The 63,048-nt window shown below is 64.9% G+C and overlaps 8 protein-coding genes across 23 annotated transcripts; 6 read left to right on the top strand and 2 right to left on the bottom strand.

The window, feature by feature from the left end:
- Positions 1–3,103: 3,103 nt before the first annotated feature.
- Positions 3,104–14,863, top strand: SEMA4G (semaphorin 4G). 8 transcript variants are annotated; one of them, XR_011810100.1, is made up of 17 exons: positions 7,459–7,563; positions 8,988–9,192; positions 9,367–9,515; positions 9,632–9,694; positions 9,776–9,874; positions 10,511–10,604; positions 10,717–10,830; positions 11,003–11,169; positions 11,301–11,470; positions 11,555–11,699; positions 11,798–12,020; positions 12,099–12,214; positions 12,301–12,452; positions 12,537–12,598; positions 12,696–14,012; positions 14,113–14,197; positions 14,278–14,863. XR_011810100.1 is itself a non-coding variant. In XM_072039731.1 (15 exons), exons 2-15 carry the CDS (start codon positions 9,072–9,074, stop codon positions 13,571–13,573), a joined length of 2,553 nt encoding a protein of 850 aa, XP_071895832.1. In that variant the 5' UTR covers positions 3,104–3,237; positions 8,988–9,071; the 3' UTR covers positions 13,574–14,863. The 8 variants fall into 8 exon arrangements, 3 of the variants coding, with proteins under 3 accessions (XP_071895832.1, XP_071895833.1, XP_038037481.2); XR_011810099.1 differs by having other exon boundaries at positions 14,095–14,197; XR_011810098.1 differs by having other exon boundaries at positions 14,113–14,863.
- Positions 4,456–6,780, top strand: LOC140002833 (uncharacterized). The gene is made up of 3 exons (XM_072040225.1): positions 4,456–4,471; positions 5,618–6,098; positions 6,219–6,780. Exons 1-3 carry the CDS (start codon positions 4,456–4,458, stop codon positions 6,778–6,780), a joined length of 1,059 nt encoding a protein of 352 aa, XP_071896326.1.
- Positions 14,864–14,869: 6 nt separating the features above from the next.
- On the bottom strand, positions 14,870–16,202 carry MRPL43 (mitochondrial ribosomal protein L43). 3 transcript variants are annotated; one of them, XM_072039737.1, is made up of 3 exons: positions 16,066–16,202; positions 15,857–15,963; positions 14,870–15,166 (listed from the first exon to the last, which is right to left on the bottom strand). In XM_072039737.1, exons 1-3 carry the CDS (start codon positions 16,194–16,196, stop codon positions 14,904–14,906), a joined length of 501 nt encoding a protein of 166 aa, XP_071895838.1. In that variant the 5' UTR covers positions 16,197–16,202; the 3' UTR covers positions 14,870–14,903. The 3 variants fall into 3 exon arrangements, with proteins under 3 accessions (XP_071895838.1, XP_038037489.2, XP_038037491.2); XM_038181561.2 differs by having other exon boundaries at positions 14,870–15,142; XM_038181563.2 differs by having other exon boundaries at positions 14,870–15,121.
- TWNK (twinkle mtDNA helicase) lies at positions 16,195–19,439 on the top strand. Its single transcript, XM_038181555.2, has 5 exons — positions 16,195–17,557; positions 17,759–17,999; positions 18,190–18,297; positions 18,440–18,581; positions 18,701–19,439. Exons 1-5 carry the CDS (start codon positions 16,195–16,197, stop codon positions 18,953–18,955), a joined length of 2,109 nt encoding a protein of 702 aa, XP_038037483.2. The 3' UTR covers positions 18,956–19,439.
- LZTS2 (leucine zipper tumor suppressor 2) lies at positions 19,334–25,234 on the top strand. The gene is made up of 7 exons (XM_038181554.2): positions 19,334–19,384; positions 19,888–19,998; positions 20,424–20,474; positions 21,448–21,924; positions 22,306–22,875; positions 23,178–23,447; positions 23,552–25,234. The coding sequence occupies exons 1-7, from the start codon at positions 19,334–19,336 to the stop codon at positions 24,221–24,223; spliced, it is 2,202 nt and encodes a 733-aa protein (XP_038037482.2). The 3' UTR covers positions 24,224–25,234.
- Positions 25,125–31,990, bottom strand: PDZD7 (PDZ domain containing 7). Of its 2 annotated transcripts, XM_038181551.2 has the most exons (17): positions 31,561–31,990; positions 30,689–31,062; positions 30,456–30,596; positions 30,083–30,257; positions 29,635–29,811; positions 29,350–29,497; positions 29,085–29,145; positions 28,214–28,639; positions 27,917–28,120; positions 27,728–27,769; positions 27,336–27,493; positions 27,140–27,231; positions 26,960–27,051; positions 26,806–26,877; positions 26,094–26,558; positions 25,717–25,817; positions 25,125–25,610 (listed from the first exon to the last, which is right to left on the bottom strand). In XM_038181551.2, exons 2-17 carry the CDS (start codon positions 30,873–30,875, stop codon positions 25,461–25,463), a joined length of 2,691 nt encoding a protein of 896 aa, XP_038037479.2. In that variant the 5' UTR covers positions 30,876–31,062; positions 31,561–31,990; the 3' UTR covers positions 25,125–25,460. The 2 variants fall into 2 exon arrangements, with proteins under 2 accessions (XP_038037479.2, XP_038037480.2); XM_038181552.2 differs by lacking the exons at positions 27,728–27,769; positions 31,561–31,990 and having other exon boundaries at positions 30,689–31,431.
- A 433-nt stretch (positions 31,991–32,423) lies between these two features.
- On the top strand, positions 32,424–35,858 carry SFXN3 (sideroflexin 3). The gene is made up of 11 exons (XM_038181556.2): positions 32,424–32,577; positions 32,792–32,958; positions 33,041–33,211; positions 33,321–33,419; positions 33,526–33,601; positions 33,776–33,861; positions 34,003–34,130; positions 34,211–34,260; positions 34,377–34,426; positions 34,741–34,788; positions 34,929–35,858. The coding sequence occupies exons 2-11, from the start codon at positions 32,795–32,797 to the stop codon at positions 35,023–35,025; spliced, it is 969 nt and encodes a 322-aa protein (XP_038037484.1). The 5' UTR covers positions 32,424–32,577; positions 32,792–32,794; the 3' UTR covers positions 35,026–35,858.
- Positions 35,859–38,878: 3,020 nt separating this feature from the next.
- Positions 38,879–44,358, top strand: KAZALD1 (Kazal type serine peptidase inhibitor domain 1). Of its 6 annotated transcripts, none has more exons than XM_072039735.1 (6): positions 38,879–38,897; positions 39,315–39,474; positions 41,123–41,723; positions 42,502–42,662; positions 43,298–43,445; positions 43,574–44,358. In XM_072039735.1, exons 3-6 carry the CDS (start codon positions 41,222–41,224, stop codon positions 43,657–43,659), a joined length of 897 nt encoding a protein of 298 aa, XP_071895836.1. In that variant the 5' UTR covers positions 38,879–38,897; positions 39,315–39,474; positions 41,123–41,221; the 3' UTR covers positions 43,660–44,358. The 6 variants fall into 6 exon arrangements, with proteins under 6 accessions (XP_071895836.1, XP_071895834.1, XP_038037487.1 ...); XM_072039733.1 differs by lacking the exon at positions 38,879–38,897 and adding an exon at positions 39,056–39,184; XM_038181559.2 differs by lacking the exon at positions 38,879–38,897 and adding an exon at positions 39,091–39,184 and having other exon boundaries at positions 39,320–39,474.
- Positions 44,359–63,048: the final 18,690 nt, after the last annotated feature.

Raw genomic sequence — 63,048 nt, 5'->3', positions numbered from 1 at the left:
GTGCACTCAGCATCTCCCCAACGCAGGGTGGGAGCTCGGGGCCGTGCCGGGAAGGCTGCCTGCTCAGCATTTATTTGCCAGCCCTCCCGACTTTAAAGGAAAACTAAAAGCAAAGGCGAGACCGAAATAGCTCATTTTTGTCTCAGCAGAGAAATTCTTGCTTTGAGCATCGTTGTCACTCAGCCTAAATTGGTTTTAAATGCTTGTCGGGATGGGGCAGCATTTCTCAGCCGCTCGTTCCCTGGCACCCCACTGAGGCAGAGTCTGGCCTTGAAGGCCAAGGACTCAGACATCATCGTGCTTCTTCCTGACTGTGTTAGGGCTGCTGTTATTTAGGGCTGGAGGGATGTTAACAGGTATTTTGTTGCCCCTACCTTTAATTTCACAGCAGCCCTGTCCTGCACAGCACCGATAACCCTGCCTGGCCAAGCCATCCCCACGGGGACACCGTTTGCCACGCAGCCACGCAGGTCTCCCAAATCCCTCCTCCAGAGGCAGGCATGGCGCTGCTCGGGGCTGTATTTTTAAACCCCAGCTGATAAATTTTGGAGGTTCCTCGCCTTCCCCTGCCCCCTCGCCCCTCTCAAAGTGTCAGAGACGAAGGGAAGCCATGAGAGTGATGGACGAGCTCGGCTTCGGCTGCCGGTGCTGCTGGCAGGTTATTTACTGTGCCACCCTTCCCTCGCAGTGCAGATGGGGTTAGCCGGGCTCGGGGGAGAGAAAAGTCCCGGCCCTACAAGAAACCCAGCCCTGAGCTGGCGCTGAGGCAGCAGGGGCCGTGCCGCTGCCTCCTGGCACGTCGCAACTTTCTCAGACAAATCCCTCAGCAATTGTAATTTTCCTCGCTGGCTCCCAGCCCGCAGAAGGAAGAGGGGTTGGGAAAGTTTGCTCAGCGGCTTCAAGGGAAAAGGATCCCCGTGCCCTCTGCCCCCTGGGGCATTTACCCCAGGGCCCATGCGGGGCATTTGGCAGGGATTACCCATGGTTTCCTGTAGAAAAGCCGGGCTGGGAAGTCCCGAATGCTGCTGGAAGGATGGGGGCAAAGAGGGAGAGGAAACCCCAAAATCAAGGGGCCGGGAGGCAGCAGGCACGGGGTGTGCTGGCGTGGTTGGAGCGCGGGGCTTTGCGGGTTTCATAAATCCCCGAGCGAGGAGGTTTTGTAACTCGCGGCGGCAGCCAGCCAAATCCCCAGGCTGGGGGTTGTGTCTTCTGCTCCCGCTCGGGGCGAGGGCGAGGCGGGTTTGGGGCCAAAGGAGGCGAATTTGGGGCTCCGTGCGTGTGATGGGGAGAGCCCAGCTGCAAGGCATCGAGGCGCTGGGGCTGTCTTAGAGGTACCGGTCACCTAGGGGGGGGATGCGTGGGCGGAATTTGGGGTTCACTGCTGCTGGCTGGGCATCAGAGGGGTGAAGCGGGCTGTGGGCAGGCACGGTGGGAACCAGCCCGGTTTTGGGAACGAGAGCAAAGCCCTATTAACGAGCAGCCGGGCTGGGCAGGGCACCACGGCGGCTCCTCTGCTGCCCCACGGGGCCGGGCTGGCTTCGGCTCCCGGCTGCTGGGACCCCGCTGAGGCCCCCGGGAAGCCGTGAGAAGAAGGCAAGGGCGCCAGCGGGGCCCTAAATTCCTTCGGAGGATCTCACGGGGGCAGCAGAGCGAGCGGAGGGCTCTGGAAATAGATCTCCTTCCAGCTGCCGATGAGTCGCGTTAATTAATTAAAGCCTCGCAAGCTCGGGCCTGTAACTACGCAGCGCCGAGCGCGCCGGGCTCAGCTCGCGCCTTGCTCATGCACTAATTACCCCGCTGCGAGGCCGGGAGCTAGCGCAACCCCAATTTGGGCTTGTAGCCACGTGGGTGGGCAAGGAGCCGGGCTGCAGGACGGGATGGGATGGGATGAGATGGGACGGGACGGGCCAGACCTGCCTGCCCTCTCCCAGGACAGCAGGCACGCAGGCAGCGTCCCCTCTGTGCCTTTTTTTGGGGTGCCTTTTTTGGGGGAAAGCCTCCGGTGTGCACCCTGCTGAGAGCCCTAGAAAGCAGGGCCCTGCTCGCTTCCCACGGGAGGTCGGGGAGAGCACAGCCCACGGATTTCTGTGGGGTGGGAGGCGAGGCGTGGAGCCGCTTGGGTTTTGCTCAGGGACAGGAGGAAATGGCAATTAGCTGCTGGAGCGTGCAGGCGTGGCAGGAGGGAGGCCAACAGCACAGGAGGAGGTGATTAGGGTCTCCCCTCTGCTTGTAGGGCCCCAGGAGTGCAGGTTGAGAGTTTGTGATGGGAACAAGAGCCATGGGGGCAGGCATGGTGCCCGCAGGAGCCCCCGGAGGTTTTATTTTGGCTCTGCCCCCCCCAAATTTCCCACATCCAGGTGGTGAGGAGCAGTTTCCATGCGGGCTGACCCTCATCCCGGAGCCATCCTCCAAAAATCGCTCTCCAGCACCTCCCACCTGGCACCCAGCCCGGCTGTGGGGCGCAGGGCTAAGGGGGGGGGGACACACACGGACTCTTTACCCCCTTTCCTATGGGGTTGGCGTGGAGAGGAGGGGCCGAGCGGTGCCCGCTGGCAGCGTGCCGGCACCAGGTGCTGTACGGCTTGGCAAACACGGCACAGCCACGGGAGGAGCTGCAGAAGCCACCCAGGACACCAAGGCTCCGTGTGGGGCCTCCTTGGGGTTACCCAGCCCCAAAAAGAGCTCCTGTTGGGTGAAAACAGGCTGTAGGGGGGGGCACGGTGTGACACGGTGGGGCACGGTGGCACGGCACAAGGTGGCACCGTGCCACGCACCCACAACACCAGGACACCCCAAGGGGCTCAGCACCCCTCCGGCGAACCCCCCAGCCCCCAAAACCCCACCCCAAGCCCACCGGGGGGCCACCCCAATCCCCAAACCCCCCTCTCCGCTGCCCCCAAGGCCACGTCCCCCCCTGGGCGCACGCTTTGGGAGACTTTGCCCCTCTCCGCGCCACGCCGGGCGCGCTGCCCAGACACGGCAACCTCGAGGGGGGGGTGACACGAAGCAGGGACGGTCCTGGGGCCTCTCGTTTAGGGTTTTTGGAGGGGGGCAGAGCCCCCGGTGCCGCTCCCACCCCACACACACCCGGCCCGGTACCGGCGGGGCTGCGCGCAACCGGCAGAGGGCGGCGCGGGGCGGCTCGGCACGGCCCACGGCGGGGCTGCGCGCAGCGACCTGCGCCGGGCGGCTCGCCCCGAGCCGAAAGGAGCCGAGAGGAGCCGTGCCGAGCCGCAGGCGAGTGAAAAGGGGGCAAGGTCGGGTTGGCCCGCATGTGGGGAGTGTGGGGGAAGAAGGATTTTTGGGGGGCTGGGGGCGCGGCCGGCAGCGGGAGGGCTGGGGGTTGCGCCCGTGGGTAGGGTGCTGAGGGAGGAGGAGGGGGCTGGGAGCTGTTTGGGGGAGGGAGGGGAGGGTTTGGGGGGTTGTGGGGCGCCCCACAGAGGGGGTGGGGGTTTGGGGGAGCCGCAGCAGAGCCATGGGGAGAGGGGAGAAAGGGGGGGGGGTTGGTGCAGGTGGGGGTTTGGGGAGACGAGGGCTGAAAGCAGGGAGGGATGCGTGGGGGTGGTGTAGGTGCTGGTGCCCGGTTTTGGGGACAATTTGGGGGACCTGGGTAGGGACAAGAAGGGGTGAGGTGATGCAGGTTGGGGCTGCAGCAGGCAGGGCACAGCTGGGGGGGGTTGGTGCAGCCCCCCACAGCAGCAAGCTTGGGGTCACGGCTGTGCTGGGGGGGCCGGGAGCTATCGGGGGCCCCAGCAGAGCCGTGCAACCCTCCCGTGGGCTGCGGGGGGCTGTGGGGTCGGGGCTGTGCAGACCTGGGGGCAGGAGGGACCCGCCGTGCAGCCGGGATTGGGGTCTGGGCTCTGTCTGGCAGCGCACACATGGCCTTGACATAGTGGGGCTCGATTTGGGAAGGGGGGGGGGACACACCGTGAGAGGGCTCTGGTGGTGCCAAGAAAAATCCTCCGGGAAGACAAAGAGGCTGCCCAAAATGGATGAGGAGCGCAGCTTCCCCCCAGAGGCTGGGAAATTATTAATAATAGCGCTGCCGGGGTTTGTGCTACTTGTGCTGCCGCCGTGGGCTCCTGCTGCTTCTCCCCTCTCCGGCTGGGTAGGGTCTGGCCGTGCTCCCCCTGCTCAGCCCCTACCCGGACCCCGTCCCCCTTTTGGTCCCCCGGGACGTGGCCTTGGCCGGGCCGGAGGTGCCCAGAGGGCTGCGGGGCGGAGAGCTGCCCCCCGCTGCCCTGATCTCTATCTTGGCTTTGGGTTTGTGTTGCAACCCGAGGGGGAAAAAAAAAAAAAGCAACAAGGAAAATGAAACCCGACAAACCCGACGCAACCCTTTCGGTTCCTGCAAGCCAGGGCTTTGTGGCGTCAGGCTTTTTCTTCCCCCCCCCCCCTCCCCTTTTTTTCCCAACCAACATCCACGTGAACCTTTCCCTGCTTTCCCCGCCAGGAATGCCGGAGCCGGGAGGTTTGTTGGGCAAAGCTGGCAGCGAATTCAGGCCGAGAGCAGCCAGGTGTGCTCGGCGGGGCTGCCCACGGCAGCGTGCACGGCCGGCACCCGGGGGGCTGGGGATTTCCAACCCCCCCTGGGCTTGGCACGGCGTCGTGACGGGGCTTGCTGGGGAGCTGGGGGGGGTGAGAGGCTGCGGGGCTCTGCTGGGGGGTCCCCAGGGGTCCTGGTGCCTTGGGATGTTTCCTGGATGGGTTGAACCAGCTGGGGGGCAGCAGGAGGAGGGTTTTGGGGTCTTAAAGGCTGATGCTTGGAGAATGAGGCTGTCCCAAATCCTGCTGGGACTGGGAGTTTCTCCCCTCTTCCTGCTGCCGAGCCCATGCAAATCCACGCCGGGGCTGGCTGCACGCAAACCACTCCGGGAAAGGCCGAGGGAAAAAGCTCAGGGCTCCGAGTGTGGGCTTTGGACCCGGAGTTAAAAAGGTCCTCGGCTCCGCTCTGACCCCGAAGCTGAAGCTTCCTCGGAGGGCAACCCAAGCAAACAAGATGAGGTCGGGTTAAGCTGGGACCGACAAAAACGCTGCTGTCATCTGGTTTTGCTGGACGTTCGGGAAGAGGAGAAGAGAAAAACAGTTTATCTTTGGGATAAATAAAACGGGAGAGGGCCGGGCTTGCGGTCAGAAGCCTTGAACTGGGGCGAGGCCGGCTTGGTCGGGCTCCAGCTGCCCCCGCAGCCTCTGATGTGCCCCAAAACCCCGCGGGCCGGGAGCCCCCTCGCCGTGCCGGGCACCTCCGTGGGAACGGCGCCGTCGGCAGCACGCGGCTCTGAAACCCGAGAAGAAAGTGGAAGGCAAAGCAGCTCTGAGCAAACACCCGCGTGAATTCACTGCCCCGCATTGTGCGAGCCCAGCCAGACGAAACAAAGCGTCCACGGGGATGAAAACAGCCCCAAATTCACCCAAAAGCCCCCAAAACCCGAGCGAGGCTACGCCGGCAGCAGCGGGCTCTGCAGCGTCCCTTTAAATTTAAGGCTGGGGCTTTGGGTTGTTTTCTTTCTTTTTTTTTTTTTTTTTTAATTGTTCCTGGGAGTCGAATTCTGAAACGATCCCGCTCGTTCTGCCGTGGCAGCAACGTGCATCGGCCGCAGAGCCTTGTAAGGCTGAGCTGCAGCTCGCAGCCAGCCAGCCCCTTGCGACGAGCTGCGGCGTGTGAGCCAGGCGCCGCACGCCCCCTCGCTGGGAACCTCTGCCGTGGCACGGGGGGCCGTCCATCCATCCGTCTGTCCGTCCAGCCGTGCCGTCCCGGCCTGCCACAGTGAGGAAAAAAAAAGAAACGCAGAAAAAAACCCCAAACTGTTGATTTTTGGTGGCGATGTTCCCAGTGCTGCGTCTGCCTCTTCCTCCCAGCGCTTCCCCGTGGTGGTGCGGGGCGATGCTGAGGGCGCCGGAGGTGGGATCGGGGCTGGCTTCGTTCACCCCACGGCTGCTTTTCCCCCTCGTTCCCTGCAGAGCATCTGTGCAGCATCCCCCGAGCCCCGTGCCGAGGCTCCACACCCCACATCCCCGTCCCGTACAGGGCAGGGCTGGCAGCAGGGGGAAGTCAGTGCCTGGCTGCGGCGTCCCGGCGGTGTCTCGGCTCCCTTCAGGTTTTGTTTCACTTCTCTGTCCCCTCGGCTCCTGCGGTGTCTCTGTGCAGACACTATGGGGATGTGGGGTGACGTGCTGGCTGGGGGGCTCGCTGAGTTTGCTCTCCTTCCCCTCTGCAGCACCTGCATCCCTAATTTGGGGGAAGGAGCACCAGCTCGCGAGCCACCAGCACCCAAACGCATCACAGAGCCCGTTTTCCCGGAGGACTTTTGGCAAGTTGGCATTTTGCTTGCTGCTGTTGACAAAACCCCGGCCGCTTGGGAAATTTCTCCCCTCCGGCCCCAGGACGCAGCCGCTGGGGCTGGCGTTTGGGGACGGTGCCGGGAGGAGCCGGTGCTGGACCCCGCGGCTGCTTTCCAGCCTGCAAGTTGGGAAAAAGCCGAATTAAAGTTGCCTGGCAACCCTCATCCCGGCTGCCCTCGCCGGGCACCGCGGGATCTCGCAGGATTTCGCAGCCTCTCTCAAACCGGGGACGCGCTCGCGGCTCCTCGCTTCTGCTGGGCTCCCCTCGCCCGTCCCCGTGCCCGCAGCTGCAGGGCTCCGAGGCGTTTGCTGCCCTGCAGAGCGTGGATTTGGGATGTTGGGGGAGGCCTCGGGTGCGCTCCCTGCCTCGTCCCGCTCCTCGGGCAGCCCCCAAAGCTCCCCACGTGCCCGTGTTGCTGCTCGATGTGGGCATTTTAAGGAGCCGAGGACCGGGCCGGCTCGTCTGGGTGTGCTGCGCAGAGCGGAGGCTGCCCCAGCCACGCTCCAGTTGTGACCCAGTAAACCCAGTCCGACCTGACCAGGGCTGGCTGCCGGTGACACCCTGCTCTTCCTCCAGCACCGCCCGGCAGCTGGGGGCGTTTTTGGGGTCCCCCTGCCCGCATTGTCCCCGTGCCTGGCACGGGGAGTGCAGCTGATGCCTGACCTCCAGCACCGGAGCATCCTAAAGGTGCCGGGTGGTTTTCCCCTCAAATCCCAGGTTTCAGCAGAGCTGCCGCCGCCTCCTCTCTCCCTTTTGTCTCCCTCCCGTGGAGAAATCTCTCCGTGGCGTTCCTCCTTCTGCCTCTTCCCCTTTTCTGACGGGAAAGCCGTGTGCGTCCTGTGGCCCTGAGCTCTCTGCCCCTGGCACGGAGCCTGAGCTTGGGCTTTGCTTTTTGGGGAGCAGCGGGGCCGGGTGAGCCTGGCGTGGTGATCCGAGGAGAACCAGGGATGCTCTCAGCTCTTTCCTCCTCCTTCCCCCATCCCCAGGTGTTAAAAAAAAACCTCACACACTAAAATAAATAAAAAAAGAACACCTCGAAACAGCCCTACCCAGGGAGTAAAACATTAACCAGCCCTTGGAGCGCAGCGATTCATTTCCTTCGGGACAAAGTTAACAGCGGAGCGGGGCCGAAGGAGCCTTTGCACATGGGCGCAGCCGCTGGGCTGGAACAGCCTCGTGCGCCCCGGCCCTGCCTCGAGCCCTGGCGGCGCTGGCGCGGGGTAAAGTCCACGGGCACTGCGTGAGCGGGGGCAGGACGCCGGGGAGGGGGCACCCGGCAAAGGTCAGGGCTCGTTTGGGGGCAGGAGACGTGGTCTGGTCTGTATGGCCGTGCTGCTTTTATTCACGGTGTAGGGCTGAAGCCCCCCAGCCAGCTCTGGGGTGACACCGAGGGGTCGGAGCCACCCCTAGAAGGATTTGGGACCGGGACCGTGCTGGCTGGAAAAAGGGCAGCCTCTCGCATCTCCTCCCAGGCCCTTTTGGTTCCTGCCTTGTTTTGCTTTGCCCTCCCCTCTGTCTGAAGCCCGGCCGGCGAGGTATTTGCTTTAGGGAAACCGTCTGCAGCCGAGCGTGTTTGAACAGCTTTGCTGGAGGGCCAGGTATTTTTGGTGTGTGTAGAAGGAAACCCTAAGCAAACAGATTAGTGCCGGCTGCTTTGCGGGGAGGTCTCCCCATCGGAGACACCCCACGGGCTCTGTCCTCCTCGGCACCCCTGAGGCCACCAGGCAGCTGCGGGATGCCGGGGGTCCCTTTTAGGAAACGGGGTGCCCCTTTCTCCGGGCTCGCTTCCCAGCCAGGAGGACGGAGGTGCTGCACCCTGATGGCTGTTTTATGGGATCCCCAGCCCCGTGCTCCCTCCCCACGTCTCCCCATCCTCCTGCCCGGCCCCACTCCAGCCCGCTTGCAGTTTTGTTTCCCCGGGGACGTGCCGCCCGCCTCGCTATCTCCCCGCTCTGGTTTCACACCTCCCGCCCGGGGCCGGCTGAGGTGGGGTTTGGGGGAGCGGCAGCCTTTTTGGCCGGGTTTTTTTTTTTTTTGCTTTTTGCTTCCTGGCTGGGAGCGGAGGCAGATGCTGAGCTTCAAGGCAGCTTTTGATGAAAGGGAAGCTGAAATGTAGTGGAAAAACACTGGGGGGGAAAACAACCTCCTCGTTTGGAAAGACCTGGTGGAGGAGCCAAATGGCTCCGGATCACTTCTCCCCTACCCTGCGCTGCACGTGCCTGGAGCATCCTTCCCCAACCCTTTGTCCTTAGAAATTTCGGGCCAACTTTCTGTGTTTTTGGGGTTTTCTTTCCTTCCTGCCAGCTCCTCTCTCCTGCGGGGACCCCGGGGCTCATGGATCTGGGGAAGGGGCAGAGCCCTTTGGCTTTTGGGGTGCACCAGCTGCCTGGGGACAGCTTGGGGATGGTCCCCACGTGGTGGCTGCCGACCGGGTGCTGCTGGGGACCTGTGGGGCACTTCTGCTTCTGCACCTGCTGCGGAGAGACGTGCGGTCTCGTGACGCGCTTGCCTCCCCTGCCACGGGACCGTGGCATCCTCCGCCACTCCCCCTCACTGCGCCTTCACCCCCCGTGCACGCCTCTGGGGCTGAGAGTCCCCAAATCCCCATGGCTGGCAGCACCCCTGACCCCTTTCTGCATTTCAGGAGGGTCCCGGGGAGCCCGTCCCCAGCAGTGGCTCTGCCGGGCCCCCCCAGCCCGGGGGCCAGCCTCGCCGGGGGCCGGGGAAGATGCTCGGGGGCACGCTGAGGGTCCTGGCTGCCCTCCTGGTGGCTGCGGTCATGGGCTACCCGTCCCGGCGCTCCGCCACCGACCTGGATGCCACCCCCAGGACGACGGTCACCTTTGAGGGTAAGGGGGGCGCAGGGTGGGTGCCGGGAGGGAAAACGGGAAGGAAGCTCAGCCTGCTTTTGAGTGCTTTGCGGCGAAAACCGCTTCGAGACTTTCCCCCGTGAAGCCGGATCCCAAAACCCGGGGTGGTGGCCGTGTGCCCCCCGCCCCCAGCGCCCCCATTTTCTCTCGCAGAGCTCTCCGAGGTGCGGCGTTTCAGCGGGCACAGCCTGAACTACACCACGCTGCTGCTGGAGGACGAGCGGGGCATCCTCTACGTGGGGGCCCGCGGGGCCATCTTCGCCCTCAACGCCAGCAACGTGGCTGACGGCTCGCACCGCACGGTGAGCACGGCCCCGTGGCCCTGTCCCCTCGTCCCCGAGCGGCCTCCAAACGGGGAGAGAGGCTCCCCCGTGCCCCAGGGTGGGTTGTGAGGTGGTGTCTGCTTTTCTCCCTGCAGATCCACTGGGAAGCATCCCCGGAGAAGCAGCTGGACTGCCTGCAGAAGGGCAGAAACAACAAGGTAGGGCCAGCACCGGGCGGCAAGGGGGGACACGGTGGCGGTGTCACCGGTTGGTGACCGGGGTCCTCCTCCTCTCCGCAGACCGAGTGCTTCAACCACGTGCGGTTCCTGCAGAGGCTCAACAGCACGCACCTCTACACCTGTGGCACCTATGCCTTCCACCCTCTCTGCGCTGCCATCGTGAGTCCTCCCGACCCCGTTCCCGGCCCCTTTTGGGGCGCAGAGACCCCGTGTCTGGGCGCGTGGCTTTGGGGTGGCAGCGCCGCGCCGTGGTCAATGTCACGCAGACGCCGCCAGTCCCCACCCCGGCGCTGGGGCTGGACTCTGATCCCGCAGCGGGGTGGTGCTGGGGACGTGTGGGGACACGGGGGGGACACAAAAGGGTGGGATGTGCTGGTGTTGGGGGTCTCAGAGCCGCGCTGTGCGTCCCTGGGGGTGTCCCTCCCGCAGCCCAGGGGGGACAGAGGGGCCACGGTGCACGTCCCCACGTCCCAAGCTGCCCGTGGGACTACAAGGCTGTTCCCACGGCCCTGCTGCCCGTCTGGTTTGTCCCCAGCCGCTGACGGAGCCGCCACGCCGCTCGGCCCCGTCATTATTTGAAGGGCTTTGAACTGCAAAACCCCAAAGAAAATAACTCCTGCGGTGACACAGCGACGTCGCCACGGCCCCGGGGGGACCCAGCCCGGCTGGGCAGCGGCCACTCGGCCAGGCTGAGGCTTGCTGGGGTGCAGAAACCCCACAGGCGCTTGTGTGGGGTTTTTTTTGGGGGAGGCTCATCCCGCCCGGGCATTGCTAACGCTGCCCCCGTTCCCGCAGGACGCCGACAGGTTCACGCTGCCCGCCCGCTTGGAGGAAGGCAAGGAGAAGTGCCCCTACGACCCCTCCCGCGGCTACACCGGCCTCATCGTGGGTAAGCGGTCCCGTAGCCACACGGGACACTCCTCCACGTGGACGTGGGGGGCTTTTGGGGCTGTCCCCGATGTGCGGTGGTGGCCGTGCTGACGGGTGCCCGCCCCACGCAGATGGTGGCTTGTACACGGCCACACGCTACGAATTTCGGAGCCTTCCCGACATCCGCAGGAACCTGCACCAGCGGCCGCTGAAGATGGAGGAGTCCCCGCTGCACTGGCTGAACGGTAGGGCTGTCCCCGTCCCTGTCCCCATCCCCATCCCTGTCCCTGTCCCCTCGGACTGGTGGCACTGGTGCGTGGGGATTGCCCCGGGAGCGCTTTGCTGCAAGGGGAAACCGAGGCAGGGAGGGACCCTGGAGAGCCCCCAGGTGCCACCTTCCCACCCTGCGCCCCCCAGACGCTGACTTTGTGGCCTCTGTGCTGGTCCGGGAGAGCAAGGACAGCCCCGTGGGGGACGATGACAAAATCTACTACTTCTTCACGGAGCGGGCGGGCGAGGAGACCACCTCCTTCTTCGACAAGAGCCAGGTGGCCCGCGTGGCCCGGGTGGCCCGCGTCTGCAAGGTGAGGGTGGCCCCGGGGAGCGGGGTGCTGCTCCTCCTGCTGCAGGGCCTCCGAGTTTAACCCCCCAGGGGGGAAACTGAGGCACGGGCAGAGCAGAATAAACTCTCCAACATCCCCCGCTTGCCCTTCAGAGTGACGTGGGGGGGAAGAAGATCCTGCAGCGCAAGTGGACGTCCTTCATGAAGGCCCGCCTGGTGTGCTACATCCCCTACTACGAGGTGCTGCGCAGCGTCTGCAGCCTGGACGGGGGCGGCTGGGCCAGCACCGTCTTCTACGCCGCCTTCACCCTCTCGGCGCAGTGGTGAGCGGGGCCGGGTGGGCACGGGGATGGCCAAAAACAAAAGGAAAGCCTGGAAGCCTGGGTTGACTTGAGCTGTGCACCCAGGAGGACGATGGAAGCGTCGGCCGTGTGCCGCTACAACATCTCCGAGGTGCAGCGCGCCTTCGAGGGCCCCTACATGGAGTACCAGGACTCCTCTCGCAAGTGGTCCCGCTACGACGGCGCCGTGCCCGAGCCCCGGCCCGGCTCCGTGAGTGCTTGGGGAGAGTTTGTGGGTTTTTTGTTGGGGTGCAAGCGGGTGAGCCACCCGCTGATGGTTCTCTGTGTCCCCCTACGTTCCCCGGGCAGTGCATCACGGACAGCTCCCGCAGGAAGGGCTTCAACTCGTCGCAGGACCTGCCCAACAGCGTGCTGGACTTCGTCAAGCTGCACCCGCTGATGTTCGAGGAGGTGCAGCCGGCGGGCGGCGAGCCGCTGCTGGTCAAGAGGAGCGTGGCCTACAGCCGCCTGGCCGTGGACCGCGTGCGGGCCCTCGACGGGCGCCCCTACGACGTGCTCTTCATGGGGACGGGTGAGTGCGGGACGTGGGATGGGTCCCCGAGGAGCGCCGGGGATGGGGTTGGTGTCCCCTGAGCGCCCGGCTCCGCAGGGGACGGCTGGCTGCACAAGGCCGTGGTGCTGGACTCCGGCGTGCACATCATCGAGGAGGTGCAGCTGTTCGGGGAGCCGCAGCCCGTGGAGACCCTGGTGGTCTCCCGCAAGCAGGTGAGGGGGTGGAAATGGGGCTGGGGAGCTCGCAGGGGTGCCCCCTGCGTGGGGCGACGCTGCGAGCTTGGCCCTTTTCACCCCAGAGGAGCCTGTACGTGGGGGCAGCCAGCGGGGTCCTGCAGGTGCCCCTGGCCTCCTGTGCCAGGTACACCTCCTGCTACGACTGCATCCTCGCCCGGGACCCCTACTGCGCCTGGGACGGCCGGGCTTGCCGTGACACGGCCAACAGGGACAGGTAGGGACAGCCCTGGGGGTGCCCCTCACCCCGATAATTTCGGGGCTGTGCAGGCTGCAGGACGCTGACCCCTCTGTCCCGCAGCACGGGGCTGGTGCAGGACGTGCAGGGCGGCAACGCGGGATGCCGGAGCGGCTCTGGGCGCAGTGAGTCCACGCACATAGGGGTGGGGGCTTCACAGGGTGCCGGCTGGCTCGGGGGGGGATCCACGACACCGTAACAACGCGGTGTGCGCCCCCGTAGGCTCCTTGCCGTGGAAGAACCGGACGGTGCTGCGTGGGGACGACGTGCTGCTGCCCTGCGACCAGCGCTCCAACCTGGCGCGGGCCGTGTGGCTGCTGAACGGCAGCGAGGTGCCGGGCGCGGGGCAGGAGCGGCTGCGCGTGGGGGTGGACGGGCTGCTGGTGACCGACACGCTGCCGGAGCACGGCGGCGAGTACCGCTGCTACGGCGAGGAGCGAGGTCTGCGGACGCTGCTGGCCGCCTACAGCCTCAGCGTGCTGCCCGAGCTGCCCCGCGCCGCCGCCACCGCCGCCAGCACCGAGCCGCACGCCGCCTCCCGGCTGGCCGGCGACGCCAAGGTGGCTTACGTCTCCACCATCGTGGTGCTGGTGGTGCTGTGCGCCGTGCTGGCCATCGTCCTGCTCTACGTGTCCTGCCTGGAGAAGCGCAAGGGCAAGTACGTCCTGGGCGAGCCGCGGGCCGCCAACGCCGAGCTGCAGACGGTGTCGGCCAGCTGCCTGCGCAAGGGCCGCAAGGAAGAGGAGGAGGAGGAGGAGGATGAAGAGCGGCTCGCTTACCCCGACGGCTGCCTGCGCATCATCCCCGGCGAGGCGCCCACGGCCGCCACCTCGCCGGTCAAGGAGCTGCCGGCGGTGGTGCCGCCGCCGCCGCTACCGCCGCCGCCGCCGCTGCTGCTGCCCTCGGAGCTGACCAACGGGGTGGGCGCCCTGCCCAGCGTCCTGCGCAAGATGAACGGCAACAGCTACATGCTGCTGCAGCAGGACGAGCCCCTGGCGTCGCCGCTTTGCAGCGCCTCCTTCACCGAGGAGCTCAGCAAGATCCTGGAGAAGAGGAAACACACGCAGCTGGTGGAGAAGCTGGACGAGAGCTCCGTGTAGGGGCCGGAGGGGAGTCACCCCCCCCCGGCCCCTTTTCCCACCCCCCTTGCCAGCAGTGTTACGAGACTCAGGTGGAAACTACCTCCGGGACCGCCAGTGTTGGGCCGGGCCCAGCCTCGTCGGTTCCTTCGGCTTTTCATTCACTTTTAAAGACTTGGGATGTCCAAAAACTAGAAAAAAAAAAAAAGGAAAAGGAGAGAAAAAAAAAAAGCCCAGAGAAGAATCTATTTAAATCTGAAACCTTTATTTAAGTACAAAAAACCCACTGACGGCGGTCACAAGCTGGAGGCAGGAGCTGGCGCCTGGCTGAAGGTGGACACGGGGCCGGGAGGGGAGGGACCCTTTCTGTCCGTCCGTCTGTCTGTCCAGGCCGGAGACCCTGTCCCAGACGTGAGGACGCCCCCTCGGGCAGCCCTGGCCCCGGGTGCCCGGCAGCCAGGTGGGTGCTGAGCGGGAATGGGGGCGCAGGGGGGGGCTGTGGGGCCGCCAGCCCCTGCCCGCTGCCACGTCTGCTCCCCCAGGGCTCACTCTCCTGGCAGGATGCTCGGCGAGGAAGAGGAGGAGGAGGAGGAAGAGGAGGAGAGCTACCCCGTGCCCACCCCGAGGAGGGATCAGTAGCGCCGGGTGAGTTGTGGGATGGGTGCTGTGGGGTGGCCCTACAGCTGGGGGGTTAACCCTGATGGCACTCTGCTCCCTCCCCGCAGGGCGCTGCTGGCAGCACAGAGGGGACGCGGTGGCGGGCAGCAGGACGCTGGCAGCGAGGTTGTCCTGTCCCCAAGGGTTGTCCCTGTCCTTGCCCTGCAGTGTGGGAAGGGACCAGCACCGCTCCTGTGTCCTTGCACAGCCCGGAGATGGCACATTTCAGCCCTCCCCCATGGCACGATGGATATTTGGGGGGTGTCAGGCACTGCCCTGTCCCCCGTGGCACAAAGATGTCCCCTCGGCGGTCCCTTGTGCACCAAGGAGGATCTCTGCACCAGGGCCTGCCTCCTGTAGGGCCAATTCATGGCACTACCAGGGGCAGCCACCAGCCTTGAATCCCCAAATCCCACCCCAACTCTCTCCGTGTCCCAGTGACAGGGAGGAGGTGACACTGGAGGACAAACCTGGGCTGGGGAATTCCTTTTCCATACCCCCAAACATTGCCCAGAGATCAGCCCCCTCCTGCCTCTTCCCTCTGAAGAGTTGGGGGGGGGGCAAAATCCACCCCGTACGCCCCTAAGGGGGCATCACCCTCCCTGCCTGCTCCCCCCTGGCACGGCCCCGGGGCAATAAACGTGATGGTCAGTCCGGAGGTGTCTCTGTGGGGAGAGGGGCCGAGGTTTTTTTTTTATTGGGGGGGTGCCAGGCGGGGGCCCCGCACGAGGAGGGCGGGGGGCTTGTTGGTGAGGGGGTGCCACTGGCCCTGGATGCTGGGGTTGTCGGTGTGGAAGGGCTTGCGGATGCGCACCACGTCCAGGCCGGACTGGTTGGCCAGTTTGGTGGCGAGCTGGGCGATCTCCTCGCTGGTCTTGTTGGCGATCAGCTCCTCCCGCACCGTCCCGTTCACTGCAGCACAAGGGGGTGAGGCTGGGGGGGTCCCCAGTGCCCCCCCTCTTGTCACTTGGCATCTGTGTGTGTGTCCCTTCCTTCTGTACCCCCCTCCCTCTGGTGCCCCCCCCAGTCCCCCATCTCCTCAGTGCCCCCTCCCATCCCAGTGCTCCCCCCAGTCCCTCCTCTCCTCCCAGTTCCCCACTCCCCATACACTTCTCCTCCCAGTGCCCCCTGCCCAGACCCCCCCAGTTCCCCCTACCCAGTCCGCCCTCTTAACCCAGTGCCCTTCCCAGTTCCCCCCTCCAGTGTCCCCTCTCCTCCCAGTTCCCCCCCAGTCCCACCTCTCCCTTCCAGTGCCCCCCTCCCAGTACCCCTCCAGCACCCCCTTTCCTCCCAGTTCCCTCCTAGCTCCCCCCCAGTCCCCTCCTCTCCCCTTCCAGTGCCCCCCTCCCACTTCCCCCCCAGTCCCCCCCTCCCTCCCAGTGCCCCCCTCCCAGTACCCCCCCTCCAGTGTCCCATTCCTCCCAGTTCCCCCCCAGTCCCCTCTCCTCCCAGTTCCCCCTCCCAGTCCCCCATACCCAGTATCCCCCCTCCCCATACCCTTCTCCTCCCAGTTCCCCCCCAGTCCCCCCTCTCCCTCCCATTGCCCCCCTCCCCGTACCCCCCCTCCAACCTCCCCCTTCTCCCAGCTCCCCCCCAACCCCCCCTCCCCTCCCAGTCCCTCCCAGTTCCCCCAGTCCCCCCACTCACAGTACTCTGCCCGCAGCACTGGGGCCGCCCCCCCCTCGTTCCGCACGTACAGCACCACCTCAGGGTGCCCGCGGGCGAACTCCGCCGCCCGCTCCTCCACGAACTGCCTGCGGGGCGGCACAGAACCCCAAAAAAACAACACCCTCAGCGCTCAAACACCACCATAAACCCCAAATAAACCCAAAACACCCCGATTATCCCCACCCTACCTGGCCCCGCGGGCGTCGGGCGCGATGGGGCTGAAGAGGAGCTGCAGGCGCTGCAGCTGCCTCACGTAGCGCCCCAACCCGCAGCACAGCGCGGCCCCCAAAAACCTGCTGGCAGCCCCCCGGGCCGTCATGGCCGCTCCTGCTGCCCCGGAAGAGGAGGAGGAGGAGAAACAAGAGGAGGAGGAGGAGGAACGAGGGAGGCGGGCCACGAAATGGCGGCGCCCGCCGGGCTCCACGCGAGGGCGGGAAGCTGAGGCGAGGGGGGGCGGGGAGATGGCGGCGGGGCCGCTGCGCCCCTACAGAGCCGCCGCCGGGTTGTCGGCAATTTGGAGCCGCGGGGGGGTGATGATGATGATGGTGGGCATGGAGAAGGCTGTGGGGAGGCTGAGGCAGCGCCGCTTCAAGAGGGCCGTGCTGCCCGAGCCCGCTGCCTCTGTCCCTGCTGTGTCCGTCACCGAGATCCGCAGGTACCTCCGTGAGCAGGGGCTGCCCTTCCATGATGGCCACAGCTGCCTGCACGCCCCCAGCCTCTTCACCCCCGGCCCCGCCGCGCCGCCCTTCACGCTCTTCATCGACAAGACGACCGGCGGCTTCCTCTGCACCGCCACGCTGGCCGAGGGCACCTGGCAGGACCTGCAGGCTGCCGTGGAGCTGCGCCACCGTGGGCTGCCCCCTCCAAGCCTTCATGAGGATGATGAGGAGGAAGAAGATGAAGGCAGGAGGGCGAGGGAGGCCGCCCGGCGCATCTGGGAGCGGGCGCTGCCGCTCTGGGAGCTATTGGATGAAGAAGAAAGCCGGGCCACCAAGGCGGCGTTCGGCATCGCCCAGCTGGCCGACGCCACCCTGAAGCGTTTCGGGGTGCGCTACCTGCGTGCCGCCAGGGCGCTGGTCTTCCCTTGGTTCGCCCCCCGCGACGGCGCCCTGCGGGGGCTGAAGCTGGTGGGCGCCACGGAGGAGACGTTCCCCCGCTTCGACGCCTACCACAACCTCTTCGGCTTGCCTTTAGTCGGGCGCCGCGACACCGAGGTGGTGCTGACGGGGCGGGAGCTCGACGCCCTGGCCCTACACCAAGCCACTGGGGTGCCCAGCCTGGCGCTGCCGCGGGGGGCTACCTGCTTGCCCCCGGCCCTGCTGCCCTACCTGGAGCAGTTCAAGCGCGTCACGCTGTGGCTGGGCGACGACCTGCGCTCCTGGGAGGCCGCCAAGCTCTTTGCCCGCAAGCTGAGCGTCAAACGCTGCTCCCTGGTGCGCCCCGGGGACCTCCAGCCCCGGCCCTTGGAGGCGTTGAACCGGGGGCTGAACCTCACCAAGATCCTGCGCGCCGCCCTGCCCGCCGGCCACAAGTCCATCGTCTCCTTCAGGCAGCTGCGCGAGGAGGTTTTCGGGGAGCTGGCCAACAGCGAGCAGGTGGCCGGCGTCAAGTGGGCGCGCTTCCCCGAGCTCAACAAGCTCCTCAAGGGGCACCGCAAAGGCGAGCTCACCGTCTTCACAGGTGAGGGGCACGCAGGGCGCAGCCAGACCCCAAATCCCAGCTGGGAGGTGCACATCCCCAGGTGTGGGATGCTGCCTGTGGAAACGCCGCATTTGGGTTGCTCTTGGCTGTATCCAGGTGTTTTTTCCTTCAAATACCCTCCCGAGCAATCAGCACGGGTTACATCTTCTCCCCCAGCTCATTTCTCCCTCTTTCCCCCAGGCCCGACGGGCAGCGGGAAGACGACGTTCATCAGCGAGTACGCGCTGGACCTGTGCACGCAAGGGGTGTGCACGCTGTGGGGAAGCTTCGAGATCAACAACATCCGCCTGGCCAAAATCATGCTGACCCAGTTCGCCGCGCGGCGCCTGGAGGACCAGTTGGAGCTGTACGACGAGTGGGCCGACCGCTTCGAGGAGCTGCCGCTCTACTTCATGACCTTCCACGGCCAGCAGAACATCAAGTACGGCCCCGGCCCTTTTTTCTCCCCAAAATCTCGCTCTCTGTGTGCTGGCGGGGTGAGGGGACACGTGGGGCAGGGCGTGCTGTGGCAGCGTCCCTGCTGTCACCAGCGCTGTTCTGGCTTTCTTCTGCACCTCCCCGTGCCTGGCTCGGTGTCTGTGTCCCCAGTAATTTTGGTGTCCCCCATGCAGGACGGTTCTCGACACCATGAAGCACGCTGTCTACATGTACGACATCACCCACGTGGTCGTGGACAACTTGCAGTTCATGATGGGGCACGAGCAGCTCTCGGCAGACAGGTGAGACCCTCTCTGGGAGTTATAACCCCAAACGGGTGTCCCGTTGAGGTCCTGTCCAACACGACAGCCCTGTTTTGGGGTGGTGGCTGCCCCTGGGAGCGTGGGGCTGCCCCCGACGTGCCCTCGCTGTCCTCCCCCGCAGGCTCGCAGCCCAGGATTTCATCATCGGTGCCTTCCGCAAGTTCGCCACGGACAACACGTGCCACATCACGCTGATCATCCACCCCCGCAAGGAGGACGACGAGAAGGAGCTGCAGACCGCCTCCATCTTCGGCTCCGCCAAGGTGCCTCCTCCCGGCCCCTCGGGGCTGTCCCCACAGCTCACTGGGACGGGGTTGGGTATCATGGGGCGCCCCTTTCCCCGTGCGGCACCCCCTGGAGATGTTTTTTTTTCTCCCCGCAGGCCAGCCAGGAGGCCGACAACGTCCTCATCCTGCAGGACCGCAAGCTGACGACGGGGCCAGGGAAGCGGTACCTGCAGGTGGCCAAAAACCGCTTCGACGGGGACGTGGGCGTCTTCCCCCTGGAGTTCAGCAAGGCCTCGCTCACCTTCTCCTCCAGCAAGAGCAAGGCCAAGCTGAAGAAGGTGAAGGAGGAGAAGGCGCCTGCGGCCAAGAAGGATCCGGACGGAGGTGCCGGAGGCTCCAGCAAGCCCTGAGCGCGGCGATTCCCACCAGGAGGGATGGAGCACCGCAGTTTTGGGGTGCAGCGGGAGCAGCAGGGCCATGTGCCCGTGTTCTGTCCTCCTGTGTGAAGCAGCCCCGTTGTCCTGCGGGATGTGAGGGGAGCAGGAGAGAAGGCACCTGGAATTTGGGGGCTCTGGACGCGGGGCAGGTCCTTAAATTGCGGCAAAAGCGGGGCCAAATGCCTGGGGGGGGTCACGGTCCAGATTTGCCTCCTGCTGCGTGCCGCGGGACTCCTGCAGCTCTGCGGGGTCCGGCCCCTGCTTGGGGTCACCCCAAACCCCCCGTTCCTGTGGGGCATCACCAGCATCACACCCTCAGGGAGCAGCCCCCGGGGGACCTGGGAGCGTTTTATGGCAAAATACTGTGACGTGGCCCGGCCCCGCTGCGGCGGGGAGCCCGCGGTGGGCTCTGGGTCCGACCTTTGGGGTTTTATTAAAGCAGAAACGTTGAGTGCTGTGCCTGTGCCCTGTCCTCTGCTACCTGGGACCGGGGAGGGGGGTGTCCCCATGCTGTAACCCATCCCAAATCCCCCACATCCAGGCCGTGGAGCCCCGTTTCTCCCCGTGGGTGCGGGTTGGGCACGTGCCCTGCATTTAGGGTCTGGGGTCTGCGTTCCCGTGCGATGTGAGGACGGTGCCATGGGGCCACGCTGCCCCACATACCCCATCCCCATGTGCCTCCCACACCCCACAGCACCCCCAACCTCAAGGAACCGACCCCACGACGGGCAAAACCAGCTGCGCCCCATAGGGGATAGAGCCCCGGGGGGTGACCCTATCCCCCCTAAACACCCCCCTAACCCCACAACCGACCCCAGGACCACCTCCCCCGGCGGGGGGCAGCCTCCCAACCCCTTTCCCTTTTCGGCTCCGGTGCCGGTCGCTGCCGGGCGCCCCGGCCGTAGGGCTCCCCCCTGCCGCCTCCCGCTCCGCTGCGGGGCCGGGGGCCGGGGGCGGCGGGGGCGGGCGGGGCCTGGCGGGGCCCGGGCCGGCGGGGAGCGGCGGCGGAGCCAGGGGTGAGCGGGGCAGGGACCGGGGAAGCCCCCCCGGAGGGGGACCCCAAAGCTTGGCGGTGGGTGAGGAGGGGGTGGGAGGAAGGGGAAGGGGTCGGGGAACGGGGCGCAGGCGGATCGAGGGGGTCGGGAGCCGGCTGGGGCTGCGGGAGCCCCCCCCGTGCGCACCGGGTGCTCGCACCGGGAAATGGGGCGCATGGGGGGCGCGGCGCCGTCCCCCTTTTTCCCTCGTTACCCCACAGAGGGAAAGGGGGGGGGGGAAGGAGGAGAAGATGGAGGCGCCGCCGCCCGCCCCCGGCACGGCTCCCCCCCCCGCCGGCCGCCTCCCCCCCGCCGGTCCCCGGGGGGGGGGCTCCGGGGGTCCCGGTGCGCCCTGACCCCATCCCTTGCCCCCTTTTCCCCCCTCCTCCGGCTCTTTCCCGTTGCAGGAGCCGAGCCGGGAGCCGGGCACACCGCCCGGATGGGCCTCGGCTGGCGAGGTGAGCACCGGGGGGGTCCCCAAAACACCGGGGGGGGCACCCCGAGGGGACCCCCGGTGCCCGGGGGCAGCGCCCCGACCCCACAGCGCGCTCGCGTTCCCATGGGGCTGGGACCCCCGCTACCTATAGGCTAAGGGGGGCACCCCCCAGCCCATCCCATCCTTATTTTTATTTTTTGGGGTGGGGGGCGCACAGGGTGGTTCGGGGGGGGGTCCCCCGCTGGTGGGACCCGGGGGGGCGGCCCCGGGGGCGGCCCGGAGGGGACCGGGGCGGTGCCAACCCGGCGGGCGGAGCGAGGCGGCCCGAGCGCATCATGGGGCGCCCCGGCCCAGGTGGGTGTAGGGCCGGCCCTGGGGGGGGGTCCCCGGTTATCCCCCCCCCCCGTTATCCCCCGTAGCCCCCCGGTAGCCCCGGAGCTCGGGGGGATCCTTTAGGGGCCGCCCGTCGGGGCGCCGGGGGGCGCGGAGTGGTGGGGGGAGTATGGGGGGGTAATGGGGGTGTGGGGTTGTGGTTATGGGGCTGGGGGGCTGGGGGCTGTGGGGAGGTGGGTGGGGGGTGTGGGGGGAGTGTGGGGCACGTAGGGGTGTGGAGAGGGGGGAGGGGGGGAGTGGAGAAGAGTTTGGGGGTGCTGGGGGGGTGTTGGAGCTGTAGGGTGGTGTTGTGGGGTGGGGGTGCTTTGGGGAGGGATGTTTGGGGTGCTGGGTGCTATGGGGGTGTTTGGGGCAGGGAGCTGGGGCATGGCAGCGTGGCGATGCTGGGGGGCAGGGTTTGGGGCAGGGTTTGGGGCAGCAGGACAGCCCCCCCATACCCTTTGCCCCCCCCCCCCAGTTAATCCCAGCTTTATTCCGCTTCGCTCGGTGCCACCCCTCGCTCCTGCCCCCCGGCACCCCATTATCGGGGATGTTTGGGGTGGGTGCAGATGGGTTTTTCCCCGATGCCCAGTGTCCCCACACCGTGCTTCTCCTCCCCACAGGCTGCCCGCGCCCCCCAGCCCGCCGGGGGCCCCCCCGCCATGGCCATCGTGCAGACTTTGCCCGTCTCCATCGAGGCCGCCCCTGAGGGGGCCGCCCAGCTCCGCGCTGCCGCCCGCTCCCCCAAATCCTCTCGGGGCGCCATGGGCAGCGTGGGCAGCCTCATCGCCGGCCGGCCCTGCCACGACCGCTCCTGCCAGCCCCCCGCCACCAGCTCCTTCCTCCTGCACGACGGGCTGCTGCGGGCCAGCCCCCCGGACCCCTTGCTCCACGCGCTGCCCCCCAAAAAACCCTGCTCTGCCGCTCCCGGCGTCGCCCACGCCTACTCCAACGAAGGTTTCCACGGGGAGTGGTTGGAGGCAGCCTCTCCGGTCAGCCCCTGCAGCGATTCGGATGAAGCCCGGGATGAACGAGCCCCCGGTGGCAGCATTCGGGGGCCGCCCCCCAAGCTTGTCCCCGTGTCCGGGAAGCTGGAGGAGGTAGGGGGGGAGAGGTGCTGGGGTCTCTGCTCGGCGCCCGGTGCTGTGCTGGGTTTGGGGTCTCGGGGAGGTGTGTGGGTAGGGGCTGTGTGGTGGCGTTGTCCCTGTCCCTGGGGGTAGAGGTGGTCTCTGCGCTCCTGATGTCCCCTTCCTCGTGCCAGGGGTGGCACTGTGAATGTGGGAGCCCTTCCGACCCCATCTGGGGGCAGAGAGCGTTTGGTGCTTGTCCCCTTCAGCACGTGGAAGTTTTGGGGTTGGGGACACCTCCAAGTGTTGCATGGGGACAGGATCCGAGGGTTACCAAGCCCACCCGTGGTGTGGGGCCACCCGCTGGAGGCTGCCAGCTCCCGGAGCCGCGCTCTCCCCTCTTTCCCTCCCCAGAACGTGGAGAAGACCCTGATCCGCCCCATGGCCTTCAAACCGGTGATACCCAAAATCAGGACTGCTCCGGGGCCGGCCAGCTTGGGGGTGCGCCCGGCGGCCCCGGCGCTTTCGGAGAGCCAGGTGAGCCTCACCCACCTGCTGGGGGCCGCCGGGGCTGACAAACCCGGCTCGCTGAGCTGCTGCGCCAGCAGCCACTCGGGCACGCTCTCGGATTCGGGGCGCAACTCCCTGTCCAGCCTGCCCACCTACAGCACGGGCTGCAGCCAGCACGCCGAGGCGGGCGCGCTCCCGGCCACCCCACACGGCCACCCCGAGCCCCCGGGTGGCTACCGCCCGCCCGCCGGCCCCTCCAACTCGGACAGCGGGCGCTCGTCCTCCAGCAAGAGCACGGGCTCGCTGAGCGGCCGGGGGAGACCCTCCTCCGAAAGTGGCTCCTGTGGGCGCTCGCCCCTGCCCGGAGAGGAGGCCCTGCTGGTGCGGGAGCTGGAGGACAAGCTGCGGGAGAGGGAGGCCGAGCTGCAGCAGCTGCGGGATAGCCTGGATGAGAACGAGGTGGCCATCTGCCAGGTGGGTGCCCACGGGGTCTGGGAATTGGGGTGGGGGGCTCCTCGGTGGTGCTGGTGGCAGTGGGGTGGGCATGGGGGTGCTGTTGGGGCAGGGCTTAGGAATGGGGTGCCCTCCATGGTGTGGGGTTGGAGACTCCGCATGCGCATTTTGGGGTCTGGCACGGGGGTGGCAGCACTCCGTCCCCTTCTGGGAAGCGCAGACCTCCTGGACCCCACTCCAGCCGTGAGGACGTGGGGGTGGCGGTGTTTGGGATCCCATCCCGGGGTTGCCGTGCCGCTTATCCAGCACGTTCCCGCGCCCAGGTGTACGAGGAGAAGCAGCGGCGCTGCGAGCAGGAGCTGGAGGGTTTGCGGCAGCGCTGCGCGGCCCAGGTGCGGCAGGCGGCGCAGCAGGCGCAGCGCGGGCAGCAGGTCCTGCAGCTCCAGGTGCTGCAGCTGCAGCAGGAGAAGAAGCAGCTGCAGGAGGACTTTGCCCAGCTGCTGCAGGAGCGCGAGCTGCTGGAACGGCGCTGCGCCTCCTTCCAGAGGGAGCACACCGAGCTGGGACCCCGCCTGGAGGAGACCAAGTGGGAGGTGAGCCACGGCACGGTGCCCCCCTTCCCCGCGGGGTGACCGCGGTGTCCCCATCCCCGAGAGGTTGGAATGGGGACGGGACCTGAGCCATCTCCGCCCCGCAGGTGTGCCAGAAGTCGGGGGAGATCTCCCTGCTGAAGCAGCAGCTGAAGGAGTCGCAGGCGGAGCTGGCGCAGCGGGGCACGGAGCTGCTGGTGCTGCGGGCGCAGCTGCGGGAGGCGCGGGCCGAGCTGCAGGCGGGTGAGCAGCAGGCGCGGGGGCTGCAGGAGGCCGCCCGGCTCAAGGCGCTGGAGCTGGAGGTGTGCGCCAACGAACTGCAGCGCCGCAAGAGCGAGGCCGACCTCTTCCGTGCCAAAGCGGGCCGGCTGGAGCAGGAGGTGGCAGGGCTGCGGGAAGCCGCCCGCGGGCGCTGCCCCTGCCCCGAACCCGGCGAGGGTTGCCCGGAGCTTGGAGAGGAGGCGCGGGGCACAGCGGGGCTGCGCAGGCAGCTGGAGAGGCTGCGAGCGGAGGTGGCCCTGGAGAGGCGGCGCGGGCAGGAGCAGCGGGAAGCCTTCGAGCAGGAGCGGAGCACGTGGCAGGGCGAGAAGGAGCGGGTGATCCGCTACCAGAAGCAGCTGCAGTACAACTACATCCAGATGTACCGCCGCAACCGGCGCCTCGAGCAGCGCCTCCAGCACCTCCGGCTGCAGGGCGAGGACCCCCCGGCCTCCTCCGAGCCCTGCGAGCCCCCCGGCACGGACCCAGCCTTCGAGGAGATCACGGCCACCGAGATCTGAGACGCTGCCTGCGCCCCGGCCCCCTGCTTGGACAGCTTGGGGGCTCCAGCCCCATGGATTTTGGGGGTCCCCGCTCTGCTCCCCGCTACGCAGAGACCGCTGGCGCTGGGAGGGGGCAGAGGGGACCTCGGGAGCTGCCCCCTCCCTGGCGTCGTGGTGTCGGGGTGAGGTTGTGGTGGCCCCCCCGCTGTGGCAGGGGGGTGCCCCGGAGCTGTGGGGTCGGGGGGTGCTGCGTCACGGCCCCGGGGCCGCTTGGGGCTGGTTTGCTGCTGATCCTCTTAGCGCCCGGGGATTAGCAGCGCTGCCTTCAGCCGGGGTCACCTTGGGCACGGGGCGGGGGGGGGTGGCTCATCCCCTCCGTCCCGTCCCTCCCAGCACTGTCACCCAGCCGCTGTCCCCTGGGGGAGCGCGCCCTGTCCCTGCCTTCCTTCCACCCCCCCACCCTGCGTGTTAGTCAGGGGATTCGTTTCTGTGCCATTTTAAAGAACTCTATTTTTATAGGACCTACCAAAAAAAAAAAAACAACCAGCGCCCGCTCCGTGCTCACGCCCTGCCTGGCTGCGGACCCCCCCTCACCCCCGCCACCGGGCGCGTTGCCCTCAGTGCCTTCCCCGTGCCCTTGCCCCCAGCATCCCTGTGTGTCTCCCCCCCAAAAGAAAAAACCCAAAAGCCCAGCCCGTGCCCCTGTGATGCCCAGCCTGCACGGCCTGGGGGAGAGGGGCTCGGCGCGGGGCAGCCAGCGCTGGCCACCAGTGGGGGACACCTCGGGGACACCGGGGTTTTGGGGGTCGGGCTCTGTGCCCGCGGGGTCAAACCAAAGGAAAAGCCTGGCCGTGCCCAGCTCTGGCTTGCTCGCCCCCGAGTTGTTTTGGGGGGAGGTTGGGAGGGGAGAGAGTTGGAATTGTATTTTTGTACTTTTATTTCGGTTGTGTCCCATTTCCAGAGCCCAGCTCGCCCTTGTACCACCTGGAAACGCCGATTAAAAGCAAGCCCCCGGCTGTGTTTTTTTCAGGGCAGCGTCCGCGTGGCCGGAGCCACTTGTTTCAGGGTCAGCTCCACTTATTTCCCCCCTCCCCACCTTCTTTTTCGTGCCCCCACCTGGGTCCCTCTTTGGGCACCTCTTGGGTCCCCCTGTCCCTGCTGGCTGAGGCCGGCCACAGCTCGGCGCAGGAATGAGCCGGCTCCGTGGGGTCCAAGAAAGGTTTCTCGGCTCCAGGAGGGGGAAATATTTTCGGTATCATTCCGGGGGGGGTCCGGGCACCCTCACCACCAGCTCCATGGGCTCCTTGGCTTTGTTGCGGTAGGCCTGGCGGATGATGTCCACGGCGCGCTGGTGCGTCACGTTCTGCAGGCTCTCCCCGTCCACCGACACCAGCTCGTGGCCCGCCTGGCCCCAAAGGGATGGGGGGAAGGCAGCGGGGTGAAACGCAGCCCCAAGAGGGGCTGGGGGGCAAGGGGAAGGGTCCGTGTCCCCAAAAAAGGCAGGTGGGTACCTTGAGGACGCCGCTGAGGAAGGCGGCTCCCCCGGGGAAGATCTTCTCGATCTTCACCACCGGCTGTGCCCGCGACTCGATGCCTCCCGAGATGCTGATCCCTAAAAGGGAGCCCCAATGCTTTTGGGTGCAGGTAGATGGGGTGTTGTGCCCCCCCCCCCAAACCCCCATGGGGCTGTATGGCCCCTCTCCATCCCCTACATGAGGGTATGGGGCTGGAGGAATGGGGACTGGCACTGCTGAGGGCTTCACCCGCATCCCTGTCCCCATAAAGAGCCCAAGGGGATCCCACCCACCCCAAAGGTTCAGATGGGGGGGTCCCATCCCACCCCAACCCTGTGTCACCCCCCAAAACCCTCCCAGCAAGACCCACGCACCCAACGAGTGCTTCAGCTTGGAGAGGGTGACGGTCAGCAGCCGCTCTTCCTCCTCCTCCTCCTCCTCCTCCTTGGGGCCATTGGCGGCCGGCGCAGCCCCCACCTCCCCTGCTGGCCCCCCAAAAAGGGGCGCGAGGGGGGCCCGCGCCCTCCGGGGCTTCCCCAGCCCCTCGCCCACCCAGGGGGGCTCCGTGCGCCGGGTGGGCTGGGGGCTGCGCCTGCGCCCCTCCCGGGGGGGCTCGGCCAGCAGCCAGCTGGGGGGGGGCCCCGGTCCTGGGGTGGCCGGGGGGCCGCTGGCGCTGTTGTAGGAGTCCACTGGCACGTCGGGGAGCGGGGTGTAGGAGCGGGGGTGAAGCCGGTGGGGGCTGGGGGATGCCCGTGGCCGGGCTGGGCTCGGTGGCAGCCCCCCGACATCCTCCGGGTCCGGGGCCCCCGCTGGCTTCAGGAGGAATCCGCCGCGGTAGTCTGCAAAGAGAGGGGTCGGGGGGGCAAAGAGAGGGGTCAGCGGGGGCACGAGGTGTCCACGGCCCCCTTGGCACCACGGTTCCTGGGTCATCCTCCTCCAGGAACCCCCCCAGAGCCCTCTCTTTCCGCAGGGACCCCAAAACGCCCCACACCCGGTGCCCCCCTCGGAGCCGAGCTCCCCATTTCGCACCCCCCCTGCGCTGTCCCCAAATCCCCAGTCCCTTCCTGGCACCCCGCTGGCACCCACCAGGCACTGGCGTGATGAGGTGTCTCTTGGGGGGGACGTCGTGGTGGGCCGGGCGGAGGGCAGGCGACCTCACTGCGGGGGGCGAGAGCAGCGGGGGTCACCCCTGCGCCCCCTCCCCAAACCCTCCCCATGGTTTTTTGGGGTCAGGCTCTACCCGAGCGGCTCTTGAGGGCGTCGAAGGCTTCCAGCTCCAGGGGCATCACCATGCTGTCGAAGCGACCCAGGTCCGTGGGGGCCACCACGCTCCTGTGGGGGGGACAAAACGGGGCCGGGCTGCGGGTGCTGACCGGGACACGAGGTTTTGGGGCCACCCCGGGGTGCCCGCAGACCCCACCTCACATCCCGAAGCAGCAGCACCTTCTCGGGCCGGTCCAGGATGGCGAGCAGCGGCCTCACCAGATCCTCCACACCACCCTCGTGCAGGTACTTTGGGCACAAAGCAGGGGTCAGCGGTGGGTCCCCAAACCCTATAACCCTTTCTGTCCCCCGATGGGGTCACGGAGCTGCCCGGTGTCCCCGCGGTGCCGTACCCGTGTGCAGTGGCGGAGCACGGCCGTCACCTCGTCGGGGCTGAGCAGCCTCGCCGCCGTGTCCTGGATGAGCGGGAGCCGTGCCTCGGGGTCGCTGCCGTTGGGTTGTGGGGCCGTGGGGCCAGCCAGGGCCAGGATGCTGGCACGGCGGCTTTTCTCTGCGGGGAGGCAGAGCACGGGGTGGCCAGCGGGGTAGGGACACCCGGTGCCCACCGCCAGCCCCAAACCCACGCACCCCACCGGTGCCACTGCTCTTAACCCATGCCAAAATCACACAGGCATGCAAACACACGCAGCTCTGGATTTGGGGACCCCCTCCCCGGTGCCACACCGTGCGGGGACAGGCGCATGCAGGAGCTGCCCCGCAGCCCCCCCGGGGGCACCCCCGTTACCCCGCTTCAGGCTCCGGATGACAAACTTCTGCACAGCGCCTACTGCAAGGGAGATGGAGAGGGGTGAGCACGCAGGGGGAGGACCAAAATGTGCACACGGGGACCCCCCCTTTCCACGCTCCCCCTCTTTGTGGTGCCCCATAAGGGGGGAGCTGTGCCAGGCTGGTTCCCCGTCCCCCCTCCCGGTACCTCTGTCCCCATCGGGGCGCCCCGGGGACTTGGCGCGCGCCCGGCGCTCGGAGCCGGGGGGGTCCTGGCTCGGGGGGGCCCAGCTCTGGCTGGTGGCACGGCCGCCCTTGAAGAAGAGGTTGACGAGGGTCTTGGAGCGGTGCAAACCGGGGGGGGCCCCCCGCGCCCCCTGGCCCTCCGGCTTCTCCTTCTTCCGCTTCTCCTCTGCGGGCAGAGAGGGGCGAATTGAGGGGATTGGGGGGGGTCACCGAGTGGAGGAGAGCCCCGTAGGGGGGGGTGCAGCACCCCAGTGCCTACCGGCCACGGTGAGGTCGCTCTGGGAGCGCGTGATGGGCTGCCGAGGCCGGCTGAGGGCCAGCAGCAGCGCCGTTTTGGGCGAGTGGCCGAAGGTGCGGCGCGGGTGGGTGCCGGGGGGCTCGCGGGCGCCCTGGCCCCGGATGGCCGTGTCCCGCAGCAGCTCGGGGGGCCTCATGGTGCGCCGCGTCTCCGCCAGCCCCTCGGTGGCCGGCTCGGTCTGCATGGCCCTCTCGGCACGCTCCCGGGCCCAGCCTCTCCGTGGCCCGTCCTCGGTGGAGATGGCCACGTCCACGGTGCGGGCGGGTGGCCCCGGGGTCGCCGTCCCCAGCCCGTTCACCGCCGGTGGTGGGGGTCCCGAGGAGTAGGAGGAGATGGAGGAGCTGGTCTCTGATGTCTGTGATAGCTGCTGCAGCTGCCCGTTGGTCACTGTAAAAGGGGACACACCGTGGGGATGTGGGGACTTTGGATTCAGCCTGAGGATGGGGGATGTGGGGACTATAGGGCCGTGGCACGGGGAATATAGGGCCGTGGGTACTGCAGGGCCATAGCAAAGGGATGGGGATGTGTGGGGCCGTGAGATCACAGAGCATGGGGCTGTAGGCCACGGCATGGGGATCTTTGTGTCCCCTCCACGGATGGCGACACAAGGGACCCTGCAATGCCGTGGGCACTTTGGTGATGCCGATGGTGGCACGGGGAGCTTTATGCCCCCTCCCAGGACAGAGGGCACGCGGGGACCCCATGGCGCACGGACCTTCTCCCTCCCCACTCGGGCAAATGCATTAGGGACCCTGTGCCCTCCGGATATCCCTTCCAGGGGGGGTCCCAGCCCCTCCACGTGCCCCCGGTACCCGGCTGGCCGTGTCCTTACAGCGGCTGAGCCAGCAGTACTCGGCCACCAGCTCCTTGTAGGCAGGGAACCGCCCGGTCTCCTAGGCGCAGAGGGAGAAGACGCGGGGGTCAGCGCGTGCCGGCCGAACCCGATCCGGGTGCCAGCCATGAATAATGCATCCCCCTCCCACCTGCCTGAAACCCAACCAGCCCGCGGCCGTGCCGGCACCCCCCCGGCACCGGGATCGGCTGGGGGAGAGCCACAGTGGGGGCACGCAGACCCCCGGGGGGTTGGGTTCGGGTACCTTGATGGTCAGCATGATGTGGGTCTGCCCCTTGAGCACCTCCACCGCCTTGCTATGGCTTATGTCTTCGAACTTGACTCCGTTGGCTGCAAGGACTTGGTCGCCCACCCGAATGCCGTTCTGCTCCGCCAGCCCCCCGGGGTCCACCCTACGGGCAGCAGAGCGGGGGCGGGATGGGGACGGAGCCCCGCGCCTCTCCCCGGGCAGCTCCGTGCCCCGGCACCCAAGGGTGCTGAGCCCCAGCCTGTCCCCCTCGTGCCCCCCCGGGGTCTGGCCAGGCCGTACTTGGAGACGTAGATGCCGAGGCCGAACTCGCAGCCGCCGCGGATGTTGAAGCCCAGGCAGTAGTCGTCGGAGGTGGTGTAGAGGTGGACGATGCGCCGCAGCCCGTCCTCCGAGCCGCTCTCCGACGGCGTCGAGCCGCTCTTCTCCACCACCAGCCGCCTGTTCACCACGTCCACCCTGGGGCACGGTGTTGGTGGGGGGGCTCAGGGGTCCAGCTCGTGTCCCCCAGCGTCTCCCGGTGAAGGGCGGTGATTGGGGTGGTGAGGATGGGGCTCGCACCCACCCTGCCTGCTCCACACCTTCCCATCCCCTCCTGCACCCTCCCACCTTTTCGGGGACCTCCAGTGCAGCCCACCCCGAAGCTCCCCCCACCTCTGCATCCTCCCTGCCCCACAGCATCCCCCCCAAGCCCTCCACGGGGGTTTTGGGGTGCGGGTGCCCCGCTCACCAGGCCGTTTTCTCCTTGGAGAACTTGATGCCCGGCACGCGGCCCATGCGCCGCACCACCATGCGCAGGCGGTTGTTGCCGGTGAGGACCTTGACGGCGCTGCTCATGGTGATGTTCTCCAGGCTGACGCTGTTTACCTCCGTGATCTTGTCGCCCACGCACAGCCCAGCCTGCTCTGCGAGGGGCGAGCGGCTCGGACGGGCACCCAAAATCGTGCCATTCCCCTTGCTGGGTGCTCCGGCCCCAAGCGGGACCAGCTCAGCCCGACCCAGAGGGTGCAGGAGATGCCACCACCACTGCGGCACCACGTCCCTGGTGGCTCCCCGGAGCATTTTGGTGGCCCGTGTCCCATCCCCATCAGTGTCCCACTTACCGGCAGCGCTGCCCTCCTCCACCTTGCTCACGAAGATGCCCAGCCCGTGCTCGGAGCCCCCACGGACGCTGAAGCCCAGCTTGCCATCCGCGCTCTTCTCCACCGTGATGGCGTTGATAACGTCACTCTCATTGCTGCTGGCTGCGGGGACAGCCATGTAACCAGGGGATGGCACCCAAAAGCCCCTTCCCATGGGCCGGGTTGGGGGGGGGTCCATCCGGGCTCCCACGCACCTTCGATGGGCGAGTTGATGAGGATGACGCGCCCCATGGGGGAGGTGGCGCGGGCACCCCGCACGGTCCCGTTGAGCAGGCGGCTCTGCTTGCTCAGCAGGCAGCGGGGCGCCAGGCTGGCCTCGCTGCTCGAGCTCCGGGACCTCCCGGGCACCGTCATCTCCGCGTCCTCCCAGCCCTGGGCCATGGCGGTGGCCGAGCAGCCGGGCTGGGACTCGCCGGGTGCTCACGGGGCCGGGGCTGCCCGCCGGCGGGGGGGAGCCGTGGCACCCTCCAGCAGCACATGCCCGGGCTGGGGCGAGCTCCTCAGCAGCGCAGCGCCGGGGCCGGCTGGGGGCTGGCTGCACGAGGGGTCCCGGGCACGGTGGCACGACCTGCGGGGACAAGAAGTGGCGTGGGGGGGCCCCCTTCAATCCCCCTTCAATCCCCGCACCCCGTCCCTTTGCGCCCTGGCTGCGGGGCTCCCGGGTGGCACCGTGGGGACCTGGTGGCCGGGCAGGATCCAGCCCCGTGGGGATTTGCACCGCGATGGGGGCAGCCCCCACCCTCCCCGTGCCCTTCCACGCCCCCCCCCCACGCTCGCCCCGTTCCCGCGGGGGGGATTTTCCCAGCGTGGGCGCACCGCCCCCCGCTCGCCCCGGCCTGACCCCCATAAATAAGTGATGTCGCCGTGCCTGCGGCGACAGCGAGGGGGACACGGCGGTGTCCCCGCCACCCGGCAGCACCCCCCCACGGCCCCATTTCCCCCCCCCCCCAATATCCCCAAGCCCCCCTCTCCGGCAGCCCCCAGCGGTGCCCCCTCCCCCGACGGGGCGCACGGCTCCGGGGGCCCCCTGCAGCCTCCGGGCTGCCCCCCCCCGTGCCCTCCTCACCTGTCCCCATGGTGCCACCTGCGAAAGAGACACCGGCAGCAAGGGGGGGATGGAGAGGACGCGGGGGGGGGACACAGCGCCGCCTCCCCCCGCCGCTACCCGCGGGGATTGGCCGTCCCGGGGCTGTGCCGGCCGGGGGAGCTGTCGCTCAAGCGGCCGGGGCTGGCCCTGAACGAGGGGGGGGAGCCCCGTGTGACCCCCCCCAACCCCAGGACACCCGGGGGGGGGGGCGCAGGGGACGAGGCTCCCCGCGGGGGGGCTGCGTGGGGCTTTGCGCACAGGGGGAGCGAGGCGCGGGGTGGGTCCTCATGTGTTTTTTTGTGCGTGGGGGTGTGCGTGTGCCCCCCCCGCGATGCAAGCCGCTGCCCCCCCTTCCCCACGGCATATTTCACCCCCCCAAACCTCCCCCCCCCGCGACCCACGGCGGCGCCGGCGCCGCGAACCCGACACCGCGGCGGTTTCAGGTGATGCGCGGCGGCGCAGAGCGGCCGAGGGGGGGGGGGGTTAAAGGGGGGGTGGCAGCCCCCGCAGCGCCGCGAACACGCGTGTGCCCCCCCCCACACACACAGCACAGCCGATGGGACACGCGTGGACGCGTGCGCATCCGTGTCCCGAGCCCGCTTTGCGCAGGGCTCGTCCCTTGGTGCCACCCCGTGGCGCGCGTAAAACACGCGCGGGCGCACACGGACACGCGTGGAAATGACACCAACACCCACGGCGGGGGGGGGGAGGAATGGACGTACATAAACACGCCTGGACGCCCCCCCCCCACGATAAAAACACGCGTGGGGATCGCGCAGAGCCGTGCCGCGCAGCACGTAGGGGCCGCCCGGCGCAGATGGCCCGGGCCCGGCTTAGCTTCCCCCCCCTCCGGTGGCCCCCCCCCGGTCCCCGGTGCCCCCCCCCGTGTTGGGGCGGCCCCGTGACGGTCCCGGACGTCAGCGGGGCGGGGCGGCGGCGGCGCCGAGCGGAGCGGTGCGGAGCGGAGCAAAGCGCAGCGGGCGCTGCACCGGAGCCGTGAGTGCGCGCGGGTCGGGGGGGTCCCCAAAAAGGGGACGGGGATTGGGGCTCAGTGCCCACCCCAGAACAGGGAGGGGGGGTGCTGGGGCATGCGGGAGGGGGAGATTTTCCGTGGGGGGTGCGGGGATGGAGAGGGGTGCGTGGGGTGGGTGTCACCGTGTCACCATGTCGCCCCGTGTCGCTGTGTCGTGGGTGTCCCCCCCCCCTCCAGAGGATGCCCCCCCCGCTGCCTGCCTCCATCGATATCCGGGAGCCCCGCTGGGACCAGAGCACGTTCCAGGGCCGTGCCAAGCACTTCTTCACCGTCACCGACCCCCGCAACCTGCTGCTCTCGGGGGCCCAGCTGGAGGAGGCTCGCCGCCTGGTGCACGACTACCGGTAGGGTACGGGCTGGGTGCGGCCCCCCTGCACCCATAGGGTGAGCTTTGGGGGTGCCAGCAGCTCCGTGCCCCCCTCGCAGGGCTGGCATCGTGCCCCCGGGGCTGACCGAGGAGCAGCTGTGGCGGGCCAAGTACATCTACGACTCGGCCTTCCACCCCGACACGGGCGAGAAGATGCTGCTCATCGGGCGCATGGCAGCCCAGGTGCCCATGAACATGACCATCACCGGCTGCATGCTGACCTTCTACAGGTAGCAGAGCCCCCCCGAGCCCCTCCCTGGGCACCCACGGGTGCTCGCCCTCAACCCCCAGCCCCCTGGGGTCCTACCCCTGCTGTGGGGTGATGCTGGTGCCCGGCAGGACCACGCCGGCCGTGGTTTTCTGGCAGTGGGTGAATCAATCCTTCAACGCCATCGTCAACTACACCAACCGCAGCGGGGACGCCCCCATCACCCCCAGGTGAGCGGCCCCTCCGCCACGGGGACCCGGCGCACGGCTGGCCAGGGATGGGGTACATCAGAGGGGGGTGGCCTTGGCTCATCGGTGTCACCTCCTGCCCTTGCAGCCAGCTGGGGACAGCCTACGTGAGTGCCACCACCGGAGCGGTGGTCACGGCATTGGGGCTCAAGGCTCTCACCAAGGTACGGGGACCCTCGGTGACCCCGCTACCCCCCGGGGACCCCATTGTCACCCCGCTGCACCCTGCAGCTTTCAGCAGCAGGGAGGGGGGGGAGTTTTCCTTGGTGGCCAACCTGGGGACAGCTGGCTCTGTCCCCAAAACCTCTCCGTGACCCGCTCCTTGCTGTCCCCCCCAGCACCTGCCAGCCATCATCGGGCGCTTCGTGCCTTTCGCAGCCGTGGCCGCTGCCAACTGCATCAACATCCCGCTGATGAGGCAGAGGTGGGTGCCTGAGGGGGGGGGGGACACCCGGGCTGTCCCGCTGAGCCCCCCCAAAATATCACACAGCCCATGGATGGGGAACACAGAGAGGCACCAGCCTCCCCCCGAGCTGTCCCCGTTTCATCCCCACTGTCCCCGCAGGGAGCTGAAGCTGGGCATCCCCATCACGGACGAGAACGGGAACCGCCTGGGCGAGTCGGTGGCGGCGGCGCAGAAGGCGATCCTCCAGGTGGTGGTGTCCCGCATCGGCATGGCAGCCCCGGCCATGGGTGGGTGCCCGGCCCCCACCCTACACCTGGGTGCCCTTCGTGGGGTCCCACGGAGCTCATTTCCTTCTCCTCTGCCCCAGCTATCCCCCCCGTGATCATGAACGCCCTGGAGAAGAGAGCCTTCCTGAAGGTACTGCTGGCTGCTAGCAGGGCAGGGTGGGCTTGGGGGGCACCCTGCTGGCCCCCAGCAGGGAAATGGGCGCCCTCCTGCCTGCTGACACCAAATCTCCCCCCGTCCCCCGGCAGCGCTACCCGTACCTCAACGCCCCCCTGCAGGTCGGCCTGGTGGGACTCTGGTAAGTGACCCCCTGGGGCCACACGGGGACACCCTGCTGCTGCTGCTGCTCCCCAGGCAGACAGGATGGGGGGCAGGAAACGTGTCACGAGCTTTTTTTTGCTCTTGGGAGGACATCTGAAGCCTCCAGCGGGTTCCTCAGCATCCCCGTGAGCCCCGTGTCAGGAAAATCAGGGTCTGGGGTTTGGAGAGGCCCCAAAGCCCTGGCGCTGCCTGGCACGGTGCTGGGCTGCCTCCTGGCTGCCCCAGGGACTGGCTGTGGGTGGGAGCAGGCTGCTCAGCCCCGCTTCTCCTCTCCTTGTCCTCCCCGTGCAGCTTGGTGTTCGCCACCCCGCTGTGCTGCGCGCTCTTCCCGCAGAAGAGGTAAGGCCGGGCGCACCGCGCCCCACGGGCGGGCTCCTCGTGCCCTCTGACCCCCCAGAGGTGCTTTCGCTCAGCTGAGCGGTCGGAGGCTTGGAGATGCGCGTCCCCCTTTCCATCCCCTGCACCCTGTGTCCCCGCAGCTCCATGCAGGTGAGCCGCCTGGAGCCCCAACTCCAAGCTGGGATCCGGGAGAGGGACCCGCAGCTGCAGACCGTCTACTTCAACAAGGGGCTGTGAGCTGGGAGCGGGGCTCCCCACGGGGCTGCTGCGTCGCTGAGCTTTACCCTCAGAGCCCCCCGGGGACACCGCTGCTGCCCCTTGGCTGTCCCCTGTCCTTCTGTCCCCGTGCTCGCCCCCCCCGGGGCGTAGCTGAGCCCCCCGAACAAACCCAGAGGGGCACCTCCCACCCCGGCACCTCCCCGGCGCTGTCCCCCTGAGCTGGTTTGCTCCTATCCCTGCTGCTGTGGGGCTGTCCCCAAGGCCAGCAGCCACAGCATCACTGTCCCCAGTGCCAGGAGGAGGGGAATAATTCCCTGGTGACGTGTGGCTGGCAGGCAGAGGTGCCAGGGGCTGGGGGAGAGGCTGCAGCGGCGCTGGGCGCTAGCACAGCGCGGGGCACGGCACGGTCACGCCGTCCTTCCCAAGGACAGGGCCAGGGGGGCCCCGTGTGCCACTGTGGGCACCCACGGAGCAGAAATGTCCCCGTTCCCTGCGTGTCACCGTGTGGAAGCCCCATCCTGCGTGGGGGGAGGCAAATGTCCCCGTCCCCGTCCCCATCCGTGGTGCCAGCGCCAAGAAACTTTGTGCGCACCGGGGCGGGGGCACCCCCAGGGGTGCTGCAGGGCTGGAAGCTGGCACGCAGCACGAGTTAATCTCGGCAGAGCCCCCGTTTTATTCTCTTTGTGATGCCCTCTGTGCTCCCCCGAGGGGTTACCCTACATCCTCCTTCCCGGCGGACCTTCTCCAATGGCTTTAAGCACCCCATGGTTTCCCCCGGTTGTTTTTTACATACAGACTCTGTACCTACACCCACCAAATAATAAAGACAGGCTGTTTATACAAAACCAAAAGCGAAGAGAAGCGTGGCGCCGATTCCTCCCTGGTGGAAAGGGGCCGGGGGCTGCCCTCTTCCCCCCGGGGGGCTGTCTGCAAAGAGGGCGAGGATGGGAATAGGGTGCCCCGGGGCCGGCCGCGCTCCCATTTCGTGCTGTGCCAGCCGTGCCGGGTGCTCCAGCGGGTGCTGGAGCCTGCTGCCCAGCTGTCAGGGCGGCTTTTTTTAGCACAAGCAGCTTAGCACCTCGCCCAGGGCTCTGCAAACCCGTGCCTGGGATGCTGCACGCTTGGAGAGGCCACCACGTTGTGCCCAAACCCATGGGGTTGGATGGCCCAAACCCATCGCCACGGTGCCAGCACCCACCCGGGACAGGGGGGCAGGAGCGGGGTGGGCACGGGGCGGCTCCAGCCCCCTCCTCCTGGCAGCCCCAGCATATTGCAAAGATCTCCCCTGAGCCAGCCATCGGCGGCTTATAAATAATGCAGCCCCTCGCCGCGCAATAAGGGCTTGTCAATTGCTATTCTGCTCTCATAAATTAAAGATGAAAAGGTACAAGGCTCTTGCCAGAAAAATGAAGACAAATTTTTAATAGCTTGCCAAGACGCGGGGAGATGGAGCGCTCGGGAAAAATGAATTAGGTTTTTATTATGTGTTTTATTGTGCTGTAATTGAACGGGATTAGCCAAGAACACAATATATTTCCAGGGCGGTGCGAGGAAAACAAAAATAATGATGACACCTCTCCCCCCACACCTGTGCGGGGACAGCTCCGGCATCCAGGGGCTCAGATAGGGCTGGGGGGGGGGCACTTATAGGGCCGGGCTCACCCCAATTCCCCCCCCCAGGCTGTGGGGCAGGGTGGCACAGAGCCCTGCACAGGGCGCCGGGTGTCTCACATCCATCCCCACGTCCCCACCGCTGCCACCCTGGGGGACACTGGGGGCACTTTCCGGGCTCTCCAACCCCAAAAGTGGCAGGCCAGTCCCTGAGAAGGTGACAACCACATGGCCCTGGGACTCTGGGGGTGTCTGGGGGGGGGGACATCGATTGGTGCCTGGCATTTTTAATGAGCCGCCCGACCACAGGCTTTAACCTTGCCCATAATGAGGGCGAGCGGCAGCAATCCCTCCTGCCCCAGCCGGCTCCCCCAGCCTTAATGAGCTAATCAATACTTGTTCTCAGCTTAATTTCCAGCTAATTGCTCTTTAATGACGCCTGGAAATGGGCAGCCTGCTCGTGGGCCTCCCCCTTCCTTGCTCAGGGTCCCCAGGGTGGGGGTATCGGGGTCCCGGCCGGGTGCGGGTCACCTTCGTCCCAGCCCCGCTGGCGCTGGGGGTCCCGGCACACGGAGCCACCTGGGCGACCCCTTGGCGTGTCCCATGGGTGGGGGGTCCCCAAGGCACTTGGGGGAGGGCTGGGGGACAAGGGGGGGTCAGGGCACGCTGTCACAGTGAGGGTCACACATCCTGGGCAGGTCCCCAAACCCCTATAGGGTCCCCAAACGCCTCTTGGAGAGGGGCGCGAAGTTGCCTTGGGGTCCCCAGGGTGGTTTTGGGGAAGGGGTGCTTGGGGTGGGGGGGACCTGCAGGGACAGGGCTCGGGTGTAGGGACAGGGTGGCGTGGCAAGGGGATGGGGACGAGGCCAGCAGCGCCCTGGAGGTGGCAGCAGAGACCCCAGAGCCTGTCCCCTGCCTGTCCCCTGCCACCCCCCAGGGCAGTGTCACCCCCCCAGGACCCGCAGGGGGGGGCGTTTAGGGGCTGAGCGCAGGGTCACATCTCTGGGCCACCAAACCCCAAATGGGGACCCCCAATCTCAGCTGAAGGGTGTAGGGGATGGGGCACCCCATAGCCATTTAGGGGCAGGGCTCCCAGTTCGGGTGCCCACGCTGCAGCCAGAAGTGGCCTCGGTGCCGGGGGGGGGGACACACAGAGGTGACAGGGAGGCCATCAGCACCACTCTCTGGGGGCAGAACCGTGAATGATGCCACTGGTATGGGAGTGGGGTGGCGAGGAATGGCCCCCCCAAAAATATCCAAAATACCCTGCCATGGGGCTGCAACCCCCCAAAAAATCCCAGAGCCTGGCCCCATTCCTGGGGGCATGGGTGCAGGGGGGACCTTGGCACGTGGGGACTGCCCCAGCCCCAAGGTGTGGGGCCCCACGGGGATGCCATACGGAAAGGGGGAGTCCCCACAGCCCCCCAGAAGGAGCTGGGTGCCCCCAAAAAAACCCCACGGAGGTGATGGAGACCGCTGGGTGCCTGGGGACCAGAGTGTCCCTCGCCACCTGGCCACCGCTCCCGGTCCCCCCCCCCCCCGTGAAGCCCCTGTCCCTCCCGCGCACAGCTGCAACCGCTTCCCCAAGAATTTGCTGACGGGCTCGTTCCGGGGAGGAATTTGCTCCGGAGAAGCCCCGAGAAACCTGAACCCGGCTGATTTATGGCACGGGACCCGCCTGGCACATGGGGCAGGGGGACCTGCCCGCGCCTCGTCCCCATTGGGGACCCACAGGACGCGGTCGGGACCCTTCAGGAGCCCTGCGTGGCTCTGGGGTGGATCAACCTGGATCCACCACAACCCTGACTCATTTGGCCCACGGCTTCGTTTCCAGGGTGGGATTTTCGTCAGCTTTTGGCCCTCCCTGGGATCACCCGGGCCAGCAGCCCAGTGCCGGGGCAGGACCGGGGCACCCCGGGACAGGCAGCGAGCAGGATGGGGCCACGTCCCCACGGCAGAGCCAGGAGGGGTGCCACGGCCAGGGGGACGTCTGCAGATATTTGGGACAATCATTAGGGGAAATATTGGGGCCGGGAGCCCTGGGGTGCACTGTGCCGGGGGCACGCTGATTGGAGCGGGGTGTGATGGGGTACAGCTCCTCCTGAAGCACAGGTTAGCTCTTCCACCCCTAATTTGGAGCTGCTGCTACTTATTAGCACGTTCAACAGCCTCGTTAAGCAGGAGGTTTAATTATCTGCCGGGCTGTAGCTCCATCTTGGTTTTAGGGCTGAGCCCAGCAGGTTTTAGGGGCAGCGCTTGGCACAGGGGTGCCTGAGGATGTGGGTGATGCTTCCCCCCAGGGCTGTGGCTCTGGGGGTGCCTAAAAGGGTCCCTCAGCTCTCCCCCGTTCCCCAAATGGTCTCAGGGACCCCCGAAATCCCCAGCAGCTGGGGTTGCCAAAAAAACCTGCAGCACGGCTGGGCCGGGCCAGAGGAGCTGGGGGGGGGCTTGGCCCCAAGCCACGGGGCTGGGGGCCGCTAAGGGGGAGCAGAGAGGGGCTGAAGGCAGAGCCAGCAGGACCCCCCCTCCGTGACAGGCTGCCGGAGGGGGATTTTGGCCAGGAAGAGTGGGTTTTTGGGGCTGCAGCCCCGTGGATTTTCCATCATTAGCCACGGCCGGGTTCGCAACGCGCCGGAGCCCGGAATGGATTTGCAGCGGGGGTTTTGGAAAGCAAAAGCAGATTTTTTTTTTTGCAGAGCAGTGAAGGAAACCAGATCCTGCGAGGGCTCCCGGGACGGCTTTGCCTCGGCTGAGATTCGCCGTGGAAGCAAATCCCACAAATTCCTCGCTTGGAAAAGGGGAGGGGGCTGCGGCCCCCCCGGCACGGTGGCGGAGCAGGGCGCGAGCGCACAGCAGGTTTGTGCTCAGCCCCGTGTCCCCCTGCTCAGGAAGGGGCTGGGGTGTCCCCCCCAAATTCAGAGCAGGGGAAACTGAGGCAGAGGGGGCCCTACAGCCCTGTGGGGGGGTTGGCAGTGCACCGCTGGGGCTCGGGGGGGGACCCAACCAAGGCAATGCCACCACTCGTGTCCCCTCTGTGCCCGCTCCCTGGGTGGGTGGGGGGTGTCACGGGCATCCCCCGGGAATCACCCCCCTGTTTAATTACAGCAGCTGCCCAAATTCCACCCCGTGGGGTGCTTCTGCTCCCCACCCCAGCTGTGCCAATCCGATTTTGCTCACATCTCCCCACGGATCCCCAAAAAGCCCCCCCTGGGGACGGCATCCCACAGCAGGGGGGTCCCGGCCGTGGCACCGGGGGGTGACCCCGGTAACCGGGGGTCCTGCCGCAGCCCGGTGGGTCCCGGCAGGGAAGGGGTGGCCGCCAGCCCGGGGCCTGTCCGGGGTTGGGACGGGGCCCGTCGGGGGGCGTGGGGACTGGCGTGGCGCTGACATCACGGCCGGTGGCAGCGGGGCTGTCGGGGCTGGGCGCACCGAGACATTGCGCACCGGAGCCTCCGGTAAGTGGCGGCTTGGGGTCGGGAAAGGAGGGGGTCCCGGGGGGATTTGGGGAGCAGGGGGGGGTGGGTTTGCATGCTGGCTGCTTCCCCCCCTTTTCCTGGCCCCAGCTGCTGTGGCTGCTCAGGGTTGGGGCTTTTCGCTGTGCAGGAGGAGGGTTGGGGGCTCCAGTGGATGTTTTGGGGAGCGCTGTGGGATGAGGTTTGTTGTCCCTTTTGTAATCCAGGGGGGTTTAATGGGGGCAAACAGGGGGCTGGGGAGGGGGCTGCAGTCCTTGTTTGGGGGGAGACCTGTGGGAACAGCTTGCAGAAGATGTGGGAAGCCTGGGGGCCCCCTGCTCGGGGACAGGGACCCCACGGTGCCGGTGCAGGCTGCCCACTTGTGCACCGAGTTCTCCCGTGCTCAGCCAGCAGTGTGACAGCTGGGAGGGGGTTCACAGAGCTTTTTGGGGGGGCTGAGCCCCTGCTCGGGTGAGATATGGGGTTGGAAGTGAGGGCAGAGAGGGGTCATGGCAAGGAGAGGGGGGGAAAAAAGCCAGGAGTGAGCGGGAGCATCCTCCTGGCCGGGCTCCTCTCGGCTGGCTGCCTCCAGCACGGAAAGAGCCCCTCGTCTGCTGGCTCAGCCGCTCCACTGCACTCCTCCGGGCGGTGACGGAGGGGAAAAAAGCCTCGTGACTCCTGCGGAGAGGTGGGGAAAGGAAAGGGGCGCCCGGCTCCACAGCAGCTTCCCGAGAGGAGCCGGGCACGAGGCTGGCGGGGCGGCATGGAGCAACCTCTGGGGTGCCTGGGGCCCAGTGGGGTCGGAGCAGGCTGGGCTCTGCCTGCCAGGGGAATGGGGTGAAGCTGGGTTTGGGGTCAGCAGCCCCATTTGGGGAGAAAGAAGGGACTGTGTGATGTCATGTTTAGGGGTGGTAAAAAAAGTTTTGGGGTGGTTTTGGGGTACTAAGCCTGGTAGGAGGGTGGGAAGAGTCTCCCCTGCACGTCCTGCTGTGCTGCCCAGGGGGCTGGGGCGCCCTCTCCATGCCCCTAAAACACGTTCTCCCTCCTGGCAGGCCACGATGGCAGCTCAGCTCTAACCCGGGAGGCCGGAGCGGTGCCGGAGGTCCCCGTCCAAGTGATGGTGGCACCGTGCTCGGGGAGCCGCCGCGAGGATGCCTGAGGCCAAGCCCCTGAGCTCCTCCTGCCTGCTGCTCTCCTTGCTCTCCGCGCACTGGGCTTGGCTCCAGCTGGGCCAGGCTTTCCCCAGCACCTCCGAGTACCTGCAGCGGGGCTGGCAGCGGCTGCTGGAGGAAGGGGAAGGCTGCGCCCAGTGCCGGCCGGACGAGTGCCCGGAGCCGCGCGGGTGCCTGGCCGGCACGGTGCGGGATGCCTGCGACTGCTGCTGGGAGTGCGCCAACCTGGAGGGGCAAATCTGCGACCTGGACAACACCAACCACTTCTACGGCAAGTGCGGGGAGCACCTGGAGTGCCGGCTGGACGCCGGCGACCTGCGGCACGGCGAGGTGCCCGAGCCCCAGTGCGCCTGCCTCTCGCACCGAGCCCTCTGCGGCTCCGACGGCAGGACCTACCCGCAGCTCTGCCGCTTCCTCGAGGCCGCCCGTGCCCGCCCCGATGCCAACCTCACCGTGGCCCACGAGGGGCCCTGCGAGGCAGGTAGCGCCCGGGGGGAGTGGTGGGGTGAGGGGTTTGGGTGAGATCTTCCACCCGGGGGCCCTTCTGCTGCGGGCATGGTGCACGGAGAGCTTCGGGAGAGGCTTTGCCAAGTCCGTGCGGGATTTACGGGAGGCTGAGCGCTGCTGGGGGAGATCCAGGGCGTCGTTAGCGAGCTCTTGGCCGCGGCACCGTGCGGCTGGAGCGGGGCTGGTGCCAAGAAACTCCCCAGAAACGCGGCTCCTTCGCCCTGGCCGCCGCTTGCGTGCGGAAAGCTGGCCCGGGTCGGTTTGCTGTGCGATTTCCGTCTCCGAACTGAAAGCCAGAGCGTGGCTAAAGGGTGGGGGGCAACCCGTGGGCAACCCCGTGGCACCGGTTGCCACAGCCCAAGGGGGTGTCAGGGTTGGTTTTATTTTCTCTAGCTCGTCTTGTCCCTGAGTTTTTCCTCCAGGAGCGCGCTCTTGGGCACCTGTAAGAGCCGGGCCGTTTCTGGGACACGTGGGGGGATTGTGGCCAGGACAGGGGACATGAAGGGGGCAGGGGACATGAAGGCTGTGTCCTGGGGGGGCTCCGAGGTGCAGGAGGGGCTGCAACAACCGTGGGTTTGTGGGGAGCTGGGGGTGGCCCCCGGTCCTGGCTGGGAGGAGGGGCAGCACCCTGGGGGCACAGCGATGCTCTGTGAGGGTGGGCTTGGAGAGGGGTCATGGGGAGGGTCCTGGCATCGCTCCCCCGAGCCAAATTCTCCCGGCTCGGCTCTCCTGGCCCCTCTGTGTCCCCCCAGAGCCCCAGATCACCTCCCCACCCTACGACGCCTGGAACGTCACCGGCCAGGACGTCGTCTTCGGCTGCGAGGTCTTCGCCTACCCCATGGCGTCCATCGAGTGGAGGAAGGACGGCACCGAGATGCTGCTGCCGGGGGACGACCCCCACATCTCCGTCCAGGTGGGCGCCCTCCCCTCTCCCCCAAACACCTCCGGTAGCTTCTGATCTCCTGCTCCTCATGGAAGCAGCACAAAGGGAGCTCCCTTTTGGCTCGCCCTGCCTGCTGCCTTCGTGCCGTGCCTGCTGGATGAGGGGACCAGCCCCTGGACACCCTGCCAGCTTCCTGACCCCAAATATAGCACGGAGCAAGCCCCGTGGCACCCAGCCAGGCTGTACCCTGCCATTATAGGGTGTGGGCAGCAGCACGGGGCCGTGCAGCCCAGCTGGGCACCGGTGAGGGGGGGATCGTGGTGGGGAGCACCCAGCGCTGCTGTAGGGTGACGTGCCGCTCCCCTGCGCCTTTCTGACCCCAATGCCCTGCTGTAGGGTCTGGCTGAGGACCCTGCCCGGCCAAGGGAGCCTCAGCTCTCCGCCCTCAGACACTACACGGCAAGAGCAGCCTGCAAACAGCTGCAGCCCAGCTGGGGCCGGAGAAGGTTGTTTGGTGCTGGGGACAAACAAACAAAAAAAAAATAGCCCAGCTGGCGCCAGGGAGCTCGGGGCCCCTCTGAGCCACCCTTGTGGGGTTTGCAGAGCTGCCTCTCCCATCCAGGAGGCTGTGCACACCCCCAAAAAACATAATTCCCTCCTGGCAGTTCAGGGGAGGTCCCCAGAGGTACGAGGTGACGGGGTGGCTGCAGATCCAGGGCGTGCGGGTGACCGATGAGGGCACCTACCGCTGCTTCGCCAGGAACAAGGTCGGCGAGGTGGTGGCGTTCGCCAGCCTGACCGTCTTCACGCCGGGTGAGCACCCGTCCCCTGTCCCCAGGAGGTCCTGTGGGGTGTGGGAGGGGACATTTGGGATTTTGGGCACAGCCACGGTGTGGTTTGGAGGGGGGCAACATCACCCCGTCCCTGTGCTGCTGTTCCAGACCAGCTCAACCTGACGGGCTCGTCCCTGCCCAAGCCCCGCGTGGTGCCTGAGGACTACGGGGACAGCGAGGAGGACTACTACTAGCCCAGCTCTCAGCTGTGCTCGCCCCACGGGGCCCGTCCCTGGGGAGCAAACACCCCCAAAGCTGTCCGCATCCCCTGGGGAGGGACAGCCAGGCTTCGCCCCAGGAGCTTGCTGCAGGAACGCCCTCCCTTCCTGTTTCGTTTTTAAGCAGAAAAGTAGTGATTTGAGGAAACCAGACACTTGTGGTTTTCACCACTATCTTCCCCTCCCTGGACAATGCCGGCCTGAACGTCGACGTGGCCAGAAACATTTTTTGGCCTTTTTTTGACTGAATTTGTCCCTTCCAAGCAGCTCTGCAGCGGGACATTTCGGCGAGCGCTGGTGCGCACATGCCCGGATCAAAGCTGACGCAGGGCAGCGAGCGTCCTGCACCCCCAGGGCTCATCCTGGGGGGGGGTCCCCTGCGTGCTGGGGATCCTGCTGGCTCTCTGCACCCCCAGCTCCTCGCCTCCCATCCCTGCCACCACCCGGCCCCGGCCCCTTCCCTCCTCCCAGCTGCGGGGAGGTCCGGAGCCGAGGCCAGGAGCTGGCGGGTCCCCAGGCAGGATGCGCCCAGCCTTGGCTGCTCCGGGGTTGCACGCTGCTCTCCTTCCCCTTTCTTCTTTTTCTTTCCCTTTCCTCTTTCTCTCGAGAGCTGGCTCGGACGATGCAATTACAGCATCAAAACCTGAACAAGCAAATAAAAGGGATTTGTCTGGAGTTGGCAGCAGCCCCAAATTCCTGCAGCCGGTGAGGCTGGGCCAGCCCCGTGCCGCAGCCAGCAGCGCTGCTGAGCCTCCCCGGCCCCTCTGGCGGCAGCTCCTGTCCCTATCCCTGTCCCCACCAGGTCCCCACACCTTTGTGGTGGCCCTGGGGCCTTTTTCATAATGGGGAACCCCATAAAACTGGGAGAAAGGACGTGCTCCTTGCCCCTGGGCTGCTTTTGCTCCCCAGGCAGCGTGATTTTTCCATCCTTGCTCTTTACTTTTGCCTTTTTTTTTAGGTGCAAAACCTGCTTTTTTTTTTTTTGGAGAAACTGGGCCACTTCCATCACTCCTCACCCCCCTCCCTCCCCGTTTGTGTGTTTGGTGGAACGGGGCCATGCTGGGGCTGCGGCTGCCGCGGGGAAACCCGAGAGCATCCCATGGCTCCGAGCCCCTCGCTGGGCTCCCCGCCTGGCCCCGGGCTGGCCCTCGGCCAGGCTCCTGTGCCAATCCTACCCCTGCCAGCTCTGCCCGGTGCCACACGGGCCTGGGACACACCGGGCTGGCCGGGGGCTGGATGGGCTGGATCCCTTCCAGGGGTCAGGATGGAGCGGGGGCTCCGTTCCCTGCAAGGCGAGGGGGTTGGGGTCCCCCGTGCCCGCTCCCAGCCCCTTAAAAAATTCAAGGAGCCAATATCGCTGCCTGGCTGGAATCGGTCACTGCCACCGAGCCTAATTGAGGTTATTTGTTGCCTCGGGAAGCGTTCGGTCAGCTCTGACACGGGCTGTGTGAGTGCCTCCCCCAGGGTCTGCGTGGGGACGGTGCTCGGCTCCGGGCACCTGGAGGGGGGCCTGGGGACACGCATGGGGACAGGGCTGGCTGCCCTGCTTTTTGGGGTGGTTTGTCTCTGCTAGGGGCTTGTCCCAGAGCCCATGTGGGGACACATCCAGGTCCCCAGGGTTGGCCAGGAGGCGGTGGAGGTGCTCAGGGGCTGTCCTTGGATGTCACCAGGGTGCTTCTTGGATGGCACCGGGGTGTCCCCCTCCCTAGCGCACGGCCTCACCCCAAAGCCCTTGCCAAAAACTCACATCCCCGAGCCACCCGGAGCTGGTGCCGGCCCCTGGTCGCCTCCATGTCACCGAACAGTGCCACCTCCTGGCAAAGCCACCGCCGAGCCACCCCGCTCCCCTGGTGCTCCGGCACCGCTTGGGAACGGGGAAACTGAGGCACGAAGCCACCGAGCCCCGAGGGGCTCAGCGGGGGCTGCCACCTGCACCCCGACCCCTGTCCCCAGCCTGTCCCCATCCCCGGGGACCCCTCGTGCCCTCTGCGTGGCACCTCTCCACGCTGGCTTGGAGAGAGAGAGAGAAAGGAGCAGGACCCGCAGCACTTACGCCGTCGGATAAATAAAATGGAAATAAATCCTCCCGCGTTTGCAGCAAAGAGGTCTCCGCGGGGGGTTGCTTTCAATAATTCAAATGCCGCCGCAGAGCGGAGCCCCCGCCACTGGGTTTTAATAAACAGCACCGTAATGTGACATGCAATTTATTATTAAGCTTAAAACAGGAAGCCAGGAGTTTAATAAAAGCGCCGGGTCCACGGTTCAGGCACGGCGAGCAGGGGGTGCTGGATGGGGGGGGGGCTCCGAAATGGGATTGTGGTGACCCTGGGCAGGGGTAAGGCACAAAATGCTGCCTGTTCCTAACGCAGCTCCACCTGGGCAGCCCTGCACCACTCCATCGGGGTGGTTTAAAGGTAGGCAGAGCGGGATGTGAGCCCGCTGGGGCCGTGGGGCTGTGCGTAATGGGGGCTGCGGGGAGCATCGGGGGATTGGTGCCTGCTCCTGCGGCGGCCAGAAGAGGTGGTGCAGAGGCTGCCTGTGCTCTTCCCCAAAGAAATGGGGTTTGGAGAGGCTAATCCCTGCGTGCCAGCTCGTTTCCTGCTGTATTTTGCTCCCTGAAGGCTGTGGGGTTTGTCCCAGCGCAGAGCCACGGAGCGGGGCACCTGCGGCTCCCCGAGCCCAGTGAGCAGCCCCTATCTCGGGGGGGGGTTTCCAGCCAGATAAAACCCAACAGAAAGCCTCCTTCCCTGGGCTTATTTGAAGGGTTGGCAGGGCTGTGCGTGGGGCAGCACCTGGGTGAGCGGGACCTTGGTGCAGGGCAGGGCCGTGGTGTCCCACCGTCCCCTCCAGGTGCGCGTCCGCGTGCCACCAGCCCGAGGACGAGGGGGGGGGCTCCTCCTTTCGGGGTTATCTCGGCAGCGAGGAGGTGCTCAGCAGGGACCTGCCTTATCGGGGAGCTGGTTGCTGTCTCTCCTCGCGGGCTTTTTCTGCCCCGGGGCTGCTCTCTGTCACTTCTCTGCTCCGTAACAGCCGGAGGCAGGAGGAAATGGGAGCCTCCGTGCCTGGTCCCTGCCGGAGAGCGTGCGGATTCGGATGTGGGGGGGGGGGGATCTGGCTTGCAATTACCATGCCTCTGGCTTGGCAGGCCTCAAAGTGTGAGTGATGGGGCTCCTGCAGAGCAGCCCCCCAGCCCACGCAGGCTGGAGAAGTGCTCGCACCCCTCAGCAGCCTCCCGGGCTGCGGCATCCACCTCCTGCCTGGGCTCGGCTGCTTTGGGGGTGTGGGATGCCAGAGGGGGCACGGCACAGCCCCGTGGGGAGCTGCAACGCCTGGGTACTGGAGAACACCCCAAAATATTCACATCCCGTGGCCTGGGGTGTCCTGGGAGCGCAGGGGATGGATTGGAGCCCTGTGTCCATATACAACATGCAGCTGATGGGTTTTGTAGGATGGGAGCAGCAGCTCACAAGCATTTTGGGAAGGAGGCCGGGCAGCTCCGTGCTTGGTGCTGGAGGATGGAGGAGCCGGAATCAAACAGATCCCAGCCCAGCAGGGCTCGTTTCTAACATGGGAAGAGGACCCAAAGCGCCAAGCACATGAGGACGGTGTCCCCCAGCCTCAAGAGGCACCCCAAGCTCCATCTCTCTCCCACCACCCCCTTACCCTGGCGGTGGGGATGGAAGAGTTAAAGCCCAGGTCCCGGCAAAGCAAGTGCTCACCGAAACAGCCAGCAGCTGCCCGGGGCTCCCCTCTGCCCCCTGCCCTTATCCATCTCCCTTATCCCCGGGCAGCAGCGGGGCAGGAGCTTCCCCTCTGCCTCCTGACGAGGAGCAGAGCTGGCGGAAGCCGGGCTGGGGTCCCCATCCCTGGGCAGAGGCCAGGGGGGATGGGTTGAGGGTTTTGGGGGGGGTCAGACAGGGGCGTTTTGCCCCTCCTCGGAGCATCTCCGGCAGCACGGAGCTGGAGCGGCGGCGGGCAGGCTGGGACGGGGCTGTTTAATTAAATGTGAAGGGCTCCCGAGCTCCAGCCCTCGCTGCAGCCTGAGCGACTTCGGGAAAGAGGCCTTTTATTAAAAGAGAGAGAGGCTCGGGCTCTGCCAGGCAGCCATCAAACGGCACATTTAATTGTCTCGCCTCGTTTAGCCGCTGTGTGGGGAAGGGAACGCGCTCCAAGCCCTCCCCAAAGGTCCCCGGGGTGGCGAAGGGGTTTGGGCACGGGTTCAGCTGCGGGTGCCAAAGCGGGGCTGAGACCTGGGGACGTGATGGGACCCCCCCAGGGGACAGCCACAGCCGGAGCAGCCAGGGCCAGGGCTCCCCGTTTGGGGAGGAAAACGAAGATCTGGAGGGGGAGGAAATGCGGGCTTTTATCAAAACCTCCAACTTCAAAGTTGTCCAGCTGAAGTGCTCCCCTCTGGTTTAATTTGAAGTGATGTTTCCTTCAGCGGCTGCGGCTAAATGGCATCAAACGAGGCTGAAACGGCCGGAAAGCCTGGGAAGGAGGCACAATGTTTGGGAACGGCGGGGCTTGGGCCTTCCCAAAACCTTTCCCCAGAGGTGGAAACCTTCTGGGGAGGGGGAAGCCTTTTGATCTCTCCCCCTAGGTGATTTTGGGGGCTTTGTGCTGGCCCCGAGGCTCCTGGCCAGGAGGGAGGTGATGGGTTTTGGTCCAGCCCTGCGCACGGAGGAGGGGTGCTGAGAGCCGGGTGCTGTCCCACTGCTGGGGCTGCTCAAAAAAAGCTCCCCAAATCCTCCTGCCACCCAAAAGGGGTTTGGGATTGCTCTCAAAAATGGGGTTCTAGTGACCCGAAAGGGCTTTTTTTGTTCCAAATGTCAGGGGTGAGATGCTCGCAGCCATGGCACCTCCGTGGAGCAGCAGGCTCCTGCCCACGTGCCCAATTTTTCGTGCTCAACCTCAGACCTCGATGCTTGGCAAAATCCCTTCGCCAACCCCAAAGTAACGCACCAAGCTCCAACCTCCCATCCTTTAGAGGCAAGAAAGGGAAAAAAAAAACCACCCTCTCCCATAAGAGAGGGCTGAGTGGAGCTGCGATTCCCCCGCTCCCAGCCCAACATCTCTGCTCCGGCGCTGGCAGGGCTGCGGCTGCTTCCCCTCGCCCCCTCCTCTGCCTCCCCCAGCCCCGCTCCCAGCTGCTGCAGGGTGCTGAGTTCATGGGAGCCGTACCTGTGCTTTGTCTTCATCTGTCACCCCTCCTGACAGTCAGATCCATCTTCAACTGGGAGCGCGAGGGGAAGAGAGGGAAGCAATAATTAACCTCTGCGCGGGCCGCTCCCGAAATGCTGCGGTCTGCTGATGCGCCAGGAGACGGCCCTGACACTTTTATTGCTGCTCCAGCGCCGGGCAGCGCGTGGAGGAGGCGACGTGGCCAGGCTGGGACACCTGAGGCTGTCACTGAGCTGGAGGAGCCGCTGGCACAGGGCTCATTCAGGGGCTATACGGGGTGCCCGGGGTGGGGTCTCATGGCACAACCTTTGCCAGGGGGGATTTGGGGGCGCACGAGAGAAAATCAACGCCAAAAGCCCTTGGCAGCCAAACTTTGGGTCGTGCCGATCCCAAGGGGCTCAGCATGGCCAGGGAAGCACCAAGCCCATCCCGGTGAGCCTCCTCATTGAAGCAGCTGCTGCTCGTGTCAGTGGGAGATGGGGAAACTGAGGCACAGAGGGTGAGACGGATTTTCCCCAGCTGAGGCAAGGAGCAGAAATGTCTCCAAGCCTCGTGCAGCTTCCCTCCTGTAGCTGCAAGAGCATCCTTTGCAACGGGTCAGCCAGCTGAGGAACCCCAGTGCCTGAAAATACGAGCTCCAAACTTTCCATTTCAGCTTTTTTTGGGGTGTTTTACAAGAGGGGCAGGGGGGAATAACGCCCCCAAACACCTGACGTGCCCACAAAGTGCTGCCAGCTCCCTGGCTCCCTCGCGGCGGCGGGGCTCGCTCCCTGCACAGATGGGGGTTTAATCAGCCCCGCTCTAAGCACACGGGTGTGCGGCGCTAATTGAGTTTCCCTCCGTTCATTAGGCTGGTTATTCATCACTCGGGAATGACGAAAGGCTGCGAGGCTGCCGGGTGCTGGGAGCGGCGGTGCTGCTCCATGCCGGCGCGCAGCCGAGCATCCTTCCCTCACCATGGGATTATTTGGGGTGGGGACGGTCCCTCGGCCCTATAGTGGCACCGATGGGGTCTGGAGGCCGAGCTGTTGTAGGATTGTCCACCAAGTGGCTGGGAAAGCAGCCGGCCCACGAGGTCACACGCAGACCCTGCTGTGGTTATCCCCCTGGCCCTAAAGTGGCATTTGGTGGCGTGGTTTCTGGTGGATGAGAGCCACCAGGCTGCCCCCGGGGGGGCTGGCAGGTAGCTGCCAATTAGTGGTTGGAGTTATTGGGTAACTCTCATTATCACCAGGTGCCTGGGGACCGCTGGGTCATTGCCACGGGGGCTTGGAGCAGGGACCTAATGGAGTTCTGCAGGGAACCGAGTGATCTCCATGTCCCGAAGACCTTGCCTGGGGTCAGCTCTCCCCCTATGGCATCCTCTGAGCCCCCCGAGCCCCTCTCGCCCCCTCCCCAGCACCCTCCTCCCCGTGCCCGGCCGCGTGGAGCAGCGCCAGCGCCGGCACCCCTCTACCTTCGGAGAGGGGCTGGTGCTGGGCTTTGATGGGAGCAATCCATCTCCATCACTGTAATGACCGTTCCCATTAATCGGCCATAAACTAATAAAGTAAGCACTTTCCCCTCCATCCCCGCCACCCCCCCGAAACTTCATTAAGTCTTTAGTACATTAATATGTCTTACTTAGTGTCTGCTTTGGCCTCCGTTGTTTTTTTTCTATTTTTTTCCTTTTTTTTGCTGCGGGTAGCAGGGGTTTACCTGATGATGCTATTCCCCACAGCCCCCAGGATGCTTTGACAGCCCGGGTCATCCCCACGGTGGCCGGAGCCTCGCACCCGCGTGCGCTGGTGAGCGGAGAAGAAAGGGAAAAGGACGGGGAAACGGGGGGGGGACACGGGACGCACGACGGAGGGAGGCGCGAATAAAAAGATCCTGGACACCTCCAAATTAAATTTGTGATGCCTGGCATCAGATGGGCCCGCAGCCAGAGATTAATTCGACTGATCAAGTTATAAAGAGCGCTGCGGCGGGTAATCAATCTTGGAGCTGTCAGGCGGATAGGCAGCGGTATTAACCTGGCAGGACTCGCGCACACACACACACACACACACGCGCAGAAGCCTTTTTAATTCCTCTCCCACTGGCTGTTATTTCCCAGGCCTGGTTATTTCGGAAGGGCTGGGGGGCAGCTCTCAAGTCCTGCAGCCCAGGCGGAGCATCCTTCTCCCCCTCGTGTGCTCGCCACCCCAAAATGTGAAGGGACGGCGCTTGGATGTGGAGCTGGGAGTTTTTAGGGTCGGTTTTCCAAGGGGCAACACTGGATTTTCTGCTGGATGCTATGAAAACTCAGACTGGGCTTCCTCCTCTTCCCATTTTGGTTTTCTGTGTTTCTTTTTTTTTGGAGAGGATTCTGCACAACCCCTGCTGGGGTGCACACGAAGCCACCCAGACATGGTGAGAGCCGGGCAGCTCCTTGCTCTGAGCAGCCCCCAGGTCCCAGAGCAGGGCTCAGCCTGCGTGGGTTGGAGACCCCCGTGCTGGGGGTGCCGGCAGAGACCCCTCCTGGGTCAGCCTCAGGTGGAAGGGGAAATCCTACAGGCTCAGCCTTTGGAGCCCAAACACCCTCAGATCAACCCTGCAGAGAGGAGGAAACTCATGGGCAAGAGCAAACTCATGGCACTTGGGAAAAGTGACCGAAAAGCAGAATTTTGGGGGCCACCCCGACCCCATCCAGGTCCAAGTGCTCGGTTAACAAGGCTTTGGGTGCTCCCCTGGCTTGAGTCCTCCCCATGCCATGGTTTTGAGGTTGTCCCACGGGGCTGTGAGCCCACGTGGAGCCCTTTGGCCCAGAGCCGTGCTGCCCCGTGACCAGGGCAGGCTGGATTTTTGTGGTGGCCCCGGTGACCCCTCCAGTGCCAAAGCTGCGAGCCGTCAGCGTGACACGGGGCTCGGGCTGCTGGGAACGCCGTGGCCTTTTCTGGATGCTCAAGTGGCTCCTTCCAGGCTGGAACAAACCCCATGGGCGGCGGTGGGATGCGCTGAGGAACGCGTTGGGGTGGGAGCTGGCCCCTCTCTGAGAGGAGACGCTTTCCGAGCCAGGTCCCCTGGTCAAACATCCCCAAATCCTTTCGCTCCCACGGTTTCCCCGAACGTCCCCTTTAGGGTCTGTCCATCACCCCGTGCAGCCAGCACGGCCACAGCTGGCAGCCAGCAGCCCGCTGTGAGCCTGTGCACAAGGAATAGGGGGGGGGCACCTGTTTTTGGGGTGCTGGTGTTGGGTCCCCAAAGGGGATGGAGGTTGGAGATGGATTTGGGGTGATGCGCTCGGTGCCAGCACCCCGTCTCTGCGTCCCCGATCCAAAGGGATGTGGGGCTCCTGGTGGCAGCTGGCACGTGCCCTGGGGGTGTCCCCATCCTTTTTGTGCCCCCCACCAAGCGGAGCAGCAGGGGTGCTGTGACCACCCACCCCCTGTGCCCTGCAGGGTCCTCTCGGAGCACATAACCATGGCTGCTGGGGGGCACCAGCACCCCGTGCCCCCTTTCTTCCAGCCCCCAGCCCTGCCTGATGCCGCAGCCCCTTCCTAAAAGCCCCCCACCAAACACCTGTATCCTCGGCTGGCTGCGCCCACCCCGCCAGCTCGCGGAGCTCCAGGGCTGCCTCCCGCTGCCAAGCCGCTCCCGCTCAGCTCGTGCTGGCGGATTTCGGAGCCGTTCGGTGCCAAAGCCTCCTCCAATTAATCTTCCCCCTTCCCCAGCTCCCTCCCCTCCTCGCTGGGCCGCATCCTGGGGAGGATCCATCGATCTCGGCAGTGTCCAAACGCAGCAGCTGGAGCTGGGTGTTTGCCGGCACCTTCTCCAGGTTGCTGGGCACCGGCGCGGATGCTGTCTTCATATTTGATGGGATTATTAGCATGGGGAGAGGAGGAGGGGGGGGGGGAAAGCGAGCACTAATTGATCTAGTAATAAAGTTAATAGAAGCTCTTATGAGCTTGCCCATTAAGAATAATTAAGGAAGGGCGAGGGAGGGGAGGAGAGCGAAGGGAAACCCCCCAGGGCTGGGGCGCGCCGGCTGCCTGGGGTCCCTTTCCCCCCAGCCCCACTCCTGTCCCCACTCCCGAGGTCCCACAGGTCCTCAGGATCCTGTTCCAGAGACCTCCCAGGAAAAGGGAACAGCAGGTTTCCTGGGCTGCTCAGGGATGTTGGGGCTTAGGGACAACCTGGGGACAGCGGGGAGCTGGAGCCAGCCTGGCTGAGCCGCGGCACGGGGCCGAGGCGAGGTAAACAGGGCTGGTGAAAGAAGAAAAGAGCAGCCCGGCGGGGTCAGGGGTTAACACGGATGGGGCTGGGACTACACAGGGCTGGGAAAACAGGTGGAGTTCTGCTGGCTGATGGCAGGAGGCACTGGGGACCTGCGGGGACCACACTGAGCCCTGCCCGGTGCTCCCGGGATGGTGGCGGTGCCGTGGAGAGGACCAGACCATGCACAACCCCGGGCACTTGTGGGATTTCCCCTGTTTTGCCCTCTGTGGCTGGCAGAGGGACCCACACGGAGGTCGGTGACATCTTAAAAGCTGCTGCAACACGAGCTGGTGGCTTGGGAACACCCATATGCTCCTCCAGACCCCGGGGAGGGCGGCCGGGACCGGCAGGCTCCAAATATTGATCATGGCTGGGATGCTCACCGAGCCTCCTCCACTCTGAGCCCTGGCCAGATGTCCTTGCTTTATCCCCACGGGTGGGAACTGGCATGGGTAAAGCAGAGGGTGCTCACCCCAAATCTTCCCCCCTGTGATCCAGGGGTGGCCACAGCAAGCTGGGGACATCACCCGTGGCACCGCGGGGCCATGGAGCGAAGGGTGCCCCCTTCTCCCCGGTGAACCCGGGCTAAGTAATGGGGCTTGGGATGCTGCGTGGTAATCCTGAGCAATGATTTACATTTAATTAGGCAAATGAATATGAAAATAGACTCTGCCCAAGAGCCTACTAATAACTTGGTGTGTTAATGGCTTGGGCTAATATAACTCCGAGCTGGCAGATCGCGGTGCAGCGGGGAGCGAGCGCCCGGCCAGGCTGCGGGTAGCGGGCAGGCACAGCCTCCCCCTTCAGCTCAACACATCCTGGTCCTAAATGTGGTGTTGTGTCGGTTAGCCACCTCTGGGCCTGAAAAACAGGCTGGGGCCACCATGTGAGAAGAAGGATTTGGGTATAAGTGCAGCAGAGAGGGCAAAAGGCAAAAAATCTGTCGCTTCGAGGGGCGTGCTCCCTCTTTGGCCCTATAGCAGATGTAGGATCCCTGTAAGGCTGTGGGGCATCGGGGGTAAATCGGTTGGTACCTTTTGGGGCATTGAGGGGTCCTGCCCTGGAAAAGCAGGGCTCCCAGCCTGGCTTGGAAACACGTACATCACAGGGCTGTGCCCCGGACCGGGCAAAAGAGGGCACTTAGAGCCAGCTGTTACCAAGGAACTAAAGTATCTCGCAGTTTGTTAATTAATCAATGTTAATGAATTGTTAATTAATTAATGTTAACCGAGCCAACATGTAGCATTTTTTTACATCTAGAACAGCCTCTGCACCCCGGGCTGGGCTGGTTTGCTGCTGGGCACTGGCACAGAGCTGCGGGACGGATGCCACCGCTTTGCCCGGGATCACACGCGCAGGGGGATTTCAGACCGTGCCATATTTTCACCTGCATTTGTTTTCCTAACCTGCCTGAACCCCATTAAACCTTTGAGAGGCTGAAAGTGGTGCAGATCCACCCGAAGTCCCTTACAGAGGCCAGGGTCCCCCCATCGGTGCGCTCTGCGCCGTTCCTGCTGCCCCCCAGCACCTGTAATTTGGGGCCGGGGCTCCCACCCAGGGCAGCGGCGGTGCATTCATCACTGCAGCCTGGCGGGGCCAGGCCGATAGATCTTCCTAGCACGTAAAATAACTCATGTTCATCATCCCCAGCAATTTATCCTCTTCTCTGTCTCGTACATGAATTATTCAGGGTGGTGCTGGAGGAGGCCAGGGCAGGGAAAACCACCAGAAAGTCCCACGGCTGACACTGGCGGCCCCACTGCCCCTACTGGGAGGGCAGTGGGGTGCTGTGGGGCTGCCCTACCCCATGGGGACCCCAAACACACACACCCCATGTCCCCCTCCTGCCCCGTGTTTATGAGTGGGGCTGGCATCGGGCTGCGGGGGGCTGCTCCCATTACCCCCCCCCTCCAGTCCTAGGCGCATCCACGCTGCAGGAGGTTTTTGGACAGGGCATTTTGCTGGAAATTAATTGTGTGGTTGACAGTCAAGCGTTGAAGTGCCCGAACATCTCTACCTGGGCTGCTCGGGACAGGCTCCCCTCTCATCCGTCTTCGTGCTGGCTGCAGGGCCGTGTCCGTCATTGGCGCCGCGTTTGTTTTGCTGCGGGTATTTTTTTCTTCAGCCCCAATTACGCTCGGGCTTACACCAAAACAAACAAGCCCTGGGACTCGGAGGTACCTGCCTGGCTCAGACAGGCTGGTGCCACGGCCGGGCCCCGGGGCTGATAAAGGACCCGCGGTGTCGCTGCCACGGAGCCTGGGCTTGCACAGCGTGACACGTTTTCTCCCGACAATTAATCACTGGGGAGCGGGCAGCATCAATTAATGGGTAATTGGCCTCATTTTCGGGCAGGTTTTCCGGGCAGGGCTCCTCTGATTGCTGGGCATCCCCATGGTGATGTCCGGCACGGTTCTGGGGAGCCGAGAGCCCCAAAAACAGTGGGATGGGAGAGAAACCTGATGCTGCGGGGTCCGGGAGGGATCCTGCCAGAAATACCCATCTGACACGCTCCTTGAGATAAAGCAGGGGAGCCGGCTTCACTTTAGCTTATCGGACACATTTCCTCCAGAGAGATCTCCATCAGCTCGGGGAGGAAACTACTGGATTTCTGTCTTTCGGTGGCTTTTTTTCCTTTTGAAATTTTTTCAAGAGGAACAAAGGTCTCAGACACCGTTGGGGGGAAAAAAATGTTTTGCTTGGTGCGTATTTTGTTAGCGAGGAAAGGTTTGAAGTGGAAAGATTTTGTCTCTGTTTTCTTCCAGTACCAAAAATAGAACATTTGGGTATTTTTATTTTTTTTTTCCATAGCTGAGAAGAAGTCAAAAAATACTGCCTGGAGAATGAGGTGGAAGAGAAATTTTTAAGTTGAGAAAGAGCAAACGACACGCTTGGAAAGCTGCATTTTTCATAATCGTCCAATGGAGACAAAGTGAAGCGCGGGCACGGCGTGGGAATTTTCCCTTCTAGTTCAAAGCTGATTTAATGAAATCCCATTTTTCAGTGAAAGACGCAGCTCATGGCAAAGTGTTTCCAGCACCCCCCCTCTCCCCAGGAACCCACTCCCTTTTGCCAACTGGGGAGGTGTGAAAAGAGAAGGAGCTGCTCTGGGGACACTGGGGGGGTTTCCAGCCATCAGGGGGCATTTCCCCACGGCCACGGGACTCGGGACGGTGGCAGGAGCAGAGGTTCCCACGGGCAGCGGTGACCCTAAATGCCCCAGAAGCCCTGGGTGCGTGGCCAGGGTGGGCAGCGTGGTGGGGAGCTGGTTGGGGTGGTGATGGATGGGCGAGGTGCTCGGGGCTCATTAATTTCCCAGCAGGGATCAGCCTGTCACATCCCATAACGTGATCAGAGCGGGAGCGTCTCGGGGACACGGCGAGCACTAGAGAGGGAAGCAGGGCACAAAACCCTTCCCCTGATAATAAAAATAGTAATAACAAACAAATCTCCCAAACCCACCCAAACTGAGCTTCGGGCAGCTGGGGGGATTTAATCCGGGTAGATGCTGAACACCTGGGGCACAGCTCCGCCTCGGCCATATAGTCCTCCGCAGGGGGATGGCTCTCTTTTAGCTGATTTCTCCAAGGTGCTTAGGGAATAGGGGCTTTGTGGGGGATGTCAGCACTCAGTGCTGTCCTTCCTTGAAGCCCTGTTGACTTTGGGGTGCAGTTTTCCTGGGGAACCTCTGCTCTCCAGCGTGAGGTCTGGTTGGGGAGGTTGGATGTGGAGCATGAGGACAGGGTGCAGCACAGGTTGTGCTCACCCTCCCTTCCTCCTGACCTTGGCTGCAGCAGGATTTGGCCTTGCCTGGATTGCTGGAGCCAAAAAGGGGATGTTTTGCTGGGACTGAGGAGGATCTGCATCATGCTGCTGGGCTGGGAGACGATGGACAATGTGCAGGTGATGTTTGGCTTTCTGCCACGCTAAGCTGGGGCTCCAAAGCAATGGGAGAGCATGGAAACAAGTGTTGTTTTTTTTTTTTCATTTATTTATTTTTGTGTATTTTTTAAAGCCCTTGTGGTGACAAACGTGAGCAGCATGGCTCTGAGGATGGATGTGGGGGGGACCTCGTGCAGCCCCTCTGGTGGGTGTCTTTCCTCCTGTAGCATTGTTCTGCAGGACAAGCTGTCCCAGCTGGGATACCCAGGCAAAGGGCACTTTTCCCTGCTGGAGCTGTAAGAAAGCCCCTTTGTGTATTCTGCTGACCCTCAGAGCTACCCCTGCTCCTGCAGCTTTTGAATTTAATTCCCCCCTGCCATTTGCAGTAGTTTCTCTCCAAGCAGTCATCCCTAGTTTTGCTGTTTGATCAGCCACCCCCTGCCCAGCCTGCCTGGCTGTGCTGCACCAGCCCCCTGGAGCACACGATGCTCTTCTCCATCCTTCTGCCTGGTGCAGGAGTCAGAGGAAAAGCCTCGTGGCCAGGGAGCAGGTCAGCAGCTCACTTGGTGTCTGTTATCCAAGGCACTGAAAGGGCCGCAGATGAACTAAGTGAGGGGCTAAGTAAATAAAGGATTGACCTTCCACCCTGGGGGCCAGAGGGCAGCTACAAACTAGTGTTAATGCGAAATGGAGAAGCAAACTTTGCAGGCTCTGGAGGAATTTGCCCTGGAAGCATCAAAGAAGGCAAGGGATTTGTGTCACGCTGCTTGCACCGGCACGGGACGGTGGCCCTGCCACCCAGACAACCAGGTTTTGGAAAGGATGCTGCGCTGAGGGGCTGGAGCAGGTCTGTGGGAAATGAGCGGAGGGGAAATCACTGACCTGGGGGCCTGGGGCTGCCTCTTGCTTTCAGCCTGGTGCCCCAGGGGTGGCTCAGCACGAGCCAGATGCCATTTCTCAGCATCTTGTGAAGTCACCTTGGGGCTGCTGTGTGCCAGGAAGGAGGATGGAGATGATGCTTGTGTGCTAACCCTGGGGGTGCTCGAGCCAGCAGGGCTGGGGCTGTGCAGCACAGCGTCTTGGAGGGACTCCGAAAAAGAGGCCAGGTCTGAAAATCTCAGTCTGGGCAGCCAAAAAGCCCCATTACTTTTGGCCACAAGTGTCCCTGTGGCCGACAGCCATACGATTGAGGCAGAGGACCACAAGGGATGGACGGGTCAATAGGAGGTGGCAGATGGACACGGTCACCGGAGAGAGGGAGAGATGGGTGGGTAAAGGTCATAGCTGGGAGAGCCCAAAGGGTATTTTCTGCTGCTGTTCCTCTCGGAACCCCCTTGCCTTCCAGGTAGATGCATTTTAGCATCTCCCCCAGCCTCACGCCGGGGGTTTCTGTCCCACACGCGTGCTGTCCTGTGTGCCAAAAGTGGCACAGCTCATCCTCCTGAGCGACTGATGCTGTGGTACTGCACAAACCTTCCCCACGGTGCCAAAAGTCCCCCGAAGCCCCCTGTTATGAACTTCCGCAGCTCATTGAGCTGTTATTAATAGGGGGGCTGTCGAGTGTCACCGCACAGGCGTAAAATACATTAACATTATCGCGTAATCTTATTTAGCAAACGTTTGTGCCGCTTTGCCCTTGGTAATTGCATTTGGGAGATGCAATATTTATGAAAGGGGAGAAGGAAACGTCTTGGCTCATCTCCTCTGAGCAGTAAAAGTCCTGGGGAAAATAAAATAAAGTAAAAAACACGGAGGGGGGGGGGTATGGGAGGAGCCCAGGAAGAGGGGAGTGAGAGCTGCTGCTTTGCCCACAGTGGGGCTGAGCTTTGCTGCTGAGCTGTTCCTGGAAGTGAGAGGGACTAGGGACACGGATCTGAGTTTTTTGAGGGGTTTTCTGCTGCTCCTGGCTGTGTCGGACCCCAGCGCTGCCCTGGCATCTCTGCAAACATCGCTGCGAGCTCACTCGCTGCCTGAAGTTAGCTCTTAGCTCTAATTGCACCTGCAAGGCGCTCTGCTGAGGCTGCTCTCAGCGCTGTGCTAAGCACGGTGATGGATTTCCTGGGCTGAAATCCACCTCCCCAGCCCTATAGGATCCTGCAGGGTCTGTTTTTCAGGGCTGTACTGAGCCCAGCCACAGCAGTGATACGAAGAGAGATCACCTGGGGGGTTATTTCAGTGCCTGGGATCTCTCCATCCCTTCGGTGCCTGCAAGTATTTGTCCCCAGAAATTAAATCTCACTTCCCCACCCCTGTCCCTGCGCGCCAGGTCCCCAGCGGTGACCCGCCCGGGCAGCCCCGATGTCCCCCAAGCTCCAAGTCCTCCAAGAGCCAGAGGGGAGCAGCGACAAGAAACAGCGATTTTTGGCCCCAAACCCGTCCCTGCGCTGCGCCCCCGGCCGTGTGCGCGCACCCTGCGCGGCTCCTTGGTGCTCTGTCGCGATCCCAGTCGCCTGTCGGCGAGCCGCGGGGTCGCGAGGCTAGGAAGCACAGCTCAACTTCGGGGGGAAAAAGCGGTTAAGGCGACGGTCAGCAACGCAATCGAGCAGTTTAATTTATTAGGGTGGGGAATGCCGGCTGCAGAAATGCTCCATCGCCTTCAAACCCCGGCTTTTGCAGGGCGGTCCGGGGGGGGGGGGAGCAGGGCTGGGAGCCCTCAGTATTTCCTGAATATTTATTCAGAAAAAGATCTCCCTGGTTTTCTGTTTATTTCGATATCGATTTATTTATCTATTTTTTTATTTATTTCTATTTTTGTCGCGGTTAATCCCAAACACCCCCCCGCATCTGCGCTGCAAACGACGCGCAGCCGGTGGCGCGGCAGAGCCCGGCTTTCTTTTTGCCAGTACGGGGAGAAAGAAGGCGTGCAGCCCTCCGCCCCCCGGTTTTGGGGACCGAGGGGACCCCCGGGCAGGACGAGGACTTGTCCCCGCAGCCGGTGGCGGGGTGGCCCGGCCTCTATGCGCCCACCTGTACGGCAGCTGTGCCTCCCGCTGGGGGGGGGCTGCCCGGCCCTCCTCTCCTCTCCGAGGGCTAATGCAAACAGCAGCAAATTAGATTTAAGTTTACCCATCGGCTCTGCCATAATTTGTATTTTTTTATTATTTATTTTATTTTTTTTTGGCGTGCTAATTAACCTCAGGGAGAGGAAAGGGGAAAGAAAGAAAGAACCAAACTGCTGGGCTTTAGCGAGGAGAGTTTTTTTTTGTTGTTTTTTTTTTTTTTTTGGAGGTTTTACGGCTAAGCCCCGACCGATGTTTGCAATAATTAAGCCCATTATTAGTGGATCTTCTCGTTCATTAGTGAAAGCCACTTTGGTAGCGGGGACGGCAGGGCGTGCCGCCGCCCCGCCTGCGGAGCTGCCTGCGCCCCTGCCCCCGGGGGCTGCTTTTAAAAGCTGGGAGGGGGGGGGAAAAAGACAAAAATCTGTTGGCAAAACAGGACTTTGTCTGCTCGGGAAAAGGCCCGGGGGCTGGAGCAGGCAGCAGACAAAAGCAGCCGCCGCTCCCCCGGCAAGCAAACAAACAAGGCAGCTGCCGGCAGCCCCGGCGGGCGAGGGGGAGCCGCAGGATCGGGGCCCGGCGGAGGGCCGATAGCACGACAGCCTCCCTTTCTGTCGCGACAGGCCTGGCTGTCGCAGGGCCCGGCGTTTCGCGGAGCGGGGGGTGCGGGTCCCCCCAACCTACCCATCTTCCTTTACCCCATTGCCCAGCGCGGAGCCGAAATTAACTGGGGGGTGGGGTGGGGGGGGGATGCGGTGTAATTAAGCCGGGAGTTAATAACGGGGCAGAGCCCCCGGTGTCCCTCGGTGCCCCCGGGGGGGTGGTGGCGACCAGCCGCCGTTCATTAGCGGGGCTGGTGGCCAAGGGGAAGGGGGCTAATGGGATTACACGCGGTGCTGCGCGGGGGGGGGGGGAAACAGAGGGGCTGGGGCTGCAGGACCAATAACTTCCCGGCAGATGCTCCCCCTGCGAGAGGGGGTGTTGCATATTCATGGGGTGAACATTTTTTCACCCCCCACTTCGTCCCTTCCCACGGGGACCCAGTCCGGGGGGGCTCTGTCCTGTTGCGCGGAGCTGTCCCCGCGCAGGGATGGGGACTGGGGGGGGGGTCACGGCACCGAGCAGCTCCCCCCCCGGCCCCACCGCCTTAACCCGCAGCCGTTTTGGGGTCGTTTGTAACCATAAAGCGGGAGAAATATGGTTGCGGGTGAAGTTTGCGCGGTGCCGCGTCTCCGGGCACTTTATACTCATTAAGTGCAGCGGCGCTAAGTCATTACCGTAATAAGGAGCTATCCTGGATGTGGGGAGGGGGGGGCCACGCTTCCAAAAGCCATAAATTACAACTGTCAGCGCGCCCGTTCGAGGGATCACCGGAGCTGGGAGTAATTATTTACAGCGTGCTTTATCGAGCAATTAAAAATTCCCCAAATGGTGTTAATTGCTGCTGGTGCCCTGCCCGCGGACGGCGGCGAGGCGCAGAAACGCCGCTGCTGGCCCCGACGGGGGGGTGGGTATGTGTGTGTGTGGGGGGTGTTTTTCGATGGGAAAATGCGGGAAACGAGATTTAGAGCCCCAAAATCCTCACGGCTTCGGCTGCTGCGGGTCTGGGGGCAGAGGGCCCGCCGCTCGGCATCGGCACCGGCCGCTGTCGCGACACGCCGGGGGTGTCGCGATGGGCAGCGTCCCCGCACGGGTTTGGGTTTCTCCCTCGGAATCGGTTTCGCAGGGGATGGGGAGGGAGGGAAAGAACTTCAGAAAGTGACGGAGAGCCCCCAGCAGAAGGGAATAAATGGAAATAAAAAGAAACGAGGAAGGGAAGGAGCCGGGCAGCGCCCTGCTGGCACCGCGGGGGGGGTGGGAGGGGGCTTTTCGCCCTCCTTTTAGGAAATAGGGAGGGTTTTGCAAGTTTGCCTCAAAGCTCTGCTCCAAACGCAGGCTTTGGAGCAAGAGCAGCGCGTTTTGCTGGGCCCCTGCCAAGGTGTCAGGCGTGCCACTTTTGTCCCTGCTCCCCGCAGGAGGGTTTTGGGGACAGCCCCCCCCCTCCATGGCCAGCAGCTGCCTGGGGTGGGGGCAGCTCCGCACCGCGGTGCTCAGCCCGTTGGGGGCTCTTTTCCGAGGAGATCGGTGGCTGAAAGCCCTCGGAATTCAGCAAAGTGGGGGAAAATGGGAGAAAATGGGAGCAGAGGGTGGAGGTCAGGCCCCGGCTGGGCTGTCCCCCTCCCCGCTGCAGGAGGCAGATGCACCGGATCAATGGGAAAACCTGAGAAAGGGTCCCAAGCCTTTGTGGGGAGGGGAGAGGGGGGGGCTCTCATCTCCGCTGCCATCTCCTAGCACGGATAAACCCAGTCCTGAACCCCAAATTGGGGCAGGATTGAACCATTGCTTTAGAAACGAGCAGGTCCCACTGGGGTTCACCTTCCCCATTGGGGACAGGTGAATGGGGAGAGAAGTTTCAGGGCTGTCGGGAGCGTGGCAGCGTCCCTGGGTGCTGGGAGGGGGTGAGATGTTCTGGAGAAGCAGAGAGGGAGGGCACGAGGCTCCTCCACGCACTGATTTTGCAAGAATTTCGTGCCTGAGTCAGCGGGAGCTTTGGAGGCTTGCTCTGCCTCCGAAGAGGGCTGATCCAGCTTGTTGCTGCTGCCTGCAGAAAATGATTCCTCTGGCCAGAAGAGACCCCCCCCCCGCCCTACTTAGATCTTTGGGCAAACATCTGAGAATGCCTTTCACCTGGGCTCTGCTTGGAGAGGGATCTCTGAATTATTTTCTGCCCTCCAGAGGCAGACAAACCCAGCCCTCGGCAGGTGGGGATCTGCCTCCGAGCAGCGGGCAGGCGGTCCTGGGGTGCCTCTGCCACCGGGCCACCCGTTTGTAGGCTCACTGGGTGCACCTCAAAGCGGGTGCTGATCCTCCTAAACTCTCCTGTGGGGACGTGAAGATGAAAGCACCGAGACCGGCCCTGACTTGTCCGGCTGTGGGAACTCGCAGAGCTGTGTGCGAGCCCCCCTCGGCCCCCGAATTTGTGACTTGGATGCAGGGGCTGTGAAAGAGCTGGCAGCTTTCATAG

The sequence above is a fragment of the Anas platyrhynchos genome, chromosome 6 (assembly GCF_047663525.1).
Source record: "Anas platyrhynchos isolate ZD024472 breed Pekin duck chromosome 6, IASCAAS_PekinDuck_T2T, whole genome shotgun sequence".
Taxonomy (NCBI): Eukaryota; Metazoa; Chordata; class Aves; order Anseriformes; family Anatidae; genus Anas; species Anas platyrhynchos.
Note: the sequence above shows the minus strand (reverse complement) of the source record. Positions and strands in the feature narration are given on the sequence as shown.

What these genes read in the sequence shown, in the direction of transcription:
- LOC140002833 (XM_072040225.1), top strand. An exon ending in GGTGTCTCGGCTCCCTTCAG is followed by an intron (nt 6,099 to 6,218) that starts GTTTTGTTTCAC and finishes TCCCCTCTGCAG; the next exon opens with CACCTGCATCCCTAATTTGG.
- SEMA4G (XM_038181553.2), top strand. Translation starts at nt 7,489, where the DNA reads ATGGGCGCAGCCGCTGGGCTGGAACAGCCTCGTGCGCCCCGGCCCTGC. An exon ending in AGAAGGGCAGAAACAACAAG is followed by an intron (nt 9,695 to 9,775) that starts GTAGGGCCAGCA and finishes TCCTCTCCGCAG; the next exon opens with ACCGAGTGCTTCAACCACGT. An exon ending in CCCGCTGCACTGGCTGAACG is followed by an intron (nt 10,831 to 11,002) that starts GTAGGGCTGTCC and finishes TGCGCCCCCCAG; the next exon opens with ACGCTGACTTTGTGGCCTCT.
- TWNK (XM_038181555.2), top strand. Translation starts at nt 16,195, where the DNA reads ATGGCCGCTCCTGCTGCCCCGGAAGAGGAGGAGGAGGAGAAACAAGAG. An exon ending in CACGGCCAGCAGAACATCAA is followed by an intron (nt 18,000 to 18,189) that starts GTACGGCCCCGG and finishes TCCCCCATGCAG; the next exon opens with GACGGTTCTCGACACCATGA. An exon ending in GAGCAGCTCTCGGCAGACAG is followed by an intron (nt 18,298 to 18,439) that starts GTGAGACCCTCT and finishes CCTCCCCCGCAG; the next exon opens with GCTCGCAGCCCAGGATTTCA.
- MRPL43 (XM_072039737.1), bottom strand. Translation starts at nt 16,196, where the DNA reads ATGACGGCCCGGGGGGCTGCCAGCAGGTTTTTGGGGGCCGCGCTGTGC. An exon ending in CCCGACGCCCGCGGGGCCAG is followed by an intron (nt 15,964 to 16,065) that starts GTAGGGTGGGGA and finishes GCCGCCCCGCAG; the next exon opens with GCAGTTCGTGGAGGAGCGGG. An exon ending in AGTGCTGCGGGCAGAGTACT is followed by an intron (nt 15,167 to 15,856) that starts GTGAGTGGGGGG and finishes AAGTGACAAGAG; the next exon opens with GGGGGGCACTGGGGACCCCC.
- LZTS2 (XM_038181554.2), top strand. Translation starts at nt 19,334, where the DNA reads ATGGCAAAATACTGTGACGTGGCCCGGCCCCGCTGCGGCGGGGAGCCC. An exon ending in GCTGCGGCGGGGAGCCCGCG is followed by an intron (nt 19,385 to 19,887) that starts GTGGGCTCTGGG and finishes CCCCGGCCGTAG; the next exon opens with GGCTCCCCCCTGCCGCCTCC. An exon ending in ACGAGGTGGCCATCTGCCAG is followed by an intron (nt 22,876 to 23,177) that starts GTGGGTGCCCAC and finishes TCCCGCGCCCAG; the next exon opens with GTGTACGAGGAGAAGCAGCG.
- PDZD7 (XM_038181551.2), bottom strand. Translation starts at nt 30,875, where the DNA reads ATGGCCCAGGGCTGGGAGGACGCGGAGATGACGGTGCCCGGGAGGTCC. An exon ending in CTCGGCATCTACGTCTCCAA is followed by an intron (nt 29,498 to 29,634) that starts GTACGGCCTGGC and finishes TGCTGCCCGTAG; the next exon opens with GGTGGACCCCGGGGGGCTGG. An exon ending in ACATCATGCTGACCATCAAG is followed by an intron (nt 29,146 to 29,349) that starts GTACCCGAACCC and finishes CTCTGCGCCTAG; the next exon opens with GAGACCGGGCGGTTCCCTGC.
- SFXN3 (XM_038181556.2), top strand. Translation starts at nt 32,795, where the DNA reads ATGCCCCCCCCGCTGCCTGCCTCCATCGATATCCGGGAGCCCCGCTGG. An exon ending in GGCTCAAGGCTCTCACCAAG is followed by an intron (nt 33,602 to 33,775) that starts GTACGGGGACCC and finishes TGTCCCCCCCAG; the next exon opens with CACCTGCCAGCCATCATCGG. An exon ending in CATGGCAGCCCCGGCCATGG is followed by an intron (nt 34,131 to 34,210) that starts GTGGGTGCCCGG and finishes CCTCTGCCCCAG; the next exon opens with CTATCCCCCCCGTGATCATG.
- KAZALD1 (XM_072039735.1), top strand. Translation starts at nt 41,222, where the DNA reads ATGCCTGAGGCCAAGCCCCTGAGCTCCTCCTGCCTGCTGCTCTCCTTG. An exon ending in CGAGGGGCCCTGCGAGGCAG is followed by an intron (nt 41,724 to 42,501) that starts GTAGCGCCCGGG and finishes GTGTCCCCCCAG; the next exon opens with AGCCCCAGATCACCTCCCCA. An exon ending in ACCCCCACATCTCCGTCCAG is followed by an intron (nt 42,663 to 43,297) that starts GTGGGCGCCCTC and finishes CCCTCCTGGCAG; the next exon opens with TTCAGGGGAGGTCCCCAGAG.